Source organism: Psittacula echo (assembly GCF_963264785.1).
Source record: "Psittacula echo genome assembly, chromosome: 5".
NCBI classification, from domain to species: Eukaryota; Metazoa; Chordata; class Aves; order Psittaciformes; family Psittacidae; genus Psittacula; species Psittacula echo.
This window is the reverse complement of record NC_137739.1, coordinates 49,895,941-49,968,029: the sequence shown is the minus strand read 5'-3', so window position 1 is coordinate 49,968,029 and position 72,089 is coordinate 49,895,941. Positions and strand designations below refer to the sequence as shown.

Sequence of the window (72,089 nt, the reverse complement as noted above, 5' to 3'; positions counted from 1 at the left end):
CCCCGACATTTGTTGTGAGGCAGGTTCTATACAGAGCAAGGTTGTACAAGTTTGAAGGCACTTGAGTACAAGTTCTGTCAAGGTGGCTATGAGGCTGTGCCCTTGCTGGTTATTCTAAATTTGTTCCATACTGTCAAGCTCTTTTTCCTGGCATTACTCTAGCTAAAGTTCACCATGATGACACTGTGTAAGCACATTGCACCAGACAACTCCCACCCAGAGAGAAACAAAAAAAACCCCAAAACCAACATCCAAACCCACACAAGGTTTTAAAGTGTACAATTTGCTAATGCTATTCTGTCAGAAAAAGTATATGGACAAGATTTCTAAGGCAATGAGCTGGGGGTTTACGAAGACACACTTAGCAGCAGCGATAGAGATGTTTGTTCATTGTCTGATGTTCCCCATCTGAAGCGAGCCTAGTAATACTTTTGTACGTCATCTGTAACTCTGAAGAGAGAGACAGTCCCAAGGATAAAATCCCAGACTCGCTGGCAAAATTTCCATTGCACATTTTGCTGTTGGTAAATTCTATACAGTTGCACACAAGCTCCTACCATTACATGTAGGCCTCTCCACAGCAATTTTAACAATGCCTGGCAGTATGAAGATGATGAATGCCTCAGGGAAACAAATAAACAAAACAATACATGGAAAGTAATGCATTGCTAGAACAGAGGCCACCAGCCTGGAGACCACTTCATTATCCCAGTACAGTTCCCATTGTGCAAAAGGATTTTCAAGGAAAGCTCTGTGCAGCATATGCAAACTTCATCATTTTAGAAATGACACTTGTGTCTGAGTGCTTTGCACATGAAAGAAAGCATGAAACAAAGTCTCAGACATTTTGCTTACCTGGTACATTATGTTTAGTTTTGCTCTTTTTCCTGCTTTTTCTGTTGGGCAATCAGTTTCTTGGGAAGTTGGGTGGCTTTTTCAAGACACGATATCATGTGTTGCTATTTATAACCTCTCAGGGTTGTGAAAGCAGAGGATTTATCAGAAAACACAAGAGCTGATGTAAACTATTTGCAGATCATAGCATTTGGTAAAGGGACAGTGGAAATGCCTTCTTTCTGCCACAATGTTCAGATTTTCAGACCTTCAGAGGACACAGAGCATTGTGAAGGGAGACAGTAAGAGCGTGAAATGGAAAAAGCTATACATGCAATGCAGAGTATGAATCACATTATCTATTAAAAATCATGGCATCTATAAATAGATCAGATCTTGAAGCTGAGGTGAACAGCTACCAACAACTATCATATGGGCATGGATCAGATGTTAACAGCTAGAGAGAACTCAGATCTGTTTAGCTGTGGTTTGGCTGTTTGTCCTGCAGCAGGGAGAGGCAATGGGTGACCTCCTGAGGTCCTTTCCTGCCTTTATTTCTGTGATTCCAAAAGCTACATGTACAGTCCATGCTGAACTCAAAAAGCCATCAGGAGAAAGATAATGGCTGTGACAAGACCATTCATATGTCACACACTTGTTTTTGTTAGTGGAGCCACAGCAAAGCTAAAATAAAGTCAATGATGCAGAGCATTATTTGAAAGAAAATCTGTCTCAATTATTTCCTGTATTAGTGAATGATAATGGAATAAACATGGAAATGGATGCACTCACATAAAGCCGTGAAGATAGAAAGGTATGTCAGTGGAATACTGCCATTTTGTCAGTTTAGCTGCTTACTACACCAATATGAACATGAACTATAAAAGCAGCACTGCTAATCCTTCTCTGCTTGGGTTCTCGGGCTCTACAAAATAAGCTTGTCATGAGGCAGTTATTACCCATTACTGCTTAATTGTGGAAAACAGCAGTCGCATTGGACTAAAATGTGATAGAAGCAATGCCTACTGTAATGTCCACACAAGTAATGGTGTATGACATAACAAGCATTTCTTGTCATTTAGTAAACTTTATGAGTCAATAAACATGAAGATGACTGGTACCTAATGCTATGTTCCATAGCATACTGAAAGTGGACAACAGAGAACATATACCTGCAAAATAAGGTGTCTCATGATATAAGGCACACTTCTGATGCTGGAGAGGGCTTGACTTGACTAGTACCTGCATGGAAAATCCATTAAAGCTCCTGCATATAGGAATATTTCACTGATCTGAATGACACTCCAAAGCGAACTGCTTGAGCATTTTTTACCTTCTTGCATGATATTCTACTCAGAATGAAAGCAGATTAGTATAATTTCTTCTCTTAGGGCTAGATTTAAGCAGGGATTTAGGAGTGTATAGCTGCTAGATGGGTATTTCTTTCATTTGAATCTTAAGACTGAAAAGATTTGGACTTCTTATAATTTGTACTTGTTCAGGCTAAATTCCAAGTAGCGGTAAGAATGGACTTAAGGAAGAGGAGAAAGGGACTTGAAAGATGTTAAGGATGTCCACTTGTGAAGACTGTAGATATTTTGAACTTTATACTCTGCTTAAACATAGCTTTCCTTTGTCACCTTGACACGTAAGAGTTTCATTCTCCTTTCCTTAGAGTTTAAAGGAAAGGAAGTATTGGTGACTAAGGAGTGCGGAATAAGTGTATTTTCCAGAGAGCACGCCTAGGAAGGCATCTTCAAGAATGTCAGATTTCCAGAGGTTCTGTTGGGGAAAAAATAAGGAACTGAGAGAGCTGAGAGGCTGGGCTGTGTGAGAGATGGTAATGCAGATGCCACAGTGAAAGTGGACAGAAAAAAATTACTTATAGAGTAGTTTGGCTAGATAAGAATATGGACTATATTAGGGATAGAAGTTGACAGATGGCTGCTTGTGGTCCTAAATGATATTAGAGTTCTTCAGTGGGTGTGATGGATCTGTCTCTTCCCCTGCCTTTTCTAGCTCTGGAACTAATTTTACAGATTAAATAAAGTACTTTGTCAATTCGGTGTGTCTGGCACTGAATTTCTAAATCCATGCTTTCTATTTCAGTCAGGCATGTCTGGGTGAACAACCTCTATAACTAAAGGAAGTGACATGAATAATTCTTCCTTGAAATAAGGTCAACATTATCCTCATGTGACTTGAGCTGTGTGAAAGGAACAAAGACCTACATCAACCAGGTGCTATAAGCAACACTGGGTGCAGACATATTTTGTCCTATGTCACAGCTAATAATTAAAGAGTCATTATGAATATCTGTTTTCACAAGAACAACAATATTCCTCATAGAAATGTATTCCAGCATCAAATTCACCTTGGGGTGAATGATATTTTGTCATTACAAAGCAAGTTTTGTGTTATGCCCAAAGCTCTGCATTCAAAGTGCACATTTACTAAAAAAGTTGCTAGTATTCGTATTCTGCTTGGTCTTTGTCATCATAAAGCCTGAACTTTTTTTGTCACATTAAAATGAAGTTTATAGAATTTTTGTTTGCTTGTTTTCTGCTCCTTTATGCACTTCTGACTTCCCATTTCAGTAGATAACATAACTGATTTAAACTGCTATTGTCAGCTACCTTTACTATACATGCAATATTTTAAATGTAAAAAAATGGTAATAGTTGGTGCAGCCTGCTGCTGGTTTTGGATAGCAACAGAAAGGTTTATTTTGTTTTTTATATGCAATCTAAATCTACCTTAATTTAGTGTGAAAAGCTTATTTTGTCCTTACCACAAAAAAAAATTGGACAATTCTGTAGATGATATTTTTTCTACAGAATGATAGAATAGCACCAGTGACCATAAAATAGCAAAATGCAGTATGTCTTGCTAGTAGAAAATGACAATGTCTTTAGCAAAATGAACTAACTTAGATTTTTCTTTGACTGTTGAAAGTATCCTGCATTGAACAGTAGGTAATCTCTTTAGAAATGCTGAAGTTCCCAGTTCCACTGCAATATTATACTTCTGCTTATCCATCAATAGGGGATTCACATTCTGCAGCGTGTCTTATCTAAGCCTACTTAGAAAAAGGAATGGTAAGGCAGGTGTATTACATAGGAAGACCTACATTATTTTCTCCTCATTTGCCCTAACTGTAACTATTCTCAGCATAAATTAAACAGCATATGTAGGAAAGCTTGTCTTTCTTATATATACTGATTTTTCAGTTCTATGTATAATATTAAATCCATGTACAACTTTCACAGTTTAAAAAAAAACAACATAGGATTTTAAAAATAGCTTGTGAAAAGCTTATGATCTACTCTTGAATTATCATGAAAATTCTCTCTCCTGTTCAGTCATTTTTGTTTGGCAAGGATAAACTTTTTTATCAACTGATGTTTTGCTTCAACTCTTTCAAAACCTGCAGTTATTAATGGTATTCTTGACCCTAGCTGAGGGCTCACTGCAGGACTCCAGGTATGGGAGCAAAATCCCATCTCTCTTTACTGCCTAGTCCAGACGGATGTTGAGTTGATCTGGATCCCAGCCCTGGGACCTGCAGAGGCTGCCCTCAACTGCAGGGGCTATGGCAGAAGCAGGTGCATAAGGAGCACACTTTCCATTGTCCAAAATAATGTCACAAAAGAAAAATCACAAGTAACCTATGGGAATCACAAAGTCTGCCTGAATTTTCATATTACAGAACATTTAGGACATGCACCTTTGAAAGGCCTGTGAACAGATTGATGCTGGTTGTGAGCAGCAGCAGGAGGCAAGGTGCTGTGTGCACTGGAGCCCTGAGCTGCAGTTATCTCAAACCAGAGGATGTAGTCACTCCCTCCCTCCTCCTCTAAGGAGCTGGGGTAAAGCAAGAAGGCAAGATCTGCATTAACCACAGTGGCTTCCATATTTAAATGGCTTAGCTGACACTATTGATTTTTTTGTGCAGAGGAGACTATTGCCAGGTAGCAGCCAGGAAAAGGGAGGAGGACGCTATGGATAGGAATCTCTCTGGAATTCAGAGGACACAAAGCTATTTTTGAAAGTGCTACCGCCTTGCACCAATGTTCATTAGCATATGTAAAGGTTATGCGGAGCACATATAAGGAACTGCGAGACAGATCAAAACCAGTATTCTGTACTATGGGTTTAGTGAACCTTCTTGGATTGCCCAAGAGAAGACATCTAAAATATCAGCTGCTCAGGCCAGAGCATGGAGTAGTTGATGCTGCTGTATTATGTGAACCACTTCCTATAACTCCAGATTACCTGCACATCATCATATTTAACCATTCTGGTGAGTTTACCAATGTTACATAAAAGAAAGCAGATATAGAGGTATGGGTTTCTATCTTTTGCTGATTTTACAATATTTGTTGATAAACTGTTTTCATTGTTGTAATCTGGCACAGGCCACAGAAGACTCTATTTGAGTAATCTTTTGTCTTTATTATTAATTTAACTGTCTTTTGCCCTGGTTGCATAAATGCAGCTAAAAATAATTAATGTTCTATTTTCCTGTGATGGTCAGCTATTACCAGTGAGGAATGACTTTTTGGGGTTGTTTTGGTAAGTCTAGCAGTTTGCACAGCTCTGGTTTTACTTCACAGTCTTTCTAAGCATAGCTGTAGCCTTTAACAGCAGATTACAGCTCTTGTATTCTAAAGGCACAGAATTCTGGCCAAACTCATCAGTCACTTCAGTGATGTGGGAATATGACCAAAAGGCAATTTCTTATCCATTGAAAATAGGTCAGGAGATTTAAAAGGGTTAAACAAATGCAGAGAGCTATTAACATGGGTTAGAAAGTAAATTCTAGATATAACAATTTATAAAACTGAATTAAAGTGGGACATATTTTATGGAACTACAGTGATCTAGATCCTTCGCATCTTTTGATTTAAATAAGCCAGATTACGTAATCTGGCTCCTTTGAAGATGTGGGAATTAAATTTACAAATAATCTCTGTTTTTCTGAAGAATTCAGTGAATGTACTTTTTGTTAAAGTCAGTGATCCTTTTTAATGCTGCTCCTTCTTCTGGTGACACATAATGTTTTAGCGATTGGAGAATTAGAAATGAAAAACTAAGTTAACGCCTTTTCTTTACCCATGTTGCTGCTCTGCTAAACTAAGTGTTCTACCTCCAAGGGTCCAATGCAGGGCAGTCAAAAATGGAGCTTCCACACCCTGACTGTATTTAGACTGGTTTTCCAGAAAAGGATCTGAGTTTGATCTCTGAATTTAACCTCACATCTAAACAACACAGCATACTGAAGCCATTAGCTCTTCAGCGCTAAACTTAGCGATGGGGAATTCCCTAGATGATTTTTGCATTCCATGGCTACTACCACACAAGATTCATGGGGATGTGAGGAATATTCAAGATGCTTAACAAACATAGATATATATATATAAATTACATTATTCCCCACACTGCCTGGTGAACTAACATTCTTTTCTGACATCACTAACTAGGTTTTCAAAAATTCTGTGCTGTCACAGATGTTTCTGCAGAGGAAACCACACTGGCAAGCAAGGAGGAAACAGTAACAGCGCTTTTGTTCATTTTACAGAACAGAAGGCTTAACCCATTTAGTGTTAGAACAGGGTCTGATGTTTTACATTAAGTGTTTTCATCCATTTCAAGGTTTTAGTATTTTTCCCCTAGAAACTTTTGGCAGAGACTGGCTGGACATTTCACATAGGCTCCATTTCATTCTGTTCCTAGGGCCAAATGCCACCATATCAAAAGGTAGATCTTTGATTAGAGGAAGGACTCTAGATCACAGGTTCTTTGGAGTGATCTGGCTTCAGACTCTACTGATAAAACCCAGAGCAAAGTCTAGCTCCATAGACCAGAGGAAAAAACCATCTGCAATACAAGTAAAAAAGATTAATGCCGCATCATTGTCAGAAATACATGCAAGCAATGTTGGTGGTTACCACAATTTTGTTTCACCTTCACGACCCATTCAGTTTTTTCTGTTCTCAGAAAAACAGAACCACAGAATGGTTGAGATTGGAAGGGAGCTCTGGGGATCATCTGGTCCAAACCCCTGCTCAAGCAGGGCCACATAGAGCCGGTTGCCAAGGACCACCTCCAGACAGCTTTTAAATATCTCCAAGGAGGGAGACTCCACAACCTCCCTGAGCAACTCGTGCCAGTGCTTGGTCACCCTCACAGTAAAAAAGTGTTTCCTCATGTTCAGATGGACTCTGCTGTGTTTCAGTTTGTGCACATTGTTTCTGGGCATGTCACTGGGCACCACTGAAAAGAACCTGGCTCTGTTCATCTTCACACCCTCCCTTCAGGTATTTGTATATATACATAGGTGAGATCCCCCTGAGCCTTATTTCTTCAGGCTAAACAGCCCTAGCTCTCTCAGCCTTTCCTCACAGGACATGCTCCAGTCTATCATCTTTGTGGCCTTTTGTTGGACTGTCTGCAGTATGTCTGTGTCTCTTTTGCACTGAGGAGTCCAAAAATGGATGCATTACTGCAAGCATGGCCTCTCAATGCTGAGTAGAAGGGAAGGGCCACCTCCCATTGCCTTTCTCTTCAGTTTTCTTTCTTAAACTAGGACCAAGGAAATTGTACTTTCCAATATATTTACCTCCATTAGGTAAAAGATATGTATCTGACAGGGGTAGTAGAAACCATTGAACTTTCACAGTGGTGCTTTGTAATCTAATTCCTAGCTTGAGTCGAGAGAGAGGATACTTGAAAATTTCTAATGCTCATTTACGTAATTCAAATAGCGGAAAAATGGTTTCTGCATTTGTAAATTATTCCCTTTGCTGTGCCCCTTACTGCTAATCTGGAATTGAAGCTTTGGCTTCTAGCCACTGGATTGCTTTGTATGTTTGCATATCAAATTGAAGACTTTTCTTTCTGTAAAGTAATACAGTCTCCTCAAGCTCCCTGTAAAGCAGGTTTTCTGCCATTCATATAATTCTTTTTAGGAACTTTTCAATTTCTTTTTTACATTTTCTTTTGAAATATGGACATTGGGTAGTACTATTCCAGTCATGATCTGTTGTATGTGGTAGCATCAGATACACCTGTATTAGCACAAGCCACGTACTAATGCTTTTGTCTTTCCAGATTTACCCAGAATCTCGCTAAAAATGCAGCTGCTGAGGCACAAGGTCATTGATTTTGCTAACCCAAAAAAATGTTGTTGGTGGCTAACTCTGAGCCCCTTTGTCATGTCGCAGCTCTTCTCTCCACATGGATAGTGTGGAAGTGCATGGATAACCAATGTCCAATGTCCTCAATCTTGCTCACTGCAGCCATGCTTCTTTAGAAACATCAGCAGTGTGACCAGCCGTGCATCAGGGTGCTGTGAGCAGCTGGGGCTCCCTCCCCTTGAGCAGGAAAGCCAGGAACATCACACCCTCCCCAGCCAGGAACCAGGGCAGGCTGGTGAGCATTTGGAACAGGGACATGGCCAGGTTGAGATGTCAGCCTGCAGATGGGCGCCAGGATCAGGCCTAGTGAGAGGAACCAGGATCAGACAGCCCTGCGGTGGCCAGGCTTTGATGGGAGGCAAATGATAGAGGCTTGGCTCAAAACAGGCTTGAGCCTGCTATCTACACCCATGGGAAGCGGGGTTCAGCCCTTGTTGAGGTTCCCAGCAGCACTGCCTGGCAGCCTCTTCCCACAGCCACCAAAGGGATCCTGAACTGTGCAGCCAGACCTTCAGGAGCAAGGGTGCTCTTGGGGCCCTGGTGTTACATCAGCTCTTATCACATCAGTGGGAGCTGAGGTTCAAACACTGACTTTTGCTCTGTTTAATCTATTAACTTATTTGGCTGTCTCATTCTTGAGCCTATCATCACCTGCATGGATGAGGACTGAATAATTAAGCCTTTTCCCTCTGTTAGGTCAGAATACACCCTACTGCAATGGGAAGGAGGCTGGAAGAACCTATGCCTAAGGGTGGAGAGCAAGTGTGAGAGGAATTAAGCCTAACTGCTTGTGAGTGCTGTGTTTGCAAGACAGACATACAGTTTGGTGAATCTGGTTATACTGCCCAGCAATGAAACAAACCATCATGTCCTTGGAGCTGTGAATTTTCAGCAAGAAAACGTACAGGGAGACTATAGTCTCCATATACACTTATTCCAAGTTCCTAATTGTTTGTGGGTGCTATTTTTTGTTATCCTCACCCACCTGCCAGGCAGTTAACCAGGAGCTAATAACTCTCATGTAGAAGGTCACTGAGAATGCTTCAGTGCCATCAACCCTGGCTGGAAAAGAACATTAGGCAATCCAGGAAACATGGTTACTAAAAGCCTTTAGTAAAGACTTGTTCCTTCCCCAGTCACCTAGTTGATATTCGAGATACTAGATGTTCCTGCCTGTCTTGTATTTTCCAGGCTGATGAAATGCAATGCTCTCTTCCTGCTAGAAGAGGCAACAAGTAGCAGGTAATCACAGAGGGTGTGGAGTAGGTCTGTGGAAAGCCAACAGGCAAATGGAAGCATCTCATAAAATGACCCAAGCTCAACAAGAAAACTACACTAGACTGGGTGTCCTACTTGGGGTTTGGTACACAGGATTTGTGGAGTTCACATTTAGTATGGGGTGTACTGCTGTTTTGAGTGGGAATGGGAGATGTAGGACTAAGTAGGTGACTGATATAGTGATTGCAAGTCTGCTCCCTGGTGCTTATCTCTACTGTATCTATTGTTCATCTCCTTTCTATTGTTATGGTTATCACTTACAATAAAAGGACACTGATTTACAAAACACTTGAACTTTATTAACAAGGTATTGTTGTGGGATGATGAAGTCATTTGAGAGCTCCATAGGAGGAAGAGGCGACTTGATGGAGTGTGAAGCACATATTGGCAGGTGGCAATGGCTTGCATGCTTTCAGATCTCTAGCTCTAGGGTCATATTTCCTCTGTTTGCCACTGTATTCCCTACTACTGTTTCCAGTGTTGTTTCCAGTGTCTTATGTTTCATTGTCTGGATTGCATCTGGCTGCATGTCTTCTTAGCCCTTCCCAGAGGGAAGGCCATACTAGGTTGGAGCAGAAGTCCAGTTACTTACTGTTCTCCTTGTGGCAGCAGTAGATGCTTCAGGAAAGTCCATAATAATAAGACACTTCTGGAGGGATACTTTCCTAGATATACCATGCTAACTTGACACAGCCAAAACTGTAGGATTTCCTGCTTCTGTTGGTGTTTTGTTGGCCTTTGGACATAAGCTTACAAAATACATGCTCACCTCTTTCCCCTCCCTCCCCACTATGATTCAAACATTCACAAGACATTTTGCAGAGGTGTAGAATGATATTGCAGAAATTTGCTCCTTGAGGTCCTTATCCTTTTATTTCCCCACTTTAAAACAGATATTTAAACCTTAATTAGAGTCTTGAAGCAAAAGCTCCATTTAAGGCCTTGGGTGCTGAGTGTTTTTTCCCCTACTGTGCAAGATCAACATCTTGTAAAAGTTCTCCTGGGAACACTGAAGTAAAGGGAAGGGTGAGCAAAAGAAGCATTTAATGAAAGGTGTTAAACTATTCCAGACAGGATCCTTAAGGGAATATCTTTCAAGAGGAATCCCAAGGTGGTAGGAGACAAGCTGGGAAAATATGCAGCCAATATCTTTTACAGCCTTCTGAGAAGGGCTGGTGGAATAGTATGAGAAGCGTTTTCCTTTCTTGCGACATTCAGTTTCTTCTCGTGTGCTGTGCTGGCAAAGTGTTGAGCATCCTGTAAAGTACTGTCTTTAAGTATGTGAATGCTAACAGGTTTCTATGGCTATAAGCCACGGGACTGAGAGAGACTACCTCCAGTGAGTTTCTACAGGCCTCTGGCAAGCGACCTCTCTGGCTCCCTCCCTTCCTCTCCCTCTCCAGTGCTGGCTCATCACTGTGTTTGCACTGGGAGATGAGAGCAGACCCTCAGTGGTCATGACAAGCTCCTTAGAGCACAGTGTAGATGTTACCGCTGTGCCCCATCCCCTAAATAAATACCGCCCTTATACGTTCTTCTTCTGTCACAAGGCAAGATAGGTAAACATAACCTGAAATCTGCATGGCACAATCCACTACCCAGGTCCCTGTCTGAACAAAAAAGGTGAGTTCTCAATTATACTCAAACAACTTGTTGCTGAAACAGTAGCTTACTTATAAGATTATCTTTAAAATGTGAATTCATCTTTATTTCACTGAAAAGACATAGTTTTTAACAGAGACATAAGAAAATCATGAATATGAATCAATCCAATCAATGATCAATGTATTATAATCTGTTGAGTTTCTGGCCTCTAGAAAAGCAAAACTCTGTCAGAAAAAACATGCATGTTTTTTCTAAGACTTTACTGAGATCCCATGCAAGATTTCAATGGACTTTTCATCAGGCCATTCTTACATTTAAAAGGCAAAGTAGTTCCTGGGGTATAACGTGGCCTTAAGAATGGATTCCTGGGCCCCCTGGATAGATTGGTACCCGAAGCAAGCCTAAAAAAAATGTGTAATCAGCCTCTGAAATTACAGGCAATGTGGCACAGATCTCTTCAGGTGATTCTTCACCTCCAAGCCAGAAGGCATGATCACATCATAATTCCTAGTTAAGTGAGGGTGCGGTCACTTGCTAAAATCTTTGTTTCCAAAACATAAATAGGTTTTTTCTTCCTTAGGGAAGAGAGGAAAGGAACAATTTTAAGGCTGGAGATTTTTTCTTGTTCTGGTCATAACAACAGACCATTCAGATCACATCAGAACAGATAAGAGCCCAGATGAAGTTTCCATTCACCACCACACAATGGGGAGATAAGCTTAGTCATGAGTGTTCTCAGAGTGTTTTTCTTATCCATACACCCAGAAAAAATAGATATTTTTCTCTGAAAGTTGCTAAAGAATGAATCATGTAGCGGCTCACTTACCACAGTCATGAAGCCTTGAATATGTGTCTAGCTGCTCCAGTCTCTGGATATGGCAATTACCTGTATATGTTCAAATTATCTTAAATCAAGATAAGTCTTCACTGAAGATCTTAGCTGCTCCCTTCTGGTTTGGGCAACCCACATTCCCATAAGTGGTGTTGCTCTGTAACCTCCAGGTTTGACTTCCCTTGAGGTTGCTATTGAACCTCCATGGGATTTTTGGCAGTAAATAGCTACTTACCCTCTGACTTGTAAATCCCCAGAAAGGCAATGAAGGAATTGCAAAGTGAGAATGATCTATTTATTAAGTGATGACATTTTGAACTGAGTCTAATTACTGTAATTTCTGTGCAAGAAAGACAGCTCAAAAGGTCCTTATGGGAAAAAAAAGGGTGTCAAAAATGTCCCTCTTTAAAAGCAGATTATGGTCACTATGTCTAGGGGCTTTATTTGGACATACCAGATATGGTCGGCATCCTGACATGCTAACATTTCATGCTGAAACAGACAAAGAAATAATTTAACATCAGCCTCTATGGACAGACAGTGAAAACGATGAATTAAGGTGAATTAATCCATTGTGACAACGAGTTAGGATAACTGGAACCTTGCTTTGGCCGGAAGATGAGTTGTAGGAGCATTGGGTTTTCTAGCAAACAAATGTTTTGAATGTACATTAATTATTTTTATTCTTATTTTTTAAGAAAGACAGCATTTTAAATAAATGATGGCCTCCTTTGGTTATAATATTTTTCGCTCCTTATGCTTCTATAACTAATTAGGCAAGACAGTCATTCCACAAAGTCTTTCTCCATTAAGCACCCTTATCTATCAGTTAAGTCACCATGTTGTGCTTGCACAAAAACACATAGATTCCTTTTCAGTGCTACAGGAAATTGTAAATCACAATAAAAAAAAACAAAAATCAACACTTATGAGAAAAGATATCAACACTATCTTTTTGTCCACAACACTTAAAATCCCTTTAAGAATCTGCTTTTCCTACACACTACATGAAGTGTTTGATTTTCTTTTCTGCATTGCCTCTGAAAGGTTCCCTGGGGAGAGACACTACTGGCTAGTTGGAAACAGCAAAGCATGTTTGAAAAGGCAGGTTTTAATTAGAAGTGGTATTTTTTTATTGAGCTTCATGAGGTTTGTGAAAGGTGATGTCATTTGGTCAGCAAAGAGGGTGGGAGCCTAGTGTCAGAGCTGGCAAAGCTGTGTCCAGCCTATTCAAACACCAGCACAAGGAATTTAAGAGGAATAGTGTAGCATGTACCCAAGATGAGCTGGAAGCTGTGCAAGTATGTGTGATACGTACTGTGAATTCTGCTGTTAACTTTTAACTTATGATAATCGCTTAATAACATTGATTTTTGTTGCCACTATGTGGCTGGATAGCTTGCTATCAGCTCCTGATGCAGAAAAAAAACCTAAAAGAAGAAATAAATTGCTAATCAGAAAATCAAATGTATGAACAAGAGGTAGGCACTAACAAGATCCTCAGAAGTACATCAGTGTCAAGATCTTAATTAAACTATATTAAAAATAATAAAAAAAAATACAAAATTTTAAATTGAACAAAGTGTATGTCCTGCCATGAGAGTGCTTGGAACTGTGTACAGGAAAAACTGACTGCAGTTTTGTTTTGAGGCTGGCACTACAACTATTTATATGTGTAAATCATTAATTTTATAACTTGATATGAACACGTATTTTACATTTTATGGAGCCAAAATAATTCTTAGGCAGTACTTGCTCAGAGTAACATCCAGCAAACATCCTACAAAATAGATGAGTTTTATTAGAAGCACTAATTCAAGAGAGAAAAACAAGTCATTGATATAAGTTTTATTAGCAACCCATTCAGAAGAGAATTTAGGGAACAGCACTTTCATCGGTCTGCATTAGGAAGAAAAATTGCTTTAATTAGATACGGTAAATGATCAATTCTGCATGCTATGATTAGGAGGACAGCTCCAGTAATTATACATACAATAAGATGTCCAAGACCATGAACATCTGCTCCTAATCATTAAACCCAGAATATAGAAAAAGCTTACATTTGTATTCATTTCGTATCACAGAAACCCAGATCCAAACTATTTTATTGGGATCTTTATGCAAAAGTGTCAACTTTATTTTTAATAAAACAACTAAAAAAAAAAAAGAGGAAAGTATATTTTCATTAACACAACTGAAAAAAAATTTATGATATAGATAGGCATTTCATTAGGCAGAGGTACCACATTATTTATGGCCTGGCTACACACAACATGTATAACCAGTATTTGTTAGATTTTTTAGACAGAATAATTATATCGTTACAACTACTGGTGTGGATATAAATACAGCAATGTGAATGTGCCTTATATTCTATCGGATTTGTTCTCCTTCTGATGCAAAAGAAGTCTGTATATTAGTATGAAACACCTTTGTAGGTATACAAATGCACCAATAATTGTAGCATAGAAAAGAAATGACAGAAATACACTGCTTTAATTGTCTTAAGTGGTTGACAGGAAGACTTTTGGGCTTCTCAGTCAGGTAGTTTAAAGAATCTTGTTTTCTGTTTGTTTGTTTAACTTGGACATAACCATATTCCAAAGACAAGCAGAGGACCATAATTCTTGAGAGATAAGGCATGAGAGTTAAAATGTATACTCACTGAGCCCTTCAGAAATTTTTCAGTAGTAGGTAGGGACTTTCTAAATAAAAGGGCAAGAAGATGAAATAAGATGAGTGTTATCGCCACTCACCCATACTGAAGACCACGTTTTTGTAGCAATTTCGATCAGAAAGATGTAAGAAGAACCAGAATTCTGATTTTCTTCACTTACAAGGTCTTTTGCTGTTCTGTGTTTCAGCAACACACACACACACAAAACCAAACAGAAACCAAACAGAAATCAAAACCACAACACCCTCCCCTCTGAAAAAAAAAGCAACAACTCAACAACAACCCAGACAATTCTACTGTCTCACTTTCATGTCCCAGCATTTCAGAAGGACAGTAACTTCTCAAAGCCAACTGTATTTTTCATTGCCAGCTAGAGATTTCCCTGAAATGAAGTTTGCCCGTACTGCTGTACTGACAATTGCAAGCAGAGGCTTTAATTATGAAATCCAGACAATAAACTACTACTCATTCATTGACTAATAGGACTGGAAACATGGAAAGTCTGATCCCTAAAACTGTCCATCCCCAAAGATCCTACTTTTTTTTTTTTTTTTGGGGGGGGGGGGGGGAAGAGGATTTTTGTTTACATCGTATACTTATCATATGCTTATTTCTTGTTTTCCTTGGAAACCGTGAACAAACCGGAAATCTGAAAACTCGGCAACTGCAAACCAGAAGGAAAAACATGTCAAACAACTTTATTTCTGGCCTTCTTCTTCTTCACCAATATTGATGTTAAATGAACAGTTAATGTCTTTGAGAAAGAAAAGACATACGAAAGATTTTGAAGCCTGGTCCTGTATAATGTTGAGAACTTTGATTTCTTGTCTGTCAAAATCTATATTTCTGAATTCACTCTGAGTTGAAATCCCTGGCAAGCTAAATCAGCTGTCGCTCCGGTCTTCTGATCGGTGGACTACTGCTTACCTGGACAGATTCTCTATTTTATTACAATGCACCATTTGGGGCAGATTTATTTCTCTGTTGTCAGGGTTTACTGTTTAATCCCAGAAACACTGAGATACATTTGGTAGCAAAAGATATAGTTTCTGGGAAGAATATCTATTTAAAAAAGAAATCAGTTTTAAGCTAATCATAATGTCACTTCTGATAATTTTCTATTTAATTTCAAATGTAAATACTTGCCCTAGAAGTAGCTCTTAATTTAGCATTCTAAATCAAAAAGGTAACACGAACCTCTCTAAAACATGGAAATATAAGCATGTCCTTAGACTCAGATTCTTAAAAAGATGCTAACAATTTAAAAATCACTGAATCTATTACAAAAATACTACGCTAGCAAAGTTCACTGCTTTCCCTTGTTTGCACTATTTACTTAACCACATTGAACTTCTCTGCTTACATAACGAAAGCCTCAATAGTTGTCTTTTTTTTCCTCATAGGCATACTTAGATCCAAGTTCTTGATAGTATGATAGTTGATAGCCATGAAATTAACTGCCAAATGCGATATTGTCAGACCGTGCATTAATTGCATTTACTATGCAACTCTGCTCCACTTGCATTCTGCTCACTTGCTAACCCCCTACAGGACAGTTTTGAACACCCCACGCTCTTCAAACAGCTGACAGCATGACACAAACATCCATTCCTCCAGAAGAGATGCAGGACAAGCCAGTAAAAGCTGCAAATTTAAGGCTCAGCATATCTCGGGGACTACTGTAACAAGACAGGGGTACTTAATCCCATCAGGAAGCTGGAAATCTTGCTTCCCAGAGGGCCATTTTTACACCTAGAAAGCTTTAGAAAAGTTGTGGCTGATGCTAGCTAAGTTCCCCTAGCACTAACAACATTTATAGAGTTGTTTTTTCTCAAGACTAGGATTTGGAAGATACTGGCTCACCAGTCAATGCATGTTCACAGTCTACTATAAACGAGGCAATCTTCAGTAGATGGCAAGCTGAATCAAAGCCTACCCTGAAGTTTTATCACACGTTAAGTAACTCTGAACCCCGATACAGGCCAGATGACTGTGGCAGTGGAGGAAAGACATTGGTGAGGGCTCAGCTACCAAATTGTTTACCCCTGCCCAAAGGGGTCAGTCCTGACAGTTCCCATCCTTCCAGCAGATCTCAGCGGACCTGACCCAAGACATTCAACTCCCCAACCTAGCAAACAGTGACTTTATTGTTTTTCTCGGGGTTGCTTTTCTGCCACCTTAGCAGATGGGATCGGCCGTGGAGGAGTCCAAAGTGTGCCAAAGCAAGTGCAAAGAGGGGTGTGGGGGAAAAGATGCTGAACAAGTTGCTAGATCAGCTCAAGCTGTGACATGTACCTTTGCTCTCACACCTGCTTTCAGTATGACATAATATTAAGGGTGCTGACAAAGGAGCTCTGGCAAGTCTCACTGTTGTAGTCAGAGGAGACACCACACCAAAACATGGCTGCTCTGCCATGAGTTGCTACCTGCACAGACGACAGAGAAACAGCACACGTGCTGATGCCCCTGCTGCTTCTGTGTAAAGCTAAACCCCCAGTGAAGGTGGGTTTAAGGCTCTGCGCTTTGCATTTTTGAAGTGGCTGAGGCAAACCCATATATTCCCTTCTGTCAGCCCTGCAGAAGAGGGGATGAACCCTGCCGCAGAGGAGTGGGAAGGGCAGGTGTGTTAGTGATCTCTCAGGCAGTCATGGCAAGGTGTTCTAGCGCTGGCATGTCACCCCCGTACAAATGCTGCCTGCCCCTCTGTGAGAGGGGTTGTATAACCGTACCCACATCATGAGAAAACTTCCTTCTGAAGGCAGGGCTTCAATTATTGTCTTACCAGATTGTGAGAAGTCAGCTCTACAAATCACATTGTGAGGTGTTAAAAATACTATTTCTCAGTTTCTCACTGATATAAAGAATAATCTTCTCCTCTTCCCTTTCTCTCATTAGGTCCTTTGCAATTCAGGTCTTGGCATAGAAGGGGTCTGGCTTTCTGAACGGAAGAATCCGAAAAGAAGACTCACAATGTCTAGAACTCTCTGCCCTAAAAAGTGTGGAGCAGTTCATCTGTAAACACCACTGTCAAAAAGAAAGTAAAAAAAAGCTTTAGTGTGTAAGGTATGCAGGCTTTACTGACACCAATTACCCTCATCCTCTAAACCAAACCTCCTTAAAATCATTCTGCCAGCAGAATGTCCTGGTTTAGTCTACTGAGCTCTATCAGTATGTACCATGGAGGCAGGTGTAAGCGGCAGATATGCAGGACTCAGAAGTTTTGGAGATGAGATTCTAGAGTAGAAAATGAGAAAATATAGAATTAATTTTAGAATGGAAAATAGAAGTTTTTACAGTATAAGGATAAATAGAACTTTACATGGTAGAGGGATAGCTCATATATAATTGAATGATGTAGGATTTTTAATTAAAATGTGGTGACGCCTTTCATGCCTGTGATACACAGCATTATAAACAAACTTTGTGGTGTCCAAAGGTGTTGGTGACATTGTGAATTGCCTTATTTCACACCTTCACGTCTCTATTTATGACCTGTGCAATACTCATATTGTATGTGCTACATGATAGCTTTGTTTGGGGAGCTATTGAGTGGTTGGCTGAGCACGAGAAGTGCTCAGGAAGGTTCAATATCTGGTCCTGCTTTATTTCTTCTGTTCCTCTGGGTGGTCCTTGTGCAAGATAGTATACACTAAGGATTACTTTGCCTCTTCATTGGCAAGTTCATGACTTAGCTTGGGAGTTACTAATTGCAGCCCAGCATCTCTCCACTCAGCTTTGGTACCCCTAAGGGGATTGTGAGAGCTCTTGCAGAGTGCTTGTGGGCTAGGCAGGAATTTGCCCTTCTTGGTGATGATGGTGTGTGATAGAGATAGCGATTGCTTAGGTTAGAAACTCTTTTCCCATGCTTACAGGTTGCACCCAGCAGTATTTCCTATATCAGTTATCCTGAATGAGTTTGTAACCTAAGCAGTCAGAGTCTCTATTATGCACCTTTCTCAACATCATGCTTCCCGCAAAAGTCAGGGGAGAGCAAACAGCTGAAGTAAAATAGCACCACTAAATACGAATAGACAAAATCGCTGTTCTTGGGGCTTGTTTCTCCTGGTGTTTTGTCTTCACATGGCAACATAATGCATTTGACAGCTACTGCAAATGCTAGGTGTGAAAAACGTTGATGTGCTTCAAGGAAACAAGCACAATGTCCATCAGAAAACGTGTGTTGCTGAGTAGCAGAAGCCCTCCTGAGGAAGACAACTTATCGATGCTTGTGGAAAAAAATCATTCACAACTCTGTGAACATTATGCTGCAAGTGGGGCTGTGGACTCGACTTCCTAAGGCACAACTCTAACTCTCTAAGGTGGCTTTTCCTGATGCAAAAAGACTATCAGAAGGAGAAAAAGAGAGCTGCAATGACCAGCTTCAGCTACAGTCAGAAGATAGCCCTCTCAGTTCTTGACTTGCCAAAGTGGCAGCATTACATTTGATAAAAAGCCTCGATGTTCAGAGTCTACCAATACTTGACTCTGGCACAGGGCCGTGTGCACACATGTACATGTAAACAAGAAAGGGTGAAAAAACACAAGAAAATCAAAGGATTTTAGGGCTTTTACATGACAAAAATGTGTGAACGGTAGAACAATGCAGCCATAATGTTTCCTAATGTATCTAAATTTCGTAACATGGACATTTTGCAGCTGAACTAATCTTGCATCTCTTGCTGATTAATTCAGCTGCTCTTAGCTTATCATGCCTGACTGATTCTTCAGATAAGCCTTAAGGGATTAATAAGATTCAGAATTGTATCTTATTAATTATAACCACACTTTAATGTGAAGTGTGTATCTAAATCGAATAAAGTCCTTTGACAACCTGTATCTCACCGCATATGAATTTATCTGATCGCTTGGCTCTCGACAGAGTTCTCAGGGCGTAATTTTGGAGGACCCCACCTGTGCTTGGTGTTGTGTGCTGGGGGGGGGGAAACGCTGCAGAGCCTGAGCAGAACAGACGTGGGGTACGTGACCCGCTCCTGTGTGTGTCCGGGTTCGCAGTTCGCAGCTCAAGGAGCATCAGCAACACGGGCTGCGTGCAATCCCGGCGGGATTCGTGGCTGGACGGGGAGAACACTCAGCGTGGATTCTGGACGGGGTGAAGTGTGCTGGGTTCCAGCTGAGACGCCTGTAACTTCCGCGCCGTGACCGGCCACTGTGTCGGGACGGGCGCTCCCCCCCGCCTGCCACACGGCTCCTCCGGGCACGTCCCCCCATGGACAGGCGTGCCCTGTCCCGCTGGGTTTCCAGCCCCGGTCGCCCGCGGACACCGTCTCTCCGTAAGGTGGCTTTGCTGTGGTTTTGGCCTCTGTGGAGATTTGGTTGGTTGGTTTGTCTGTTTGCTTAGCAAATCCCGGGCGTGTCGGGTGCTGTGAGCGGAGCTGGGCAGTTCTGTAACTTTTCGTGAAGCATTGTGAGCCGAGTGCTCGCCGTTCAGTTCGGGGCGGACTGAACAGCGGCAGCGGGATCGTATTCTGTGGTCGGCCGGTGCAGGGACGGTGTTACCGAAAGCCGGTAACGCCGGGCAAAGACGCGTTTTCGCCTGGAAGTGCGGAATGAAGTTTGTCACGGCACGAAGTCGCCGACAGCCCGGGAGGTGCCAGCAATGGGGGAAATAACTCAGGGAACCGTGACTTTATTACACACACGTTTCACAGAACAGCGCACTGCTGGCCCAGGAAACCTGTACCTGCCGCCTAACGAAATGCTCCCGCCAGGTGCTCAAACCGCCACTGCGGAGCGAGAGGCAGCGGGAAAGCTCCGGGGCGCCCCGGTAGACCCAGCCTGACCCGGCCCGGGACCCTGAGGCGGGTGCAGACACCCCCGCGGGCTACTGGGCCGACATGCGAAGGGACAATTCCCCAATGGCGCTGGCCACGCCCACACCCGGGGAGGCGGGGCTCGAGGACCCGCAAGCCACGCCCCCCGCGCACGTGTGTAAAGCTTGTTCCCCCCCCCGATAGCTACGCCCCCCGAAGCAGCCGATTGGCTGTCCGGGCCCGCCGTGGGCGGGAAGTGGGCGGGGCGTGCCGCGCGGCGCGGTGCCGCTCCGTGCCGTGCGGGTGGGCTCCACCCACGTGCGGCGGCGCGAGCACACATCCCGCACGTACCCGGCGTATTAATCAGCGCGGGGCCATCTGCCGACCCGGCTGCACTGAGGGCGGGGGTCGTCGGCTCCGCTTCCCGCACGCTGTTCTGGCTCCAGCTGCACCGCCGGGACGAGCGCAGCTCAGCCCGCCGCGGTGGAGAAACTTTTCTCTCGCCTTACTTCGCCTGGCCCCGCACCGCGGCGGAGCTCCCATCTGGCTCGGGCTGGAGTCCGCGGCGGTCCGGAGGGCATCGCCTCGCTACGCGGGCGCCGACAGGGCAGCGGCGCGCCCGTCCGTCTCCGCCGCGCCATGCCGTTGGGGCACATTATGAGGCTCGACCTGGAGAGAATCGCCCTGGAGTACGTCGTGCCCTGCTTGCACGACATCGGCTTCTGCTATCTGGACAACTTCCTGGGGGAGGTGGTGGGGGACTGTGTGCTGGAGCGGGTGAAGCGGATGCATCGCGACGGGGAGCTCGCTGACGGGCAGCTGGCTGGCCCCAGCCGCGGCGTGGCCAAGCGGCACCTCCGCGGCGACCAGATCAAGTGGATCGGCGGCACGGAGGAGGGTTGCGAGGCCATCAACTTCCTTCTCACTCTGATAGACCGGCTGGTGATGTACTGCGGGAGCCGGCTTGGCAAGTACTACGTTAAGGAGCGATCCAAGGTAAGGGGCCGTGGGGAGCCCGCCCGCAGGCATCGGCTCCCGGCCGGGTCGACCCGCCTCGCAGCTGCCGGTGGGACCTGAACAGAAGGTTTCCACGGGCGCCCGCCAGTGTGGTGTCCTGGCTGTCCGCGGGTGTCGGCTCAGGCAGCCCGGCTGGGCTGTTGCCGCAGCCGCGCTCCGGATGGCAGCGGCGCTGGCGCTGACCAGCGCGGGACGCCCGCAGCCGCTCGCCAGCCGTTGCCGATGCGTCCGGGTGCGGAGGTCCAGCCGGGACTGTCCGCGCCGCTCCGGTGCAGCTCGCTGCCCTGCCAGTGCTTGGGTCTGCGCCGGGCTGTTTCGCTGACGGACCCCGGCCGGGCCCTTGCCTGTGACACCGGAGTCGGTTCGCACCGTCCCGGTGGCTGCAGGCTGAACCCAATTTCCCGGCGATGGGGCCGGAGCCCTGCTGCACCCCTCGCTGTCTGCCACTCTCCCCAGCTGCGGAGAGAGGGGACCGGCAACGCGGAGAGTACCCCGCTAACTAGGTCTAGCATTGATAATGCCTTTACGCTGGAGCATTGTTTCAGGTGGAGGGAAAAGCAGCCGAAGCACCTGCCTGCTCCCTGAGCGGGTACATGCCTCGGATCTCATTATTTGGGTGTTGTGCCCATGAGATATCCAAAGCAGTTTCGATGGTCCAACTCATGCTAGCGTCTTACAGTTCAAGAGGTTATCGTTGCTACCTTGGGTATGTGGTACAAAACAGGGGATGCTCAGTCTGAGCAGAGCAAACTTTTTCTTTTTCCCCTCCTCAGAAATTGAGAGGACACTTGTGTTATGGGTTTCCTTCCAGTGAAGTTTATTTGTATTTATGTTGTCTTCAGTTTGGGATAACTTGGCTTTTCTGTGATTCTATGAAAACAAACAAGGAAAGAATCATAGAATGATTTGGGTTGAAAGTGATCTTGAATATCATCTAGTTCCAACTCCTGCCATGGGCAGGGCTACCTTCCACTAGACCAGGTTGCTCGAAGCCCCATCCAGCTTTTCCTTGAACGCTTCCAGGGGTGGGTCATCCACAGCTTTTCTGGACAACCTGTTCCAGTGCCTCACCACCCTCACGGTAAAGAACTTCTCCCTAATGTCTAATATAACTCTACCCTCTTTCAGCTTGAAGCCATTACCTCTTGTCCTGTCACTACTTGCCCTTGTGAAAAGCCCCTCTCCAGGTTTCTTGTAGGCCCCCTGTAGGTACTGAAAGGCTGCTCTAAAGTCTCCCTGGAGTCTTCTCTTCTCCAGGCTGAACAAGCCCAGCTCTGTCAGCGTGTGTCCATGGGAGAGGTGCTCCAGCCCTCTGGTCATCTTTGGGGCTCTCCTCTGGCCTCCAACAGCTCCACAGCCACCTTATGTTGGGGGACCCAGAGCTGAACAGCAGGACTCCAGGTGGGGTCTCACAAGAGGGGAGAAGACTCTCCCTTGACCTTTGACCTTGAAAGGTCAAACTTCTTTGGATGCAGCCCAGGGTACTGTTGACTTTCTGGACGTTGCTGGGTCATGCTGAGCTTCTCATCAACCAACACCCCCAACTGTTTCTCCTCAGGACTCCTCTCAGTTCTGCTGAGGCAGAAGTGTACTGGCTTGTAACTAAGTTTGCTTCATTGTCCCAAATGCTGAAAATGTCCGTTTTAATTTGTTTCTGACTTGAACTCTAGAACTTATTGTACATTTTCAAAACACCTGTTTCTTTTAGTGATATGCCAGAAAGAGAAATGATGAAACTTTTTAAAATACAGAAGTGAAAAGTCATCATTTCTTTTGGTCCTCATTTGCACTGAACAGGGGGATGTGTGAGTGCTACTGAGATTCTTTTTTTATTTTCTTTACAGGAAACAAAGAAAACAATATGGTGATACTTACCAGTGCTTGGGAACACCTTAAAGCCTGTGTGCGTGCCCTTGCACACTTGCACACGGTGGTGGGAATAATAAAAGGTTGAAACATTGATCCTGTGCTTAGCTCCACTGAACTACTGATCATCAGTTCAGTTAAAGCTTGGGTAGATTTGGTTTAAAATGTGAGTAGAGTGGATTTCATTTATTCCTGGTGCGAGCCTGGTGTTATGATGTATAAATAACCATTCTGCCCTGGCATGCCTTTAAGGTCATCCTAGTTCTTTTTCTCTGGGTGACTTTTATTTGTCTGATTACTGCTGGAAGTGCATTGCTGCATTACATTGCTGATTACATGGGTGTGGGGGAAACAGGGGCTTACATTAAAGTTGGACTGGAATGAAAGGAGGTTGTCCAGTATTTTCACAGGGTATTTGGGTTGTAGAGATGATTTTAAACCTGAGTTGCAGTGTTCTTGCAGTCATTTTTGTTCAAATAGCAGTAACAGACAGGACAGAGTGTGTTATAAATAGCTACTTTCTATAAAGAGAGACTTTTGGCCCTTGTGCTTTAGCGTGAAAGATGTCTTCTATTCCAGTGTATGGAAGTGCTACACAGCAGTCCAGTTTTGAAAGGGACTCAGTATAATTTGTAAAACTATGAGGAGGAATTTCTATCGGAAATTAATAGTAACCAATCCCCTTATTAAAATAATAAGTACCATGGATATGTGTGGCCCTGGAATAGCAGCTGCCATCTGTAACTGAGATGTGGGACGCCTTCAGCCAGAAGATTATTCCTGTGACTAACCAACTGACTACTAAAGTGCATGCAGATTCCCACGTCACCTACAGACATTTCCCTTCTACCTTTCAGTCTGCCCATTCTGCTTGTCTTCTGGTTTTGTGAAGGCGTACACAAAAATCCTACATTCAGTGTATTTTTATCTACTAGCTTATACACATAAATGGATGCCCACAGAACTTCCACAGCTTAACATTTGGAAGGTTGTGGGGTGTTTCTGAGCAACTGGACCAGAACTTCTTAGCTGGACAAGTGCTATTATAACTTACTGTTTTGAGATACAGGTATTAGATGGAGCTAAGAGTCCAGAGCAATTAAACTAAAATTTAAGCGTTTGGCTACATTTTAACTCCTCTTGTCTTGAAAATGAATCTATGTAATATCAGCCTCATTATTTAGAGGTTTATGCTTTTAAACCAATAGTATGACTTTAGTCTTCAGCCTAAGTGCTATAAGAGGGGGGAGAAGTATGCTTAGTAAATGAACTTCCATCAGCTTACTATCTGCTTAGTGTGAAGTGCTTTATATTGTTTTTGTAGCTACACAAACATAGTAAGACAAGAAGGACTTTTGTCCAATAAAGGAAACTTTCCTTGTAGCTACACGAGAGAAATGAGTCGGTTAGGATTTTGCTGTTCCCAAATGAATTTCAACAGCACTACAAGAAAGTTAAGATTGCATCAAAGAGAATGGACAGAAGTAAAACTTTACAAGGGTACTGTAGGCTCTTTAAGAGCTGCTGGTTGACATTTGAGGGCTGATAATTAAATGTAACCTTTCATCTTTGCAGACCAGTGATCCAAATCTGTCTTTGGAGTAAGTCGTATTTTAAAATATTAGCTGACATGGTTAAATGATCAAAATAACCAGACAACATTCTTCTAAAGGACTATTTTGTTGACAGACTCAATGTACTGCTTATTGGCTTTCGCATTCTCCTCAGCTAGAGTTTCTCTTTTATAGTAAAATAATGCAGTGATTCCCGTTTTCTAGTAGGTAAATGGTTAAGGATATCACTGACTTGGGCTCAGCCTTTTCTTCAGAGTGAGAAGATTCACGTGACAGAGGTTGCTCTAGTTTTGAGGACCTGTCTCCATTCTGCTAGAGCTTTGATGCTTGGTAGAGCTTTGGAGCTGGTGGGTGGTTGGGACCTGGAAGCAAAGCTGCAGCCTGGTCTGTGAGGCCAGTCACCTGGAGCACCCTTGTGTTAGGTGATGCTCTGGAAACTGCAGGGGAAAGGGTGATGTGCTGTGCTGCAGCTTCTTGCTCCTCAGGTGCCAGTGCCCATTTTTGGGGTTAATTGGCATGTGTAGGGGTTTGAGGTGGTAGCCTGTAGAAAAATCCCTGCATTATAAAAATACAATTAAAAGCAATGACATAAAAAAAATTAGTAAAATATTCCGGAAGAAGCCATCTGAGAAATGTCTCCTTTGAGACCATAGTTTTTTTCCTTTTTTTTTTTTTTTTTTTTTTTTTCTTCTAGAAACCGCATCAGCTGGTTGGTGTGTGGAAATGTTTGTGGCAGGATGGATGGGTAGCTCATTGCTGCTGAGAGGCTGTGGCTATTCCCCCTTTCACACTCTGCCTCTGTGGGAGAAGGGCAGCTCTCCCCATGGTCAGGCAGTGTCCCAGAGTGATGCTGTCAGCACCTGCTTTCCTGGCCACCTGGGCTGAGTTGGTGCTTGATGTGCTGCCAGCAGGCTGCGTTGGTCCTCATGGGCAAGGGGTGGAAGGTACTTTGAACTGGCGTGGCTGCACCTTGCGTGGACTCTGCACCCTGGTCCTGATGGCAGCGTTTCCCACTGTGAGTCACCGGTACCCTCTCGGGTGCCATTGTGGGTTGAAATCTATGTCAGGGCTGTCTTTGGGAACCTTGAGCTTGTCTTGTCACTTGCTTGATGCTAGTGAGTCTTGCTGGTTAGAAAATAAGGCAGAAAATCATAATCCTGAGAGCTGACCTGTACTGAAGGAAGCCCGTGACTGATGATTTTATCTCAGAACCCAACTGCTTGCATTCAGTGCAAGTATATGGGCCTGAAGAGAAAAAAACCCAGCATGTTTTCAATGTGAGATTAGTTGATTTAGTTCCTGTGGGATGTGGACCTTATTAAGAACTTGCTTCAGAGTCTCTGCTTGGGCCTTTCACTTTTGTATGGGATGTTTTCTGCATCCTCCACTTGTAGCTATGACACCTTCCTGCTCACCCTGGTAGCCTCTCTCTGACTGCCACAGGAGAAGCAGGTCTTTTGTGGTGGTACTTCATGGCCAGTGAGTGCTGAAAACCAGAGCCTTGGGTAGAGTTTTCTGGTAGGGTCCTTCTACCTACCACACGCGATGGGGTATTCTTAGGTAGTTTGTGAAGCGTGTTCCGTTAAGCAGGTTGTTACCAAGATTTCTGTTCCTGAGGGCTGAAGAAATGCATGATATGTCATGGGCTTGAATTGAGTGGTTTTTCCAAGTTCCTCGTTAACTGGAGTAATGAGGTGAGATATTTTTGCATGTATGTATGAAGAAAGAAAAGTTCTGTTCTATAGCATTCAAATTGTACCCTTTGCAACTAAAATGGAGTGAAATGCTGAATTTTCTTATTTGAAGTACAGATGTAAGGAGCAGGAAAACAAAACTGGCGATAGAGCTGAAGAGCAGTACTGCCTATAGAAATGTACTGGTTTATTATGCGTTACAAAGTATTTTTGATACTTGTGTAAGCAGCATGCCTTGCAATTAGTTTACAATGGGAGGTCTGATGAATACCATTATCCAGAAGAAATATGCATAATTTCTCTTTCTTCTAATCAAATGCACATGTTCTGGCATAAAGGGTAAGTTCAAATCTGTTTTTCTGGCTGGCTGCCGGCAGAGTCCAGAGCCACTGGAACTGTAAATACAACAGACAAGTCATTTTATGATATCAGACTGAGGAATTCAGCATTGGCATAGATCCTAGAGTGGTTGCTTTGGCTCATTGTCAAAGCTGATGTTTATATCTGTGTTTGTCAAGCAAGATTAGTTAGCCTGGTTAATTATACACAGGAATGCATAATTTTTACTTGACAATCGGAATGTTAGATGACTATAAACCTGGGCATATTAGCTCTTCATTTTTTTCCTCATCAAATTATTCTCAATGACTTTTTGAAACTTTCAGAAGATACTTCTCTGAAAGTGGCACCCAGAGAATCTTTCCGATTGGTTCTTCACTCAGCAGGGACAGGGTATTGGAGAAATGGGTCAATATTTTACAGACAGCCATGCATATACCTGTTACTGGGTTCAGAATCATGGGTAGCCTCTATGGAATGGTGTCTGAGCTCAGAGTTGGGTGCTGAAGTTACAATCAACTTGAGTTTGGTACCTGCTATGTATGATTACTCTTAAGTACCTGATTGAAGTGCACCGTGGCAGGCAGGGGAAAAAAGTGCTGACTTCAGTGTGTGTGCACCAGAGCCAGTGGCAGCAGACATCTGCTGTTGGACCTCCTTTCCCTTTCTTGTGGAGAAGTCTGTAACCACTCAGCTACTTTCCTTGCACTGCATTAAGAGCCTGTCCGTGTGCTTTACAGATGTAGTAGTCACAGAGAAAGGCAGAAGGTGGCTAATCCTGCAAGAGAAACAAAATAAGTTTGGGCTCTCAGGTGTCATTAATAGCAGAGTGGTCTGTTTATCCTGAGTTTGTCCGTCTGTTTGTGGCATCAGGGCAGGTTACCTGACTTTCCTTATATATTGTGTGTAATTTTTGCAGTCAAGTAGTGCTTAATGAGTCTTAGGAGTTAGACAATGATGGAAAAGCAGTGAAATTTGTCTATTCTGGTAGTGTGTTTTCCTCCGTACCTTCTTATCCATTGTTGTGACTGTTCTTTCTCAACACCACTACCTCGTCGGCTCTTAAAGCCAGAGACTTGCAGTGGTAGCCCTATTATTGTGTCTGCCAATATGCCCTAAGTAAATATGTGCCTCTCACTTTGTCTTTGTATGAGGGCTCATTGCTTATTAAATGTCAGTGTAAACCTTCCACAGCCGTGTGGGGAGGGCCATGGTAATACGGGTGGCATAGTGCCTCTGGGTACGGGAAGTGTTTGTCCTTTGGCCTGGCAGGGGTGTGCACAGCATTGCAAGGCGCAGTATCCTTGGGAGAACCACCAGGGAAAAGGCAAGATTCAGAGGTCAGTGCCCTCATGCTGAGCTTGCATTTTGGAAGGGAGGGGAGCTGGTCCTGGCTGTTAATAATTGTATGCAGCCTTTTCCCAAGGTAATTATTGATGAATAATTCAGTTCATTACAGCTCACTGCTAACAACAGTATATGTTTAAATGGAGGAGGATTTGTGCTCATAGCACTGATGCAGGGCAGCCTGTACACAGTAAAAGTGAACTTGTTTCTTTGCATTAAGGATTCCAGCTGCCTGTGTTAATACCAGCGTCTTTATTTGATTTCACGGTAAACTCTTCTTTCTTTGAGTGAGTTCCAAACTTACCTGGATGGTGTCTCTGTGTAATACAGCCTTACCTTGCATGTTGCTTCCTGAGCAATTTCCTTGATTTAATGTGTGGAAGTGTCTCCCCCTTTTTCTTCTGTGCTAGACAGGTTTTTCTTTTTTATCTATTTATTTATTTTATTTTTCCTGGGGTGGTGGGGATGTTCAAGCATGTCTGTATTCCTTCAGCAATTCCATTCCATATGTGGAAGGGTTGGGATAGAGGGAGAAGATTAAAACCATGATTAAAACAAGTGACCCCAAAATGAATGCATTTTTAATCAGATGAAATCTTGATGCTTGCTGGACAGACTTGCCACACTTGGGAGAGATCAATACTTTTATCAAATGTGTCAAGATGATGCTTACAAAGTCAAAGTACTTTTTTTTTTTTTTTTTTTTATTCACTTTTTAAGAAGTTTTTTCCGGTTTCTGTTTCAATTGGATTGCCTTTTCCCATTGTGTAATAGGTCAGGGGCAAGTGGTCCTTTGGTACCGGCAGGCCACACAGTGCTCATCCATCTTGTGAGGCCTGGCTTGTGAGAATGAGAAGGTCAGGAAGGGAAGCCTGTGAGTAAGTGATGCTGGTTTTAGATTTATGGAGATGGAGGATGTGTGCATACCAGCTCGAGGGAATTTAAGCCCTCTTTGGATTTATCATTACTGTAATCCTTCTGTCACAAAGCTGAAGACTGAAACAACATTGTTAGAAAGCTGCCAGCAGCACAAGACTCTCTAAGCTTCTGTGGAAAGGTTTTATTGGATTAGAAGAGGAGCTCTGAGGTAGAGGTGTTTTGGGAACTGCTTCTGGTACCTGTGCCTAGGGCAGCTTATGATCTTTGTGGTGGGCTCTGGGGTGAATAACATGCTTTGGCACAGAATGTGGCGAAGGGAGAGAGAGGGAGGGATTGACAAAAGAGTTTGAGTGATACATAACATTACATAACAATTTATTTTAGACATTTGATTGCTTTGAAAAGAGATGACAGGGAATTGGTCAGATAAGCAAGGAGGTCTCTCTAGCTGTTTGGGTAGTGAAGTGGAGGAAGGAAATGGATGAAGGAGGCTCATGCCGAGTAGACTGTCTATCTCCTACTGTTTAAACTATTCACAGGCATGTCATCCCATCAGCACACCACTCCTGACCATTCCTGTGAGTGATTTGGAGAGAGCTGTAAGCCCTATTTCCCTTCCATCACTCACTCTCACTTATGCATCTACTATCTCTCAGTGACAGAAAGGAGCTTTTCCCTACAGTCATTTTTCTCATGTCATTGTGGTTTGATAAGATTAGTAGACAAAGAAACTTAGTACCACCATAAAAAGCACTCAGTAGAAAGCAGCTGATTAAACAGGCTACTTGTTGCTCAAATAAAATAAGGCAAGAGATTTTGCTGGCCATAATAGTTCCATGGAGGCTTACTACACTACCATACCAAAAGCCACCCTGTTTAAAATGAATAGTATAAATTGCAGGAGTACAGCATAACACATTATCTGCACTGAAAATGTTAGGGTAGCCATAGCTTTTGCCAAACATGAAGGCATTCCACCCTACTTTGAAGCAAAAAGATAACCATTTTGAGTCTCCCGTATATCTAGTTCATATGAATTCTTTGGTCACAATAGACTCTTTCCTGTACTTTCTTTTTGGACCTGAAAATCCAGACAAGAAATATGTTTGCATTTTTCTTGTCTGCAAGTCATAATAATAATTAATCATTGCTTATGTCTTCTTGCACTGTAATTTTTTTATACAGATCGATAAGGCAAATGTTTTTAAAGTATTGGCCCCAGTTCAGCAATTCACGTAATTAGTTTTTTCTAAAGGCTCTTTTTAATCAGTGGGCCTGAAGCACATCCTTTGGTGCTTGGCTTAGGCTGTGCTAGAATGTTGAGAAAACTTGAGGAAATGTTGTAGTGATTTCTTGTGCTGTGCCCAGTCTTTGTCTGCATTTTGTCTGAGATGTGAAATACAGGCCATCTTTTACATGATGTCTTGTGAAGGCGCAAGGAGCCTTATATGATGGAAGTTACAGATAGCAGGTATGATTTTTATCTGTTGACTGTCTTGTGGCAAACCTGCTTCATACCATTAACAGTAGTAGTTATTGCAGTAATGCATACAGGGAGATAGGTGCTAGTCAGTGCAGGCTGGGGAACACCATCTTTAGTGGTAAAAGTCTAGGATGCAAGGCACTGTTTGCTGGACAGCAGGCTTCAAGGTGGTGGATGCCGGCATGGAGCTTCCTGACTGCTCTGAGGCTCCAGGGAGTGCTGAAAGGCTCCTACAGCCCCTCGCTCGCTGGACTATGTGAGTAGCACAAGAAGAAGGAAGGGAAAAAAACAGGCAGAACAAAACGAATTTGGGAGAGGAGATGGGGGCGGGGAGGGAGGAGGTGGGGCAGAAGTATCAATCCTCAACTTGCCTGTTCCTAGATTGTTAACAGTCTTAGGGTGTTGTGCTTCCTGATAAAGACTACGTGTGCATGGCACCTTCCCCTTCCGATTCCCTGTAGGGAATCTGGTAGCAGTGGTTTGAGAAGCGCAAAAAGGAGAAGCTTTACTGTAAATGCTGTAACATGTCCTGCTGTGAAGATATATAAATCATGGCACTTGACTAGATGTGCACAAAGAGAACAGCGTCCCCAGGGTGCATCGATAACTCTTTACACTGTTCACCAATGTTTCTGTTAAATTGTCTTCTCTCTTCCATTGTCTGTGGAGTATGTGTATGGTGTCTCTGAAGCAGGCCAACAGGAAGGGTCACTGCCTGGTTAACTGTTTTACAGACTTCCTCTTCACAGAGGAGCAATGAGAGGATTTGCAAATGCCGGTCCTCATTGCCAAATTCACTGTAATTCAGCATTAGATGGTGGTCAAAGAATGCAGTGTCAAAGTTATGCATTTTACCATTCTATTTCTCAGTACATAACCTGATGCCTCACTGGTGACCTGAAGGCTCAGTGCCAGTGTGACACTCACTGTGATAATTTCTTGGCAAGTATAAAAATGTAGTTGACTTGTTTGCTCTTTGTTTCTTTACGCTTATCTAAGATGTCTGCAACTGAAATAAATACATTTTTTTTTTTCTTTTAGTTTACTTTGTCTTTTGCTGGCACATGGTAGAAGGCCTGTTTCCATCTGCAGAAGCTACTGCTACTAATTATGAGCTGTATTAGTACAGCGTCTTGGTTGCAGTTGGAAAAGGCACCAGTTGTGCCAATGATGACCATAGTTAAGGGTATAGATAGTACATACTTCACCCCCACTCCTAAATATGCATATACACACCTATAGCTCTGATCTGCCACTACGTAGCTGTCCTGCCTCCCCCTCTGTGTTTCCCACTGCAGAGAAGCACTTGCACCCCACACCTCTAGCAAAGCCAGCTGCAGGCCCTCACCAGGTTGCTTCTTGCCACCACTATTTCTGCAGCCAGTCGTGCCTGTGGAGCGACCATCTCTCATCTCCATCCCAAGAAACAGAAGAGACAGGGATGAAGGTTGCTTGCTTTGGCTGCCCAACCAGCTGGCATCCTGGGAGAGCAGCTCCCATCCAACCTCCAGCTTGGCTCACCCCCAGCTGCCCCTGCAGTGGCTCTGAGTACATGCTGCTCTCATCACACTGCCTGCCAGAGAGGAAGGGTTTAGGAGAGGAAAAGGAAAAAAGAGGGAACAGAGCCAGAAAGACCACTCCAGGCTTTCTGCATCCTCAGGAAACATCCTGAACCCGTACCAGAGAGAACACTTCCCTGTTCAACGGTCGCTGTGCTGCTTCCTGCAGAAACTACCTTGAATGCCCAAGAACATTGTTATTTTAAGACCCAGTCCTGAAGTGTGTCTTGAGAAACCTCCCGTGGGACGTTTCTTCAGTGAGTTGCAGTGGGGAGCGCCTGGGTGAGGTTCCAGAGGGGACTGCGATGGAGCTGAGCAGCTGGCAGGAATGGGCTGGAGGGCAGCTGGGCAGGGAACCCTTGAGGCGTGGCTGTGTCCCATGGCTGTGCAGGGCCACTGCCTCGGCCAGCGGGTCGAAGCCTGTGGCAGTAGCCACAGCACAGCCAGCCTGGAGGGTTGGCCTCTTCTGTCAGGTGGTGGCAGCATAAATCCATGGGAGAGGCTTGACCAGTGGAAAAGTGGGAATTCAGCAGCCCATGTTCAGATCTGGAGTCTGATGTTGCCTGCAGCTGAGTTTGGGACCGGGCTTCTTTGTCTATGAGTTGAGAGCTTTTGTGAATAGCTTTAAGATGTGCAAATGTAAGGCTGGAACTCAGTTTGTTGTGTGCATGCATGTCTGTGTTTATGCATGCTTTCTTTGCTCAGAGTTGCCTAGTTTCTGTCTACAGGCATCTAACTGAGGCAAGTACCAACTGTGTAGATGGTGTGGAGGGAGCCGTTACAACCGTTGGGATTTTTTTTTTTTCTCGCTAACCAACCTTAAAACAGGTGTATAGTTATTACATTATATTATATTATTACAAAATTGCCTTAAATCTGGAAAGCTTATTTCCCTTCTGCGTGGAAAGGTGCTGTCACTGTATACACATTCACTCCTTTTAATTGCACACACACTAGAGAGATTGTGCTGTTGAGATGTACAGTGTAGTCAGAGCAGTACAACTTTACCTGCAGGCAAAGCCTTAGAGGTAGAGACTACACGTTTTGTTCAAGCATAGCGGGAATTATCTGATGGTAATCTAATATATCTAATATAGATTGTGGACAAAATTCATTAAAATAGATAATGTAAATATTCATTTACACAAAATCTTGTGCAGGAAGAAATGTGCTCATGCAGGCAAGGTCCTCTGACAAGGTGGTGGGGAGGCAAAAATGGGTTGGGGGATATGAGACAGCTTCCTCCCAAAGTTAACATGGGAGATAACTGGTCTCATCAATTAGCCTTAATTTGGTGCAACTGCTGTGATAACAAACACTTGAGAACCATTCATCTCTCTCTGTTTATGTAATGCAGTAATGTCTTAGCAGCCTCAGAAGCCCAGACAGCTCTGAGTTTTGGGAGGACCCTTGAGGCATAATTGGGGTACCCGCCAAGTGTGACGGTGTTAGTCTGAACCTTGTCGTGCTCTGGCAGTGGGGAGAGACTTACACTGAGCCAAAGGGAACAAAGGAAAACACCTCCCTGGGGTGGTGTTGCCTCCACTGCGGCAGGGGCATGTGAGGCCACGAGAGGTATCCTGGGAAGTGGCCCGAAGGAGAGGCTGTGCTGTGCAGCTGGGGTCTCCCTGTCCCCATGCACATCTGCTTTGAGGTGGTGGCTCGTCACCTCCTCTGCCTGCACCTTGGGTTGCCCCAGTAAGCCTCCAAAGCGCAACGTTCAGAGGAAGGATTAGGGGTGCTGTGTACGGTGTGTGAGCTGGTATGTCTCATGGGTAGCATTGTTCACTTGCCCTGGGCCCACAGGCTAAGAATAAATGAATAATAGCTAAGAAGGGATGTTGTCCAGCGTGGGCAACTCTGACACCAACAAAACAGTTTGCCTGTGTTGTGGCCATCTTTCCTGACCTTTATTAACTCACAAGAGCACCAAAATATGTGCAGTTCTTTAAATGCTGCAGGGGGAAGAAAGAAAGAAATGCGGTGTAATCCTATGGGTGATTAGTAACAGAACTGAAAAGGATTTAAGGGCTGACAAAGAATGAAAGGCTGGAATATTTAAGGAACTATGAAATTATCTTTCTACCACACAGATGAGGGTATTCCGCGGAGGATGCCTGTGCTGGTTATCATGCTTTTATTCCCCACTGAGAACCTGAATGTACAACGATGGTCCTTACAGATTTCCTTAATAAGCCTGCACTTACTTACAGATTTGCTTTTCTGCTGGGGTGGTGCTTGTCACCTGTCCCCTGGGACTCATTACAGGGGATGCTGTCTCTGCATTGATTGCTTGAGATGCGTTTTCCTTAGTGCAGCTCATCCAGGTTTGGCTCCTGGGGGAGAGGAGGGGACTGGAGGAGTTTCCTGGGTGATGAAAGAGGGCTTCAAGAACAGGCAAAAATAATCTTAAAATTTGATTAAACAGTATTATTTTTTTCTTTTCCCAAGTGTGGGGAAATTAGCGTGTGTGCAGCAGGAGGGGGAGGGAGACCAGTAAGAACCAGAACAGAGAAGTCTGTGCACTGCAAGCGTGGGTTTCCCCTCTTCTCTCCGCAGCGTGTCTGTGAAGTGTACTCTGGAGTAAAGTTTGCGTTTGATCGCGGATGGCCTCACGCTCTGCACGTAGCACTGTCGTTAAGCCATCATCCCCCTGGCCTCGAGCCAGAGCTCAGCGGCACAGGGGCAGGCGCGCTTTCTGCACTGAAACAGCCTTTATTGATACATTGATGCACTGCGCATGTTTACAGCTGCTAATTGGAGACTTAATCTGAATATCCTTGACTGAACTAATTCACTGGCAATAGCCTTTTAAATTTCAGGTCCCGCGGTGATGGTATGCCTGCTCTTCACAGCACACTGATCTCTTCTGAAACCGTATTGTCTCTGTGTGCGTGCAAGGCACAACGACCACAACGAGCAGCGGTGCAGCCTGAAGTGTAGTTTTAGGTCAGAGGAGAATGTTAAGTAAAAATGTTACCTAGAATCTTAGGCTGATTTGGGTTGGAAAGGACCTTAATTCTAACTCCCCTGCTGTGGGCAGGGATGCCTCACACTAGACCATGTCACCCAAGGCTCTGTCCAGCCTGGTCTTGAACACTGCCAGGGATTTCGCCCTTGCAGAAGATGAGAGAAGAACTGGGGAACAGAAGAAAATTGTTAATTGCCATATCTGCAGAAATATATAGTTTAATTAAACAAGCAAGGAAGGAGGTTAATCCTTTTAATTATTACAGGAAACAAAGATGTTCCCTGCAAGGACAGTTTGGATCCTATGGTGATTTTAGATTTGTTACCTTAAGTTTCATTATTCTGTTTTCTCCTGGCCATGCCTGCGAATTCGGTGGTCTGCAAGCAAGATGTGTTCTTTTATTTTGCTTTTTTAAAGAGGGGGGAAAAAAAAAAAAAGGGGTAGGTACAGTGTAGACACTGTGCAGTGGAAGATGAATGCCTGGGACTCTTTTGCCCAGGAAACCACAAGTCTGATTTCTCTCCTTGGAAGCCTGGAGAACTTCTCCCTTGGCTGGGTCCTTTCATAGTTTCCTGAACTGCCCCTTCACTTTGGGATCCCAGATAATATCCAGCAATGGGGACAGCTCAACAAAACTTGCCACTGCCTCCAAAACTCAGTTTGCAGTTGCTACCTGTTCTCTTGACAGTCACAGTTGCTGCTGACACAAAGCATGGCTGTTCTGTGGCTTTCTACTTCACAGTAGCACTGCCCTGGCAGCCAGCTTGAACTTGAAGGGCATTCAGATTTATCTCTAAGTAGCTGTTCTGCTAAGAAAAGAAATAAAAAATAGTGACAAGCTGAAGCTGTCCTTCACATTAATGGGTCATGAAGAACTCAATTTTGTTGTCAATCAGAAGAAAAGCCTCCTAAGCACCATCACAGATTCATTTAACAGGGAGCTAATTTTTAAAGCAGCATCAATCTGTGATCTAGCTTCCTTAAAGACAGATTCCATAAGATTTGAGAGCTTAGTGGGTGCTCCTTAAGCTACCACTAAATAACATGCCCGTCATCAACAGCTGAGTGGCATGGAGATAATCCATGAACAGAGCTTTCATGGGTAGTTTTTTGTTTCTACCCTTAGTTCTAGAAGAAGATTAATAAGCAGAAGCAGTTTTCCATTTTATGGTAATTAGAATAATGTCAGATAATAATAGCAATCTGATTGGTAAGGAAAGATAAATCAGTATCTTTGCATGTCTTTCCTGCAGATGAGAGCAGTAGTCTTTCCGACAATTCCCGCTCTCAGGCTGTTCCTCAAAAAAATTCTCCAAAATGTGCTTCTGCACCTGGAAATAATGATCAACCTACAATGGCACATACAAAAAGACCAAATAGAATAAAAAGTAAGAGATGGGGTTTCCAGTGCTTGGAAGATCTAAAGTGAATGTATTTTCACTTGTGTGGCTGCGTGTCTGGCCATAGAAATGCCTTTTCATTCTCCCTAAAATTTTCAGGGTTGCTGATATAATACAAGATCAAGGAGCAAAAGTAACTGTGATCATATCAATCTCTCTAAGATATAATGCTCCAGAGATGAGTCACCTACTGGTACAAGGTCCTATCAGTCTTTTGTGTCTTGTTTGCCATGGCTTGTTTGGCCCTTCAGTAGATACTTGTCACTTGCATCCAAGGTACCTTCGTTGTGTAGGACTATGGCAAGCTAATGAAAGGAGGTGTATTCAGGAAACTGTGCTTATAGCTGAGTTTGTAGTTTGATCTGCTTTGCATTTCATGAAAGAAGGTAACTGCCCGGGGTTTTATTGTTGTTTGTGTTGGCTTTTTGTGCTATTTAGATGTTGTCCATATGGCTTTGGTTTAGGCCTCTGAAGCTGAAAGCTGAAGTGAAACGTTGCAGGTGTCTTGGCCTGCCAAATTCTAGCACTTTCCCCAGTGTTTCTCAATTTCTGAAAACAGGCTCCTTCCTCACACAGTTTTTTCCCTCTCTTGCCTCCACCTCTGAGCAAGAAGCTGGTCAAAGAGGAGGTTTAGCTCCATAACAGCTGTTTGACTGAAGACTGATACTCAAGATATGGGTGAGGAAATGAGGTACTGGTTTCTCATGTAATACTGCTAATGAAGCCCATTTCATGTTTTGACTGAAGCAAGCGGGGTTTCACACTCACACCCTGCTTGGAATTAGTGATTCCCCTTTCAATGAATCCTTTGAATTTGCCTTTTTTTTTTGTTTGTTTTTGTTTTTATTTTTAGGTGTTTTAATGTGGTTTTCTCTCTGTTCCCTCCCATCTCTACAAAGTCTTAAACTAGACCAATTTTGCTAGTTCATGTATAGCAGTTGAGTGTGTTAACTTCCACAAATTCAAACAAACTAATATTTAATAATTTTCACAAATAATTTTACACTGAACCATTATAAGCTACACAGTAGAAAACACTTGGATGTAATTGAGTGCAACAAGAAAGTACTCAAGAAATACCCCAGTGTGCCTGTGTGTCAGGCAAGCCTCAACTGAGAATCTCTTGCCTTTGATCATGAAATGTCAGACTACTCATGTTCTTTTAATGTAGAACATGCTGTGTGCCTTTCCTTTTCTGGCTGCACAGACCGTGCATCTACAGACTAAAATCAGGTTGAGTACAATATGCAGTCAGACCCAAGTCAATCAAGTGAATCCTGGTAGTCTTCATTTCCTAAAGTCTGATCAAGTAATTTTTGCTTGTGCTAAGGTTGGGACTGAAAACCACATATTGGACTGAAATTTGGGGAACTTGGAAGTGTGCAGCCAAAATAAAAATGTATCTGAAAGCTGCAGTGGCTATCGCATCATTAATTCTTATTAATACCTTGGTTTTCTAGATAACTATAACAGTAGGTCAGTATTGCTTTGTGTCTGTATAGTACCTTTCATCTAACAGACTTTACAAGTAATTTCTGAATTTAACTGTTTGACGTACAAGCTGTATGCAGAGATAATCTATACCAGGGATCAAAACTAGTAGCTGTTCAGCACTATACAGGACAAATCTAGTACAGAAAACGGCAAAACATTATGGAGTCTTTAGCTTAGTCTGCAAGGGTGGTTGGTGTTGGTAGGATAGTTACGTGGGTCAGAATTTTCTCTGCTGGTTGCAAAGGTCACACTAGTTCTGAGAAGAAAATACAGGCTCAGTATAGGGTTACAATACCACCTATACGGTCTGCGCTAGGAGTGCATGGGGGCCCTTGCTTAGCACTAGCAGGCGAAGGTAGCGTCTCCTTCTGGTCTGTCATCACTGCTTCCTATTAAGCAGTGTTCGTTTCTACTTATGAGCCTCTTCTAGCTGAGGTATTCTCTGTGGCATTTTGTTCCAAGTATCAGTCCGTTCTAGCTCTGCTTATTTTATGAAATGTAGCAGAATGGTGCCTCACAGCATGGTCCTGGCTATCAGCTAAGAGAACTTGTTTTTTTTCCCCTTTCTAGAAGCACTGGGAGGCAGGGGAAATCCTCTCTATGGAACTGGTTTTTTTCATCTGCCTCCAAACTTTGCTGGTGTCTTGCAGTTTGACTTGCAGATTTCTCTGGCTGACTTGAGTGTGATACTTAAACTGAATGATGAATAACTTACTTTTGCAAGCTTCTGTGCAATGTGGAATTTACTGATGATTCCTGGCTCCTTACTAAAGCTGGTAATTACTGCTTAACTGGTGGTTGATTTGCACCCTCTTGGGAAACCTACTATCTCTAAAAATGACAGTGCAGAAACTGCAGTCTTAATGATTTGCTTTTCGTTTTCCAAGTTTTGTAGGCTTTAATTTATGACTGTCAACTAGACCACCAGAGCACTGGACTTCAAGCTATGGCATGTGTGTGTGCCACAGCAAAGGCGTGCATCTGTATGTCAATTTTAAACAACAGTTGAACAGTTAAAGACAAACTCATGTATTTTAACTTTCAGCACTGGGGGGTGAGGAGGGGCAGTGTTGCTGAAACTTGCTTTGAGTTGTCACACAGGGAATTTAAGCCAACTACCAGCTGTTGTAATGGGTAATGGATTGTATTGGAAAAAAAAAAAGTAGGGTACATTCCTGGTTGTTACTGCTGGCTATTGTTTAGGTTTGGAGATGGTTAATCAAGGGAGATGCTTCCAAAGCCAGAGTGTGCTGTTCTGGACACAATAGCTGAAAGTATAGGAAATGATTTTTATGACACTCCACTTTCTCACGTGGTAAACGGTTTGTTTATTATGATCCAGCCTCTGGCTTTTGTAGCTGGCCCGTGCACTAAACTGGCAAATACCAGTGTTCACCAGTTAACTAAATTAAGTCTGGATCACGTATCTCATCTCCTGTTTCTTGTTTGCTTTGAATGAATCTGAAAGTAGTGCTAACAGCTGGAATCCCTGCTGAGGCCAGTTTGATCTGCTCTGGAGCTGCTCCAGCCAGTGCTCTGATAAAGCTTGATATCATTTCAACAGGCTCTAGGAGGACCAGAATGATTTCCCTTCATTGTTTAAGGTTTCATTCAAAGATTCGCCATGCCAGGAAAAAGGATATTTCACTTCTGCTGTTCTCCCTTAGCTGCTGCTACTAGAAAACTTTTTTTCCCCTCCTTGTTTTCTTAAAGTTAAGCTAGAGTGTGGCCAGTGCTTTTGAATTCTGTGGGAATTGTTCTACTACTTCATCCCCAGGGACTCTGTGCACTACAGATGCAAAAGGTGCACACCGTAAATAAATAAGTAAATAATGCATCAATGTCTCAGAGTCAAAGCACATATTCTGCTAAGAGAACATATTACATGGTGGAGGCCGGGGAAAACTCTGGCATTCTGCCCAGATTTTGATAGTAAGTAAAGCACCTAAATCCCTTTAAGGACCTGGCCTGCAGTCTGTTATTCTTCAGCAGCTTTTTGATTGTCACATTAAAAAATAGTAATATTGGGCTGATTTTTAGGCAGTTCAGTGGTCTTGGAATAATGTCTAACTTCAAAGAGAGACTTCTCTAAGGCGTCCATGATTTCAACTTAAAAGGAGGTATTGTCAGTCAACAAAGTTTTATTCCCACCATGCACCATCCCTCTGGTATGGTTAGCAGAGCCTTGCTGAGCCAGGCCCTGTGCTGGTGGTGTAGGTGTGCAGCATCCTGGCAGCAGCTGTGCTTGCTGCAGAGCAAAGTGCCCCTATTCCCTGTCCCCTGTGCTGCTGTGCGGGGGGATGTAGAGGAAATTGGGAGTAAAGTTTAGTCTGAAAAGAGGGGAGGGCTGAAGAAGGTGGTTTTAGGATTTGGTTTTATTTCTCGTTACCATACTCTAGTATTAATATTTTTCCCCAAGTTGAATCTGTTGTGCTATTCTGCATTGCAGGTGCAGTTTCCACCCAGCTTATGCCCCTAACAAACCTGTTTCAGCACTAGGCTGTAGGCTGGCCCTTACCACTGTTATCAGGCTGATAGTGAAATATAAGTAAAGCTGCGGAACAGTTTGTAACAGCAGAATGACAGCAGAGCAGACAGGTCTATGGCAAGGCATCTAGCCAACTGCCAGGCATGATGGAAGAGGGCTTATTACTTAGAATTAAAGGTACTTACTCTTGTTCAGCATAATCTCCTGCCTCTGCAGGCCACCAGCCCTCAAATAGCTGTGGCCTCAGGTGTTGAGTGAGGAGCAGGCTCTTGTGACTTACTGCTGCCTGCAGGTACTGTTCTGCTGGTGCTTGTGGGGAGGGCAGAAAGTCAATTCATACATGACTTGAAATGCAGAGCAGTATTTTTGCAGCGGTATAGATACACCTGTCCTAACTGGCCAACTCCTGTGAATAGATTTTGGTTTTGGTAATGGAGAGTCAAAGGGATGTACTGAGCTGGCTGGCAGTAACTTCTGTGCTGGTGTTTGTTGACACAGTAAAATTACCTCTGTGATTAAATCAGCATGTGCTATACTCTGGCTGATCCAGTGTCCTGTGAGAGCAGCATGGCTTTAGCATGTGCTTGAAAGCAGAAAACAAGACCTGGGGTCCCTAAATAAAAATTTCAGTTGCTCTTGCCTATACTGTAAGTCTTTGGTGTTATCAACTGTGCTTGGCAGGTTGTGTCGAGGGAGGGCAGGTCATGCAAGTGCTGCACAATTGCATCTTCATTCCTTGGGAAGGCACATACAATACTCTTGTATCCAAAGTTAGGATGTGATGGTCTGGATGGGTGACAAACTAGATGGGTAAAAAAAAAATGGTTGGATGGTTGGGCTTGGAGGGTGGTGGTTGATCAGTTGTGGTATACTCAGAGGCTAGTAACAAATGGGTGACAAAGGGATTTCTCATGAGATCACTATTATCTGTGGATGGCAGAGTGCTCTCTCATCAAGTGTGGAGATGACACCAAATAGGTGGGACCAGTTGATGCACTGAAGGGCAGGGCTGCTACCAAAAGGACCCAGGTGGGCTGGGGGGAACAGGGCAACAGGAACCTTAGGAAATTCAAGGACAAATGCAAAGTCCTGCTTCTGGGAAGGAATAGCCCCTTGCAACAGTACAGGCTGGGGGCTGCCAGGCTGGGGAGCAGCTCTGCTGCCCAGGAGAGCTGGTGGTCTTGGTGGGCAGTGAGCTGAACATGAGCCTGCAGTGTGTTCCTGCAGAATGGCTTCCAAGACAATAGGCACAGGAGCCAGAATGAGGGGAGTGATTATTACCCTGAGGAAACCACATCTGGATGCTGTGTCCAATTTTCCAACTGAACTTAGACAATATGTCATCATGGTTTCTGCTAATACTGGCAAGCAATCAAAGGAGATGTCAGAGGAGTGGGAACAAGATTTCTGTTATCACAGCTTTAGTAAACTCCATGACAGGTGACTGGTACCACTACTAAGTAGTTCCAGTAGTGAAGAAATGATTCTGAGACAAGGATCTGGATCTCTACCAGTTTCACCTGCTCTTGCATTGCATCCTGCTTAAGTTGCTAATGGTGTCAACTCAAGTTTAATATGTTTTTGCTGTAGAAACTCTCTTAAGACCTGTTGAATATCATGTGGTTTGAAGTAATTAATGTTAGGCTTATCTCATTATTCAAGGTGAAATTTAAACAACCCGTGAATTAAGCGATTGTATCAGCAAGTCTGGAGATGATCAAAGAGAGAAGTATGTGTCTGAAAGCTGTTTGGTTAGTTCTGTGGCTCAGTCCATGAAAGCAAACACGCACTGCCCTGTGCAAACACAGTTCAAAGGAGCTGCAGGTTTTTGCAGACTTTGCTCTATGGACTTTTACCCACACCTTCTGGGGACTCTCATTTTGTGTTGTACCATAGAGATGTATTAGATGGGGACTGAAAATACGTATAGAGAAGTATGGTGGTAGTAAGGCATGACATCCTGAGATTGCTTTCTATTTTCATTATGACTTGCAAATCAGCTTTGCAACGACTGCTCATCATTAGAAACCCAAGCAAACTTTAGCTGAGACTGCCTCAGAGTCACACAGGTTGTAGAGAATAAGCTTGTACCATACATACCAGTGTTTTAGTGCTTTTCTTTTTCTTTTCCTCCAACTTTAATGATATATATATATAGTGAAATATGAAGTGTATTTATTTCCGGTTTGGAGTTTCACACTGGCTTACTCATCCAGTGAAAGAAGCTTGTGCAAAGATACTTTGGTATATATTTAGGTTTTGGGTTCATTGGTTTCATTTGGATTCATTGTTGAAAAATACCAAACCAAATTGGTGGTGGAAGGATACTTGGCAAAGACAAACAGGAGGTGGGCATATTGCAGAACTTATTTTTTTTTTTACAATCTTCATCTTTCATTCAGGCTATGGTCGCTTGCTATCCTGGAAATGGAACTGGGTATGTTCGTCATGTGGACAATCCAAATGGCGATGGGCGCTGCATCACCTGTATTTATTACCTGAATAAGAACTGGGACTCCAAGGTGAGTAAGCCACAGGCAGAAGGAAAAACTACAGAGCTTTGGTGCTGTCAGTTGCTTCCGTGAACTCTGAACTTCTGAACAGGTGGTCCATTCTCCATCTCTACATTTATTTTCTTGGTGTTTATGGCAACCTTTGGAAGTAAGAATCTGAACTGTTGCCTTATCATTCTCCCATCTCACACACGGTGTTGTTGCAATAGAATAAAGATTCTAAGTATTGGGCTGCTGGCTGTTACGCTTTGTTTAGAGGACAAAGCAATGAAGCACTAGAAGGAAAAACATAATCCGCTAAAGAATAAGTGGATACTGGGATCAAAACAAAATTACAGCCCAAATTTGGGACTTTAGCATTTTTGGTACCATTCCTTCAGGCTAACCTGCAGAAGACCTTCAGGCAGTTGCCTTTGTGGTTTTCTTACTAGGAAGTGATGGAGCTTAGTAAAAGGAGCAAGCACATGGTTTGTCCTCTTCATCTTTGACTCCACCAATGGGTCTCCTGACAGGATGGTGCTCTTAGTTCTACCTTAATTACTATAGGCAGTAAAATCAGCCTTGAATTTACCGTACCTTTATGTTAGAAGCAAAATAAGGGATTGTAGAATAGCAGGATGTCTCTTTACACTTCTGTTGTCATAATGTGGCACAAACCATTCACATGGGTTATCGATTGAAATTTGCCAGATGTTTTTTCTCTCTAACCTGTCTTGGCCACTTTAGTCTCCACATTGAGGTTCTTTAAGCACACGTAAATACTGTGAAGCCCTGAAAGTGAGTTCAGATTCAGAGGCAACGCCACTAAAAAATACATTGTTTGAAAAACACATTCCTTTACTGAGAGGATGACAATGAAACATCTCAATATAATAAAATGAAAGAGGAGATGTAAATATCCAGTTTATTTTGTGCACTGCCCTTATTCTAATGTTGAAAAAGCACCCAAGTGGATACTAAGAAGTCTAAACTGAAATCCAGGATGGTGGTGAAGAGTATTTTATGGGTATGAGGGCAATTTTATGCAAATGTATGCTGGAGGAGATGCATACTGGCCTTTGAAAGTAACCATGTTGCCTTATATAGAGAAGGGCCACAAAGATGATTGGTGGGCTGAAGCAGCTCTCCTATGAAGATAGGCTGAGAGAGCTGGGCTTGGTCAGATCAGCCTGGAGAAGAGAAGGCTCTAGAACATCTTATAGCAGCCTTCCAGTAGCTAAAGGGGGCCTACAAGAAATCAGAAGAGAGACTTTCTACAGGGACATGTAGTGACAGGACAAGGAGTAATGGCTTTAAGCTGATAGAGGGTAGATTTAGATCAGACATTAGGAAAAATGTCTTCACTGTGAGCGGGGTGAGACATTTGAAAGATTGCCCAGAGGAGTTATGGATGCCTCATCCCTGTAAGTGTTCAAGGCCAGGTTGGATGGGGCTTTTGACAACCTGTTCTAGTGAAAGGTGTCCTTGCCCATGACAGGGGGTTGGAATGAGATGATTTTTAAAGTCCCTTGCAACCCAAACCATTCTATGATTCTATGAAACCTTATGTAATAGCCTCTTGCTGAGGTTTGCATGCCATATGGAGGTATGAAGTTAGGTTGGTACTGTGTGACAGCATCTTCGCTGCACTATGTGGTGCAGCATAGAAGCCTACAAAGAGCCCTCTCACAGCAGCAGGAAGGAGGCAGAGTTCATCTGCATCTTTTGAAGTTTCTTTAGTGTGTGCAAATCACCAGACTTCTCTGAAAACTCATGGCACATGGAAAGAGAAATTAGGTGGTAGAGAAACCAGGCTGTGTCACAAGTAGGGAAAACACTGTCTGGCAGATATAATACATTTATGAGAAATTTATTACAAATCCAACAATAGAACAGACTTCACTCTTCCCAGGGTGTTAAAGTTAACTCCTACATGATCAGATGCAGGCACTGAAATATCCTAAGCAGTATCTAGCAATAGGTGGGAGGAGAGTCTGATCTCAGTCTGGTCAGGTGGAGCAGCCTTACCTGCCTTGTGATATTCACTGGTTCTGGAGATGTGACTTGGAGCTCCAAGGTTTCTAAGTGTTTGTTACAGAGCCAGTGTTGTCTTTTATCTTGGTTCGTTTACTTTAGCCAGATGTTTATGCTGAAACATTACAAACTGTTTGGGAAAATCAAGGTGGCCGACAGATTCAGTGCATGGTTTTCCAGTGTTGTCATGTAGCTGTCTTGGTTATCATTAGATGTTTGTTCCCCATTTGTTGGGTGCTGAGGAAAAAGAAATAAGTCATTGTTCACATGAAAATGTGAGCGCTTGTATGTATAAAAAGCAACCTTTCCTTTTCTTTCAGCTTCATGGTGGAATTCTCCGGATATTCCCAGAAGGGAAGTCCTATGTAGCAGATGTTGAGCCGATTTTTGACCGATTACTTTTTTTTTGGTCAGATCGAAGGAACCCACATGAAGTTCAGCCTTCTTATGCAACCAGGTAAGTAGTATATTTAGTATCGACGTTTGGCCAGGGAAAAACAAAGCATCTGTTCTACCAATATCTGTATCTAAAATTATGGCCAGGGTTGTTGGTTTTTTGTTTTTGTTTTTTTTTTTTTCATACACGTGTGTAAGAAATAGTTGGCTAGATTTTGAGTGGATTTTCTGGTTTTGAGTCACTGGGAATTCTCTCCTCAAATGAGGAAGAACAAGCTTGAATGATAAGTTTCCTTGTGTGATGAGGAAAAAAAAACCTGTTTTACTGTTGACAGGAGAAATCTTCCAAACCAGGCGTAGCTATTTAGCTGGGAGATGCTGGGTTATACTTTTGCCCTTTTAACGCTATAGGGATTCTTAAGGCTACCATCTGTCAACAGGCTACGAAAAGCCAATGTGATGCAGGGCAGCCCCCAAGTTGCCTACAGGCATCCCAGAACAGAAAACCAGGCAAAGGTCTGTAAGCTACTTTTGTCCTCTGTTACCAGGAGTTGTGCAATATTTTGTGCCTCTAAGAAGAAATTCTCACCTATATTTTTATCTTTCTTGATGATAAAATCCACATTTAAAATGCTTTCTATATTTGTCTATAAAGATGCACCATTTGCATCCTATTTTTTATCTAATACAGGTTTGTTGTTTGCTTTCTCCATGAATATAAAGCTATTTTAATCGCAAAAGTTGAAACAAACACAAGATTTCTTTCTTTTATAGATATGCCATGACTGTGTGGTATTTTGATGCCGAAGAAAGAGCAGAAGCCAAAAAGAAGTTCAGGAGCTTAACTGGTATGGTTCTTTTATACGTGTTCACCAGAGAGAATTTAATTCATTTTGATATTTTCAAAGTTGGAGACAGACTGGGAATAACTCTGTAGCTAGGTGGGTTATGACATTCGTTTTTAGAAAGCTTTTTCATCTGTAACCACTAGTCAGTTATTTTATGCGAAGTGGAGAAGTTGTGACAGAAGAAGAGTCAGCCCTAACCTCAGTATTCCTGGTGAGTATGATGGGGGAGAAAACAGGAGAGGCAGTTTCCAATTTCTTTCCCAAATGGCTGCTGAGAGTTTGCCCCACCCTATGTGGCTGTTGCAGTCACTGAGAGAACCTAAGCGAATCTTGTTATTTGGGAAGTATATTTTGTCTCCTCCAAAATTAGTTTAGCACAAAGTCATGAGACTTAACACAAACAGTTTCAGCATCATGTTCTCTAAATATTCTGTCTGAGTAGGGCCTATCTGCGATATGCTTAATGAAGGGCATTTGGGGCCTGCAGTAACACAAAAGTGATTTGTCTTTAATTTAAAAGTAATTTTCTGAGTGGGGATATTCATAATGACCTGGGAATGTATAGATTATGAATTGTGAGGAAACTAAGTTTAGAAATAAGTGCATCTTTTGGCAGGCAATTGCTAGAGTAGCTGTGATTATGGTGCACTTCAGAAGCTACGTACATTCAACTGGGTCTCACAGGTAGCTGAAAGTCAGCCCAGGGACACTTCTGCAGAAGCCCTGGAAAGAGGTGACCCCAGCTTTCCTAATGGCAGCCATACTGCCTGCTGCTGTAGTAATGGCATATGAGTAATGGACTAAGTTGTCCATATGTGTTTCAACACCCTAGTTGGGGTCGTGCTCAAAGGTTTGATGTTTGAAGCAGACCAAGATGAGGGACTGCTTCAGGCAGTTCCAGAAATACAGTGTGGAGAGCACTGGTCTTTTTTAAGGTACGTGCTATGCAGCTGGGGACCAGCAAAGTTGCGATTAGTCAAATGCTTTTCCGAGTTGGCTGTTGTCATCTCTGTGGCTGCTATGCAAAGCAAATACTGGCTTCACCCTTTTAAAGGGGATCATGAGCAAGGGGCCTTGAGTGTGTGCGTGTGTGTAAATATAACAGATCTGGAATCTGAACGTTCCTTAGTCTACTTAAATGCTGCATGAATTGTCTTCAGTTTCAATAGGGCAAATATACAAAACTTTGGTATGACTGTCTCCTTAACATGCTGTGGATTCATACAGTGTTGCACTCCATGTAATGAATTTATATCATGAGTGTGAGATGGAGAGTGCTGTCCGCTGAAAACAAACTAACTTTATTCTGTTTCTGAGTTTTCAGATGAATGCTGTCAGAACCCTTGGCTTAACAGCCTCTCCTTTTTTGTCTTTTCAATGCAGATGCAAGGAAGAGAGAAGCACCTCTTAATGAAGACTAATAACTGTTCCTGAACTCTTTGTGAGGAAATAAGATCCCAAAGATGACTTCCATTTCCAGCGAACAAGGGCAAATTCTTGTTATGCACGAGAACACACTGGTTGTGTCTAGCATGTGCATCTGACACTGATGGTACTTACGGCAGCCTTCTGTCATGCGTGCATCTGGTAGAAGGAACGCTTGTTTTCTATTTGCCTTTTGCTGGAAAAAGTAACCAGGGTTAAAGAAAAAGGAAAAAGAGTATCAATAAGTCTTATTTGCACTTTATGTTGGGGGGGGTGAATCTAGCTCAATGGGAAGGAGCTTTACAAGTTTAAAATCTGTGGCAGACTGCTAATGGGCAAGGAGAGATACTGGAAATCTGAAATTAAATTGGATTTTTGTAGAGTGTCATCTTATGGTCTGTCCCCCATGGGCCTGTTGATGTACTGTTCATCACTTTGCTGTGCAGAGCATTGGCTCAGCTTTTTGATAGCATGATTTTCAAAACGAATTTTTGTCTACACAGTCATTGCATTTCCTGGAATTTGTTTGCTTTTCAAGAGTCAAGTTCTAGCTGTGCAGTTGCACTGCCCTTTCTGTCCCAGGATGGAGGGGGACTTAGTTATGCATCTGTCCACAACTTTGTAAAACCATTTCCTTCCTGTTCTGAGTGGGATGGGTTGTATTTTCATGGTTTGGTAAAGGAGCTGTTTTCTCCCTAAAGTTTGGTGAACTTGGAAGGCTGAGGGCACATGATACGTTAGCACTAAAGGCCAATGATACATAGAGTTATTATATTATATTATAGTGTTATTTTCATGACTTCTCCATCTACTATGTTTTGTATGACACAGACATGAATCTGAAAGGAAAAGAACGTCTGGCAGTCTGACAAGTGTATGATAAATAATGGGTAACTTAGACTTTATTTCTGTGCTGCTTATCCTTAGTTAACAGACTTGTTTAACTTCGCATGTGTATGTAATTTAAATGAAACAGCAATTCTGTTTCAACAGACCTGTTACACCAGATAACTATTTCTGCTGTGCGCAAGCTGTGAGATTGGTTATTCAAATGGCAAAGCACAGGTTTCTGGGTTTTTTTGTCTCCATTATTTTTTTTTAACTTATTAGGCTCATAGAGTAACTGGGGAGCTATCTCCAGTCTGCCTAAGCTTCTATGACCAGCGCTTACTATGCAGTTCAGAATAGCTCTTAATGAAGCTGGGAGCTGGCAGTGGATGTGTTTATGACTCACATAATTGTTCTCAACTTAATGCACAAGACGAAAATGAATGCGAGTGTGTGTCAGATCCTACTAAATGTTCCAGACAGACGCCCTCTTCAGTGCCCTGTGTTGCCGTGCCACCAGCCTGCAGTGGGAAAAGTGGTCTGTCTGAACCACCAGCCCCTGCACCACTTCACCACACAATGGCAGGCTGTTGTGGTAGTGATGGGTCTGCAGGCTAGCTCTGTTGCACTTGAGCTGGGGAATGAAAAGGTAGTGTGCAATGGCAACTATTGAACATCAGTAACAGAAGGGTAATGGCTGCTTAGGACAGAAAAAAGACCCCAAAGCTTTCATGACATAACAATGTTAATAGAAGTGGAGTTTTTTAGCAGTTCTCTCTCTTAAAAAAAAAAAAAAAAAAAAAGAAGAGCTCGGCATCCTTCAGCCTGTCCTTGAATTTTGAATGTAAGTACAGTAGTGCTAAGAAACCCCTCATTCTCTCTGGCTTCTCCCAGAGATCCAGCTATACTCTTACGGGCTGGACTTACTTCCACCTGACCATTATGCACCTTAAGAGAGCAATATGAGGGAACATGTGACATATATTCTTACAATTCAAGACTAGAAAAAGGCAAATAATCTGATAAATGTCCTTTAATGTTAGGAAAAACATTATTGTACAGCAGTTGCTTCTAAGTAACACAACATAGACTTGAACGAAACTTGACAATAACTTGAAATTCTCATTCTGCAATGTTCATGTGGGAGGAGAAGGAGTTAAGGCTCTTCCCTGAGAGTGAGGTAACCCTCTGAAAGATGGGAGGTGTTGAAATGAGGGGCTCACAGGATTATTATTTAAAAAATGGGGTGGGTGGGGAAAGCTGACCTGTTCTATTGCTATGCAAAGTTGAAAATGGCATGTAAATTTGACTCTTGTACGTGATTTTAAAAGGGGCAAAGACAGCTAAACCAGAGCAGAGCAAGGCTTGCTTTGCCATTAGAAACTAACCTTAAAAAAAAATGCACTAGAAAGAGGTGTTGGTACACATCTCCCTGGAGCCTAGAACAGCAGAAGAGGAATGAGGTGGGTTTGAAAGATTGAAAAAGAAAGGTACTTCAGTTACCACTGGTGCTACCACTTGGCTTCAGCAGTGGTCAGCAACATGTGTGTGGTGGGTAGAGCATAGACCAGTATAGATTCATTTATTGTAAATAACGTACACATTTTCATTTTTAGCCAATATATGTCTGATCTAGGTAGAGGAGAAAGAAATTATTCTGTGTCAAAGAGCAGCCTTTCTTTATTAACACATATAATTAAGTACAAAAAAGTTGAGGGTGCAGGAGTTTGAAACCAGTTCCTCAGTTCTCTATTCTAGCCATTTACCCTGTTTCCAGATCAGTGGGATGATCTCCTTGAAGATGCTGTAGTTTAATGAGGGCGAAAGGGTGTTGGTCATATAGCAATCCACAAGCTTGATGTTTTCTATGCAGATTTCTCTTGTCTGTCTCTGGAATTGTTGCAAGCTGTTCTGCGGGAATGATTTTTTCTGAAGAACTCTGGGAGAAGCAGTTTGCTGCTGTAGGGAGGGCATTTCAAGGAGACTTTCCCTTCCTTGTGTTTTGTCTTTGTGGCAAACTGTTTGAAACATCTGTGGCTAAACAGCACTTGTCACCCAGTTGTGAAGAAGAGTGGTTTCTCTAAGGAATTTAATTTTTAGACCTCCAAAGGTTTTGCTGTTTGTTTTTTTTCCCCGCAACCTTTAGATAATGTGCCTTCATCATTCATATCTGTGAAGATGTTACTTGCCACATGTGTCTGTCATGTAAGATTTTCATGGCTCTATGAGAAATATGGTTGCCTTTCCAAGTGTAATTGCATTCGAAAAATATGCAGAGCCACCAGGCCACAATTTCTTACAGGTGGATTTTGTTGTGCAGGGAATAAAAGGCCAGGAGACAGTGCTGAAAATCAAGAGACTATTTTTATTCTTATAACCACTGGCCTTTTGAGCAAAGAAGCCTCTAATAAATCTTCTTTCTCTAGATTACTTCTGCTTCTATGAGGAATGGTCTCTGCAAAGTAGTATCTAAAATGATCTACTCTTTTTTTTCCTTCTCTTTTTAAAAGTTTTAATCCTTTCCTATTTTTTAAAATGTTGGAATGTATTATATGTATTTGTTGTTGTTGCAAAATAGCTGGCTCTAACACCACTTGCATATAGAAGAAAATGTATCTATTTGCAGGCAAATAACTAGTTTTACTTTGACTGTGATGTACTCCCAGCAGATATCTGAGAGTGAGTTATGACTAGATCTTCTCTTGTCAGGTTGTATGCTGGTCAACAATGCTGGCACTTTGCATCAGATCGATATAGAACCCCGTAGTAATATTTTACAATGCATCACATTTTGTGTTCCTGTTACTGTTAAAATCAAGCACAAAAACAAAACTGTGGCAGGAGTCAATAAACACTGGGTCATGTTAAATGTCCTGTGCACCTCTATTCAGTCTTTTGTCGTTCCATGGCTAGGGTTGTGGTGGGTGGGTGCAGGACCACACAGCTGGGTGAAGGGTGGTGACACTGAAATCTGCTGTTGGGGAGAGTTCTGTTTGTTGCCATCAGCTTGGCACATTTCTTTGGCCATTTCCTGCTATTTTGTAGTTAGTTACCTTGCTAGCAACCCTCCTCTTGAAATGCCTATTTGTTTTCACACTTCTGTTGAACCAGATAACATTCTCATGATTCATTTGTTGTCTGATAAGTTTTATTTATGACAACGTTCACATCCTCCCTCTGCTACTTTTCCATCCTGAATCCCACAGTTTTCTCCTGCAGCTGTGGGAGAGGCTTCTGCCCACTCCCGCTAACATTGCAGCTGAATAAAAGCCAGGACATTTTCACTCGTCTGTTAAAGTGCTGTGGACTTTCTTGATTCTTTTGCAATATTGTGGATAGTGGGAATTTCCACCCCCCCCACACTATGTAGAAGATGCTTTCTGTCATGGAGGGCTTGGGTTTGACTTTTTTGTTAAAGAGGGGAGAGAATTCTGGATCATTTGCCACTTCTTTAAGCATTTTTTTTTCCACTGAGGAGTGCTTAGAGCATGTGATGAAGACCTAAGTAAAGCAGAGGAATTTCTCTTCTAAGCAGGTTACTCCTTGAGTAAAGGTTTGCAGGGACAGCTCAAGAAGCAGTTGGCCATTGGCTATCCAGTTGCCAAGAGCTTGTCTTTTCTCTGAACTCTGACTAAACTTTCTCTAAGCAAATATGTTTGCAGTAATTGTTATCTTACAGCTATTTAGGGGTCTCTTTCCTCCCCCACCTACCCAAAGGGATATGGCTAAATATACTTGCCCTGACAATTCCCATGACTTTTGAGAATGCATCTGATATTAGAGGTTGCACTGAAAATTACAAAGCAGCATGACAGTGGAAGAGAGGTTAGTAAGAATTGATTCCCCTTTCCCACATAATTTTGTCTCTGTGGAGTACTTCTGACATTTGGTGAAACTCCCATCCTCTTTCACAAAGCATAGATAGAAATGTGTGTTTTTAAATGCCTTGTGGAAAGAGAGGATAATTTCATTTGCATGTGTGCTTACTTTAAATAATGCTTGACATGCTAAATAAACTACATTAGCCCAACAACAGTCAACAGCAGTTCTCATGTGGTGGCAAACCCACTCAGTGTTAGAGTGGAGGTCTGCTGCTTTGCTGGAGACCCACAGTGGTAAATTGTCCTGCTAGAGCTGAGAGAGGAGGCAGTTTGCAGTCCCTGATCTTAGCCAACACCTTGGAGACCGATTTAGCAGGAGTGGAGTCAGTGTGCCTGCCTAGTCCGAAGGTTCAGGAAGGTTGTTAATCTGGCTGGCTCTTAAAAGTGTTGTATTGGGTGGCTGGTGAGAAACAGGGAAAGAAGGACCTTGTGGTCTAAGCTGGTAAGAGCTCTGAAGATCACTTGTGATTACATACAACTGTTCTTGGTTCCTTTAATTTTGACACTTTCTCAGCTCATACCTGCTGCTGGGTGTCTTGTGCTTAAATGCCTCAGAGTAGCAAAATCAGAATGGGGTTTTAAGCTACAGCACTTAAGGGGGGAAAGAGATCTCCAAACAGTAGAGGCAGCACATTTAAATGTGTTTCTGTATTTGAATGTGTCCGTTTTTTCTCATCTGTGTCAGTCTGATTAATAAAAAATACTACCTCTCCTTACAAGCCTTGCCTCTCTCATACAGTTGTTATTATTTCAGTGACTTCCAGAACTGTGGACTTAAAGCATTTTCCTCCTCCCTGATGCCTCATGAGCTATGAAGCATTGTTGCTGCATGATCTTTCAGACACTATAATGCTGTGTGCAGTACAGAAGATTTCTCAACTGAGAAATCGTCCAGTTTAGCAAAGAAGCAATGGGAAGGGATGGCAGTACTCAGAAGAGATCTCCTTTGCCCTGTAGAGGTGGTTCTGTGGTAAGTGTCCTGTTAACAGGACACTTGACAGCAATAGCTGAGGGCTGACTGGGGCTAGCACAAGAGCTGGCCACATGGCAGTGGTATGGGCTCCAAAGTGTGATGGATGAGTTTGTCCTGCATCCTGGGAACAGCAGCTAAGTTGACCTCTGCCAGTGTATGCTGTGCCCAGGCATGTCATCCTGCAGATGGGGAAAAGCCCAGGAAATGGCTGGGGAGTCTGTTGCAGAAAGCTGAGAGTGGGAGCCCGGGCACTTATGCGTTTAGGGATTACAACATGAAGCCATGACCACTCTCCGCAGGCCTTGCCTTTACTCCTGGATTGAATTCACACCTCCTGTTGGAGCAGAGGCATCCTCCATCCAAGCTTCTCTTTCAGACCAGAACATTGCAGAGGGAGGTGTTGGGAGCTGTGTGAGGCAAGAGCCAGTAGCACAGCAGTAAAAACCCTGCCCTGGGAAGTAATAGTCTCAGTTTTTAAGCAGCACCTGTCCAAGAATTGTGTATTGAGCTGGAATTGTGTAAAAAGGGGACATTTCACCCAATATTCAGCATTAGTGGTGGTCCAGCTGAGGTGTTTGCATGCCTAGGCTGCTGGCCAATGTAGCAGTCAGAAGTGCCTGTATCTCATTTGTGGGTGTTACAGACAGAGCTTCTCTGGGAACTGGGCTTCCTTTCTGCAGAGACTGTCCCCTCAGCTCCACTGCCATGGAGGCTTTCATGCTACTTTTTTCAGCTACTTTTGAAGTCAAGCTCTAGTTATCCCTAAGGAATGTTCCGAGAGCCAAGTACGCATGGAAGCCCATGTAGAGGCTTGCTGCCCCTGCTCTTCAGGCCGGATTGTCCCTCCCCTGGCAGTGGACATCGAGCTATCACAGTTTATGAAAGATGACACATTACTGTCACCGTCCTCTCTCACTCCCTAAGATACCAGTCCAAGAAACCAGCTACACCTCTGCAGTGCCATGGCAGAGATTGGGCAGCGGCTGCCTGTAAGAAGATAAAAGCATCTGAGGCTCTGCTGGTCTTGGCAGGCATGTGTGTGTGCATGTGTGTGTGAGTGTGTGTCTGTTCCCCAGTGCAGCTAGAGGGAAGCCTGATTTCCAGGGGGAATTAATTTGAGAAAACTGGAAGTTGATCCTCTGCTACCACTGATGTTGGTAATATAAACCAGTGCTTTTTCCTAAAATGGCTGCAAAATGAAACCACGTACTGCAGAATAATTTAGACAGCAGTAATTTTACCATCAAGCCTTTGTAAAGGCTCAGCTAACCTCCAGGTTCTTTTGCTACTACTGTTACTGGAGAAAAGATACATTGCATTTTCCAGTGTACAGAAGGAACTTATTCCCTTTGCCAGGATTGACATAAGAAGGGATCTATGGTTAAAATATTTACTCTTCCTGAAAGGTGCATCTTTGAAGGTGTCTTTTTTTTAGTTTTGTGCTCCCAAGTAAACTGGAGGAGAGACAATTAGAAAAACATAGAAGTATAGCATCCACTCATGATATAACTAAAACCTGCTAGCACTGGTCTCATGAGGGAGCAGGCTTAGGCTGGTCTGCAGCACTGTAGTAAATAAACTACAAACCACAGCAGTCACTAGCTCTCTTGCCCAATACCCTGCCAGCTGTTTTGCAACATGGCATTGCTGCATGTCAGTCAGCAGAACGCAAAGTGGGAAATAAAACTGGTGCTATGGCGTTGTTGCTGTCTTTTGATTTGTTTAACTCAGCTGTATCTTGTCTCTCATCAAATGCCTCCATGGGGTAAAGCTCAGCCCCTGTCTGGGGCACCAGGAGAAGCACAGATCCAATGCCTGAAGTAAGTACATAGAAAATAAGGTTTCTCACAGTGTTACGTTAGGGGGCAATTGGACCGGGTATCCCCTATAGCACCCAGAGGTCGTCTGTGTCAGGGATGCAGTGCTGATACAGGCAGGCTAGGCAAGGTGGCTGTGCCTGATAAGGGCCTGGTCAGAACATAACTTGAAGTGGCATGCAGCAACACTGGGTTGCTTTTATTTACTAAACACTGTACTTCATGACATCTCTGACACCTGTCCACCTTTATAGTGGTACAGTGGATGCCCTGTGCTGATCACTGTGATGCATGGTAGCACACCACCCCATGCTCCAAGCAAGGGAGGAAATGCCTGTTGTTAAGAGGTACCTGGGGCTTCTTTCACAACAACAAAAAAAGAAAGGAAGAAAAAAAATAAAAAAATGCCTGAACAGACATTTAATAGTTGAAGGAAGAGGCTTAACAGACTTAAGCTCGGCTGTCTTCAGAGAGTTTTCAGAAGCTCACTGCAAACACTTCTGTCTCGAAGCTTATGCTCCTTTATCTGAGAAGCTAAACACTGACTAATTCTTTAATTAGTTCCCAACAAGATGCTTTTCTCTGTATTCAAGGCTTGCAACAGGGTAATTATGTCTTTAGTTTAAAAACAAGTGTCAATAGAGAAAGTTGTTTTCATTTCTCTTTTCTCAAATGTTTTATTTCCCGTTCTACTTAACTCCCGCTCTGTTGGTCCTCACCTGCAATATCTTTCCTCAGTTTGGGAAAGACTGATTATTTTCAGCTCCCTGTGCTGCAATCCCAATGCATGGACATGGCAGAACTAGAGCCAAGCTGGTGCTGTTATCTGATGTGCAATTGTACTAACACAGTGCATGGGGTGTGAATCCCTCCTAGGGCCAGGGATCTGGAGGACTCTCAGCCACCATCAGTTGAGCAGCTCAGCTTATTAAACTGTAATAACTACTTGGTGTACACATGGCCGTGGGTGCTGAAGTGCTACACTGCATGCCAGAGATTTGGAACTTCCCAACCTCCTGCCTGCCACCACAGTCATCTACATTTATTTTAGCAAGGTTCTCAGAGCACCAGCAGATCTCCTTCTAGTTGGTCTAGAGTTGCCTCAGTCTTGACAGTGCCGAGTAGACATGAATCTTCTGGGCCTGGGTTCCATGTGGACCATAGCAGAAGGGAGAGGAGCTACCCCTTTGCCCCTGTCTCATACTCAGCTGACCAGAGTAGATGACATGTCTGGTGTCAGAGTAATGTAATTGTGATTTTGGAGCCTAAGTGGTTGAGGTACTCCATGGAAAGGAAGAGATTTAAGGGTGTCTTATTCCAGTGAATAGCTGTGGGGACCACTAACCGTTACTGATGCAGGACTAGCCCAGGGCTGCCCTTACCAAGGAGTGAAATTCAGCCCAACATTGCTGTGAACAATTGTTCTCCCTTGCCCTCTTCTCTCTGGCCTGATACACTTGTAGGTTCCCATGGTGCACGTACTGCACAGCAGGTCAGGCATGGCGAGCACTAACCTCAGGAGGACCCTGCAGCCCGGCACTGCTCTGTGCTGAGCATCATCTCTCATGTTTCTGCACAGCAAAGAGCTGAACCCGGGTTTTCCACAGCCATGAAGTGTTGGTAGCAACTTGTGTACTGTTACGTATCAGATAGTTCATGCTGGTTACACTTACCCTATCATTTAATGCTCAAACCTTTTGATCTAGTGCATAAGGCTGTGGATTCTCATCCTCTTTTTCCTGTCTCAAATTCAGGAATTTCATTTCTAAGCCTGATGCCCCTTTGGATCTAGCCTTAAGGTAGAGCAGGGAACTGATTGAGAGCAGGGAGCACATTCTGCTCTACCTCCTATTCAGAGCTGTGCAGCTGGTTGGGCTCTCTGTTTTCTAGGAAATGTTGAGTTATAGATCATCTTCAATCGTTCATTAAAAATGGAAATAGTTTAGAAGGTGAGCGAATGATGAATATACAGTGGGGTATCAGAAGTTAGCATTTGGGAGCATATAGGGTTTTGAATTCAGGAACCTCTGCACCCTCGCCAGTTCATGTCCTGATTAAAGAGAATGTGTGTGTGTCCATCCAAAAGTCAGCATTTGCTACCTCTGTTGAACATTTTCCCCCCTTTACAAAGCTGTGTTGATTTCCGAGTATATTGTAAGTAAATTCTCAGGTGAGTCATTAATTCTTTCAACACATCTGAAAGAACTTAAGTTAACTAACGTGATCATAAATTCAAACACTTGGAATATCAGTACTTGAGCCTAGATGAATTTAATATTAATATTAAATACCTTTGGTAATAGTTTTAAACTTTTCTTTCACTTTCAAAACTGGCATTCCATCAAAATTTTATATAAGGTTGGGACCTATAGTATTCTTGTTGCTATAAATATGTTAATATCAGAAGCCAAACATTTCCCCCTTATTGTTAGTGCATTTCCTTTGCTTAGTCTCTGTGAATGTGCCCAGGAGCATATGAAAATTGTTGTGAGTCTCAGCTTCCTTTCATTCCCCCTGTCAGCAAATCATGGTCAGATGTAGATGAGGCCATTTTGGAGGAGGTGGGGGTTTCCTCAGCCCCTGCAGATGGCATGTCCTCTCCAAGCTGGCTCAACACTTCGGAGGGGATAGACCCCACTGCCACCCCCTCTGGATAGAGCACCTTTGACAGCATCCTGGCCAGCATCACCCCATGCAGCAGGCATAAAGGGCATGGGAATATCTAGAAGACTTCTTCCTTGTGGCCTTAAGACTCAAACAATGTCTCCATGTGCTGTGTCAGCTGCTGCTCTTAAGGGCTTTGTGTTATTACATTTGTGCTCTGTCTCCTGAGAGATGAGGAATAGGTAAATGCAGGTGCCTTTTGCATTGTCCCTTTTGCATTGTTCTACCTAAGGCTACAGTGGTCAGGGCTGCATAGCACTCCTGAAGGCTACCGCAGCGCGCGAACCTCATCTGGTTGTCTGTGGGCTGCTTTGCTACCCAGAATTTGCCCATGCCAGTGAACAGAGACGCAGGAGTATCCCCATTCTCAGTACCACCCCTGGGCTGCTGTGAGACTTTGGGCTGTTTTTCCTAGAGATATCCCCTTGATAGCTTTGGAGTGACATGTGCCAGAGACAGGACATCACAAACTGCAGGTATGGGCCCAATGCCAGTGAGTTTCCGCATCCTGCAGTTCGGAAAATTGTTGACATTAATGACATTTTTCAGGTTTAGCAGAGGGCCCAGGTTGAGCAAGTCGGAACACTGAGTGGTCTTTGATTGAAGAATGAGTCTTGCAGACCAAACTCAACCTGCAAGAAAGAGCCATGGCATGGCTGTTTGGGCACCACGCAAGACTACAGCTTGAATGGCTTTCGAATGTGTACCTGCAGTCTTAAAACACTTGAAATGGAGAACCTTGCACAATCATAGCCACCTACACTGTCTTTCCAGAGCACCTGGTCAGTGCTTTCTTTTGTGTTTCTGGTTGCCCATTGGAAGAAATTGTTTTCTGACAGTATTTAAGATGAGATTGCTGTACAAGGCTGCTCAGTGATGTCTGTGGCATGTGAATTTCCTGTTAGAAGTGTCTCAGCACTTGAAGCAATGTGTTCTTGTAAGCTATTTAGTTGGCTTCTGGACAGAAAGCAGTAGTAAAGCCATTCAAAACTTTATTTTTTATTCTCTGCAGTAATTAATTGCACGTATCAGGGCCTACACTTGTCCTTTCAAGTATCAGAAGAAAGATTACAAGAAAGGTTCAATAAATCAAACATGGAAGTGTTGCCACCAAGTGGTACAAACTGTGTTAGGCAATGGCTCATAATTTATAGATCTCTTATGTACCTGAGACGCCCTGATGTATTTATAAGAGGATTCTTTTTTGGTTTGTTTACCTATCTTTTTATTTTTGTGATACATTTTACTTCCCATGGTGTTAAACGATCATACTAGCACCCATCTCCACACAGCCATGGCATGTATTCTGCACCCGTTTCAGGTTCTCATGGAGCTGCAGGCAGTGGAGAGGCAAATATGAAGAGTCTTTTAGGTGTATGGGATTATTCAGCCTGTCTTTGACTCAGTCTTCTGTCTTGTTGGGATGTGACGTATTCCTTCCTCTGTAACCTCACATGTGAATGAAGAGAGTGGCCCTCTAAGGGAACGTGCCCCCCAGGCCCTGACAACTGGCTGATGAATGTCCCAGCACACCTCTGTCATTTCCAGCACAACCCCTCCTGAGTGACTTTGAAATCATCTGCAAATTTATAAGTTCTTTGATGGCACTTATGTGTGTGCTAAGTAAGGTGCTCTGTTTTTCAGCCAAAATACTAAGTATGCTCCACTTCAGCCACATGTTTTTCTTTACTGTGAAGGAGCTGAATAATGCCCTTTGCTTCCCTGTTGTTTAGAAAGCCTAGGTTAAACAAAACAAAACAAAAGGAGAACTTTTGTGTAGAGAAGACTGAGGAGCTTCTTTATTTTTATATTGTGAGGCACACAATATTCTTTTTGAGAGGTGCCTTTCCCATGGGGACTGGGCCAGAGCAGCTTGGGGTATGAGGCAGCAGCAGGCAAAGTGAGGGATATACAGACTTGTGCACACAGGATTATAGAATCACAGAATACCAGGTTGGAAGGGACCTCAAGGATCATCTGCTCCAACCTTTCTTGGCAAAGCATGACCTGGACTAGGTGTCCCAGTGCCCTGGCCAGCAGAATCTTAGAAATGTCCAGCACTGGGGAGTCCCTCACTTCCCTGGGGAGACCATTCCGATGCACATGGGTGCACAAACACACACACACAGATGCTACCTCTGATCATGCGCATTTGAATCCCAGCCCATGCCGGACATGCGGACGGTCTGCATGTCTTGTATACCTCTGCCTCCCATGTTGTGTGGCCGTGGCACTGGGAAAACCACCAGCTGAAGGGTGCTGTTCCTGTGATGGGTGAGAAGGTGGGAGTGGTGTAGGGGCCGGGAGAACTGAAAGTTACTGTGGGCCCTCACATAGCAGTGACAATGCAGTGCTGCATTGGCCGCATGGGTGAGTTGAACACACGGAGTAAGAGCCCAACAGGAAAGATTTAGGTCAAAAAGATGCTTTTTCAAAGCTGAGATCTTGTCTCAGCAGACACCACTTCTTAGCAGTCTTTCAACAGTCTCTCCCTTTCTCTCTGTCTGTGGATAACTGCCTTTTGTTTCTTGGAGTGAAAGCCTGAAGTACTCATTTCTTTTATTTCCTTTTTTTTTTTTAACATTGTCAGCACTGCCACTGTTATCTTCAGATCAAGCAAATGATGGCAAAAGGCAGAAGTGGTCACCAAGGCTCCTTTTATCCCAGGTTAAGTCTCTGTTAAAGAAGTTAAATTAATACAGCTGATTTCCTGAAAGGAACCACTAGGAGGGAACTGGCAAATAAACGCGTTAGTGAAACCTGATGGGAGAAAAGGTCTCCAAAAGTCTTGCCATATAAGTTCCGAGGCTCTTACAAGTGTGAGCGTGAATACATTTCAATTTCGGGGGGCTTCTTGGTTGTGGCTTTGTTTTTTTGTTTGTGGATTTTTGGTTTTGGGTTTTGGTGGGTTTTTTTTTTTTTTTCACATTATAAAGAGAAAGAAAATAAATGTAAAGCGAGATGTTAGCCTGAGTAGCACTTAACATTGTTACCCAGAGGGAAAAGATTACGATTAAAATAGCAGATCTGTTTAAAATATGTCTTATCAGGAACAGGAGAACTTGCCTGAAATGGCTTGTTTTAGTCTATTATGCAGAGCGAGTTTAACTTGACCGTTTATGAACAGCCAGTTCTTTTCCAACATGATGACTGCTTTTTAGAAATAACGTTCTACTTCTTATTTTTACTACTACTCCTTTAAAAAATAATTAACACAGATAAATCAAGTAGATAATTTGATTTAATAAATTCACTAGCAGATGAAGTAATTATTTTGGAAATTATTATAGCAAAATTAGGCTTTCTTTATTTTCCGGTGAGGTTTTGCAGGTGGAAGAGGCCAAATTTTTTTATGACGCAGTTGTTTGTACATGGCTATATCTGGTGCATATCTGTATATCTGTCACACCTACATTTGCAAGCAGAATATATACCTTTTTCCTCTCTATTAAGTTCTTTCTCTTACTGAAGGGGTAGAAACATAAATAGAAAATGTCATACAAAGCCATATTAAAATGAAACACGAAGGAGTCACTGGACATCTTTCTATGACTTGAACTAAAACTCTGTCCATTGACAAAGAAAAGTTTTAAGAAAGGTATTTGGCAACTATGTAGAAACATATGTATTGAAACTTTACAAGGCCCAGGAAGCATTCAATCCATTGGGGATGATGTGGTGGATTTGCCACTGCTGACTTATGTGATAACTGAATTAGCTAAATAGTCTTCCAGTCTGGAGATCGACACCTCTAGAGCACAACCGATGTCTTGCCTGGCATGAATCACCTCTGGTGGTGCCAGCTAGGGAAGGTGCCCACCTAGAGTGCTAACACAGCCCCAAGCCCTATTCTATCACTGCCTGTGATTTGCTTGTCTTACAGAACTGCGAGTTAGGATTAAACCCTGGTAATGACTTCTGGGGAGCAAAGAGAAACAGTTTCTGGCCCTTTCATTTCACATTTGAAGGGAGGGGAAAAATTATCATGAGGCATTAAAGCTGAAATACCTAAATTCTCCTCTTTTTCTGTACGTTAGGAAGGTGTTAAACATTTAAATAATTGAGCTATATGGCTAATCTACTGCCAGACCTGAACTTTAAATTAGTTAAAAATATATAAAGGATTGTAAAATAATTGTCATATCAGCATTACATGGCATGAACATCAGCACAAAGAGAGCTTTTCATGTGCTACTCATGCATGCTCAGTGGACACATGTGCATCGGGGAACCCCCTTTCCACACACTCATTTTCACTGCTGTGGCACCTTCCCGTCTCATTCATGTCCCCAGGACAGCACATAGCAGGAAAGGATGCAGTCACACAGAGCAGCTGCTAGTTTTTGAAGCTGTAGCATACGCTTGTATCTGAAGGAGGAAATGGCCGACATTCATACATTCCTGAGCTTTTTGGTTTTTAGTTCTCCTGTATTAAATGCTTTAGGAAATGTCCTGGCTTGATGTCCTCTATCCAGAAATCTCTTTCTCTTACTTTCTCCACTGTCTCTCTGTGTTGTGATCTATGGAACACCTTCAGGGTGTTTCTCAAGCTGTGGCAGTGTCCTGGTTAATGGTGTCACAGGGCTGTTTCTCCAGCAACAGCTACTGACATGAACTGACCTTGTAATTTTCCAGATACATTTCCTTAGTTTGTGCAGAAAAAACCCCAGGAAAACAAAACAGCACCTGCAAAGAACAAATATGACTGCAGTGCACTGTAGCCTTTCCATACAGAGCTGCGAAACCCTTCCTAAACCATGTGTAACACTCCACTACAAACTGAGGCCTTTCTCTTGCCGTTTGTCACCGCTGCCATCACCATCTTTCGTCCTCCCTGTACACCTTGCCTGTGCCAACACAGCCTACAGCTGGCAGGCACCCAGAAAGGCCGGAGCTCTCATTTAAGCACATTTCAGCTGCTCATCTATCACAGGAAGAAGGGGGCTTGTAAGTGACTCCAGGTGTATCCACTGCAGCTGGGTCGGGCTTTGAAACACTTGTTCTGCAGTGCAGGGACTCGCTGGAGGATTGATTTCAGTGCGATTGCTTCTGGACATAACTGTTCTGCAAGGAATAGAGGCATTTTGTCTTCCTCCAGGACAGTACGGGTCTTTTTCTAAACAAAAAAGAAAGGCTGGGTGCAGACCCACTTGGTGCAGTTGGGGAGCAGGGAATGGAGGTGGCAGGGCATGACCAGGTGGTACTTTTACCTACTTGCCCCATCCCCAAGGAGCAACAAAATCTCACTGGCTTCAACCAGGCGCTGTGGCCAAGGAGGCAGGAGAAGGACAGTGGTTGTACAGTGAAGATGCTGCTTCCCTGCACTTTCTGCCCAGCCTCTGGGGCAGTGGGGCCTGGTGCCTTGCATGGTTCATGTATACAACCTTTCATTTTGTCTCTGGAACACAGCTCTAGGTTGTAATCAGGACACGTAGGTTGTAACCAGGATACGGCACTCACCTGTACACAGCGGTACAACATATGTGGCAGCCCAACAAGGAGTGCAGTGGGAGACCGGGTCTATGCAACATGTGCAGACAGACGAGCTACAGTATGGCGATAAATTAGATACAGACAAAATGATTGAATGTAGATTAAATGTAGACAAATCAGTATGTAAATAAATTAGAAGAAATGTTTCCTCTGTTTAAAGGACAAATGAGTTGCAAAGATGCTGGACTGGGCAATGGAACTGGACCATTTATGCTGCCTTATGTATATGAGTGAGTCTCTGGTTTTCCTCTGAGATAATTCTGGTATTGCAAAGACTATAAATAGAGCATCCAGATCAGAAAAGTACAGGAAGGAAGAGGAAACCTCTAAATTATATATCTTAAGAGGGAGGAAAGATGTAGCTCCAACAACAGGAAAGTTTAAAAGAAGTTTGTACTGCATATTATAAATTCGCAAGAGAAAAAAGGTTTTCACTTCTCTCAGTGTTGGAAGACACAAAGGTTTCAGTACTTTATGCTTAAGTGGATAAAAGGTTGAGACTACTTTTGCTGTATCATGATTAAAAAATCATGCTGTTAAAATTGTATTAAATGGGGCGCCTGCTTTCTTGCATCCAGGGATTACAGAGCAATTTTTTCTCATTCAGCTTGTCGAAACGTTTGTCTACCAAGAACCTGGCACTAAGCTAAACAAAAAATATTATTTAACTTGTAACAAAATACAGAAGTCTTGTCCCAAATGCCTACTGCTGTGAGTTGCAGACAAACCAGGGACAGCAGCTCCAATTTTGTATGTGGGAGGCTGGGGGATGTTTTTGCTATCAATCAGCATGATTTGGCTTGTGGTGAGTTGTTGTGGCAATTCAGATTACACATATGCGATGCTAGATATGACAAATGCACCCCAAGAGAGCCAAGTTTTTGGGCTGTCACTTGCTGGGGCCGGTGAGTGTCCTGCAGGGAGCTCCCACAGGGTCCTCCCCAGGCAGCCACTGTTGGAAAAGGGGCCTGTGACTACCCAATGGCTTTGCACATGGGCTGTGAGAGAAAGCTGCTTGCCCTGCAATTTTGCTGGTGGACTGTGGAGAAAGGGACCCAAATTTGAATGGAAGGTGCAGTAGCATGAAGATGAAATTGAGTTTTCCAGCCTGAATCTCAGTGCTTCAAAATTCTCCTGCTTTCCTTTTTAGTAAACACAAAGAAAAAAAGCATGGAATATAAATTCACATGCACACAGAGTGAAGGATCATGCAGTTTTCACAGTCAAATTTGAAGACGAATTAGTCTTTGAGATACCGTCTGTTTAAGGATTATGTTGTTAATAACCCAAATTTGACACACATTTTTCCCCTTTCAGTCACTACCTGCAAAGCCTCTCTGAAATTTATCTCTTACGAAGCTGTGTCATTAATGGCTTCCTGCGAGGTTTCTTTTGGAAGTGGCAGAAAGGTAAATAAAAATGAATTAATACAGCATTTTGGGTTTGTAGGCAAAATATGCAAATATCTTACTGACAAAGCCTTAGTAGCATTAAAGGCTTTCAGATCCTATCCTCAGAGGCTCTGCTTGTGGAATCAGAAGCCTTTAGGCAACCTGTAACTTACGTGTAATATATATGCACAGGTGCGTTTTCTCTCTCTCTCTCTCTCTCTTTCCCCCTAATGTCCTCTTGGACCAGTTCCCTATGGTGCAGTTTTCAGCTTCACAGTTCATGAATTTTATTTTCAATCAATAAATAAACGTATTATTAAGTTCTGTATTCCCATCATATATCGTCATTTCTTATAAACTATTTCACTATATGGGTCAGCTTCACTGAACACATGCTGCTCACATTTATGTCTCAGCAGAAGGCGGTCAGGTATACAGGTGAAATGTGTATGAAGACCTAATCAGATTTCAGTTCTAACTAATAATTGTGAAGAAGCCAGTGTAACTATTTATTATTATTATTATTATTACTATTATTATTATTCTTCAACATTTTGTCAGACTTCGAGCCCTTGTCTGTGACATCTTCTTATAGTATGGAGCAGAGGATTATCTTTCAATTCCCCAGCCCCCTTCCGTATTGCCAGAGAAAATGTTACTTCTAACATGCAACATCATATAGCATTTATCAGTCATTATAGATAACTAAAGAAAATCTTCTTGCATGCCCGTTACAAAGATGTCAAGTTCCTCTGTGGCAAATTGTAAAGGGAATAATTTTAAGAACTAGTGGCTCACCCTAATGAACCTCTCCTAGTTGTTCATGCAGATTGCTTTAGGCAGTGTTACTTTGGGCATGACACGGAAAGGCAGGCCACCTTCATGGTGATCAGATCCTTGGACAGTTACTGATTTCTGCCTTGAATTTTATTTGTCAGCCCACACAGAGTATTAAATGCTGGTGTTGTATGCATTTGTGAAATGATAGTATTACAAGGTCAGCTGACAAAAAATATTCCAAAATGAAGCCTCCAAATTGCCTACTTTGCTAACCCCTGACAGTGTATAAGCTTGTACACAAATGAAAAAATGAGTCTATCAGTGACCAGAAAGGGCAGAAGCAAGCACAGGGTCAAGGAAGCTGCAAGTAAACATTCCCAGTTAAGTACACTTCCATAAGCACAGGAAAATCCTGCAGTACTTTGAACTTATCCTGATAACACCTCAACTATTTGATCTTCACTACTATCATTGCTGTGGGATAGTAGATGTGATACTGGTACTACAATACAACACCATTACTGATGGTAATACGACTACTGCTGCTAATAGTAGCAGTATAATTGCAAAGTAGTACTACTTAGTAGTATCACCACACACTTCTTTTTAATTAGAAGTGATGGTTTTCTTTTAGATCCACCTACTTATCACTCTTTGCATTGTTTTTAATTCTTTTGGACCTGGCCAAAAGAGTAGGGGAGAAGGTATTTTGAACCTAAGCCAGAATCTCTCCCAGGAGGCATTTGGGATTTCCCACTTTTAAGGGGGACATGTGGACTACAGGGAGATACCTTTCCATCTGCAGCAGTGGCTTAGTTGTAGAGAATCCCTGAGAGGAAGAAAGGACCATTTGTGTTCATGGTCTAAGCAAGGGTCTGGAATATTAATTTATTTGGGGAAAAAACACTTGTGTGAATTGAAAGATGAATTTGAGTAACAGGAATAAATGCATAGCTAGGTGACAAAGCCCGTGTCTCATTGAAGCACCTCAAAGCCAACATGGAGCGTGTTTGGGATGATGTACACCTCAGCACCATGCCTTTAAAGCAATGGAAAGGTTTATGAGCTTTGTATTTCTTGAGCCTTATACTAAGCCACTGGTGAAGTTAGTGTCTGTGGTTTGGGAAAATTGCTGTCATGGTTGATTTCCAGTCACATGAATCCTAATTTTCTAAGCAACTTGATTTTAATTTAGACAGCTCCTAGTATCTACAAATTCTATGCTTTGCCCACACCCACCTGAGCCAGTACGTCCCTGAAACTGTCAACCAGGAATGATGAACACGAGGGACAGCGAGAAGAGCTGATGGCTGTCAGCAAGGCAGGCCTGCGGTGGAGTGCTGCACCCCAAGCTGCTCTACTGTTACTCTGCCACACAGTGCTTGAGCTGTCTGGCTGGTGTGAGTCCCTGCTTAGTCTGGAGAGACTGGTCACTTTTGGTGTGTGGAGATGTTGAGCATGAACCAAGGAAGCAGGGAAGGCAGATGCCCTGCACACACTTAATGCTGAAAGTAAAGGATATCGCCTATCATCTCAGATGTCAGTTCTCGTCCTCTCCTCCCATGGATGCTTTCTCTGAAATGTGGTGCTGAGTCCAGTAAGAACAACTCACATGCTGCAGGAGGACATGGAGCCAACATAATAATGAGAAGATACTTTTGATCCTTTGCAAAACTTCACTATTTGCTCACAAAAATAAGATGGAAACCAAAGATAGAAACTTATAGTCATGATAAATAATTTTGCTGCTAGTTTTGTTTCACATTTTGTGTTCACTTTGTATTCCTAATTTGTCTAATCCTTAACTCTACAAATTGCACACTTATAGAGTAGATTTCTTACTAGTATCAGCAAGGTCACTGTTTCAACAGGGTCTTATGGTGAGAAGGGATGTTTACCATCATGTGATCTGTCACCCATGATCAGATTTGTTCAGAAAACTACCTATACAGTTTCTGCTTGAAGGGTCCTGTATATATCTTGCTGTCTGATGGACCTTTCTAGAGTGGTGCCTATCCAATAGCTGATTCCTTAAAGATGTTTGGTAAGTTGGATTGTACGTCTAGCTTTATATCATGCACACGATATTAAGCCATGTTTATAGAATCGTTGAATAGTTAGGATTGGAAAGGACCTTAAGATCATCTAGTTCCAATGCGTCTGCTTCTTTGACTGTGGGATTCTGTACAGCTGTGGTGTATCTTTATGTCAATGAAAAGACTACATGTTTTAGCTACAGATACTACAGATGCGGTAACTGTAGCAACTTGTTTTGTTTTTTTGTTGTTTTTTTTTTTTTTTTCTTTCCCCCTACTTTTCTGCTTTTTATTTGCCTAAGAAATAAATGATGGTTTTACTTCCTTTTCAGAACTCTTTTATCATTAAGTATGTGAGTAATCTTTTAACCCAAACAGGGAAGACATGCTTCAGCTATTTTTTAATACCCTTATAACCCTTATCTTTAAGTTATGCTTCTCTGTATTGACCTACTGTTTTTGCAAGTTATTTTTCTGAGCATGTCTGTACTGGCTGTTACAGGGTCAAGGCCTTGAAAGCAAGCCAAACTGATTTGGGGGCCTATTTCCTTTGTTTCAGTGGATGTTTGCCAGAATATCAAGTCCTGCAGCAGCACTGACTGTGCTGAACTCTCACAGAACAACATCTCTCCCACCGTACGTGGACTACAGCATTTCTGATTTGAAGGCACAAGGGAACCGTATGTGTGTGTATATATATATAGGATAGAAGCAATAAGCAGGGTGTAGAAGGCTCCCCATGTGCACCTTAGTTGTCCTATGAGGCGGGAGGCCAAAGGTTAGTTTCCCAAGGGATGTCTCTGACCTCCGCTGGATTCTGGCATACTTGCTGTGTATGTTGTCAAACCAATTCAAGCCAGACTGTTGGGATCAATGTTTTTTGACCCCACCCAAACTAAAGAGACCTGAGTTATGCTTATGGCATTGAGCGAGTTATTTCCAGTCATGGAGCTAGAAAAGCTAGCAAAATATACTTAACTTATACCTAGACTGATGCCAGGATTCACTGCTTGAGAGACCCTTTCTTCACCTGACTTGTGAAGGCTGCCATCTTGATACGTGATTCACTCAGCTGTATCTTGCAGTCCCTGAGCCCACACCTCTCACTGTTGTTAATCTTCACGGAAAAAGTTGTTTTTCTGGCATCAGTCAGTAGGAACACACACTCAGAGGAGGTACCTGCTTCAGGGAAGCAAGATCCCAAATGTTTCAATGGGATACTGGAAAAATTGTTGCAGTTGACATAGCACCCATTCTCTCCAGCACCTTGGCCAAGGTGGGAGACTTTTTTGGTTATTCTTTGGCTGTGCTTGTATAAGAAGCAAATGCCCTTGCTGCCTTTTGACATGTGCCTTAGGCAATGCAGATACAGCTCTTCTCAGAAGCTGTGTGACAACGTTCTTTGAAAATTAGGTTTTTTGCAATGTCTTTGTGATTTTGACTTAAATGAATAAAAGCAGAACTTAGTTCTTATCCTCAGTGATCACATTCACTGCTGCAATAGAGACAAGCTAGGCAAATACAGATAAAAGCTTTTGTTTTCTCTGGGGGAGTTCTGGTTGCAATCCTGGGGAGGGATGTGGCTACTAAAAAGTTATTGGCAAACCATCAGAGCTGGTACTGTCAACTTCAGTGTATCAGCGATTCCCATCTCTCATCTCCATATGAAGCAACCTTAGGTTGCATTTATACAGCAGGCCCCTTTTGAGGCTGTGTCCTGATTTAATATCAATCTAATATAGATTGGTTAGAGATAGTCGGCATGGATTTACAAAACGGAGGTCATGCTTAACAATCTTGATTCATTTCTCTGAGGAAGTGACAATGAGAGTGGACAGGGGTGAAGAAGGAGACATAATTTACTTGGACTTGAAAAGGCTTTCAATGCAGTGCCACATAACATATTAATTTATAAGGTTAGCAAGTATGGGGCTGATGGTAAAATACTTGATTGGATATAAAATTGGTTGGGTAACAAGGGCCAGGGAGTGGCAGTAATGGTTATAGAACACTCTGGGGAAGTGCTATGCACCCATGGGTGTGTGTTTGAAGACATTGTGAAGCAGAAAAGGATGGGCAAACCCAAAACCAAAGGTGGTACAAAAAAGAGTAAAAATCATATCATACAAAAACCATGAAGGGTATGGCTTCATGGGGAGCAAATGATCCTGTCCACATGTAATTGGTAAGTTCAGGTAATGTTCAGTGAAGACAATTATCTAGGAACTGAAGGGGGCCAGGCCAGGCCCGGCCCATCAGCTGCAGGTCTTGCAGCAGAGGCGGAATTATACAGAGCAGCAATGACTTTTCCTTTTAAGTGGGAAAGAGAGCAAAATTCAGAGGTTGTTCAAAATGCCAATGAGCAATAAGTGGGAGGCATGTCCTCAGAAGCCTGAGAAGTCTAAGATCCGTGTGTCCTTGCTAGAGGGATGAATCACGGCATTTAGGGTGTGTTTTCAGCTCAGAGTAAATCTTCAGAGAATCTTGAGGGATTTCCATTTGCTATAACCTAAGGAGACTGTAATTTCTGAGCTGAAATCAGCTTTTGTCACTACCCTGCAAGACATTATCTTACATGCTGTAATAAGGCAGATAACTGGCTAGAAGAAAGAAAGGAATTTTTAAGTGAGATACAGGAGAGACTGCAGAGGATGCTAAGAGGCCTCAGAAATTCACAGTAAGGAAAAGAAACTGGAAACTGGTTTCAGTGAATACTCAACTCGTTACAATGTGCTGAACTTTCCCATCTCCTGGATTGAATTCGAAGAGAATCTGGGAAAGATGTACTGGTGATATTGATGCCGCCATGAGGCAGCACTGCTGGTAGTTCAAAAAAATACCAGCTTTGATGTCCACCAGAATTTCCACTTCAGAGTCCTTTGATTTCATATTAAATACCCAGGCAGCCAAGCCCACTCCCAGAGAGCATGCGTGTGAAGGCAGAGTCCTCCCAGTCTTATCTGCTCCTCTGCCTCACACCCCACCCATTTCAAAGGCAGGATTCTCTGGAAGGATGAGACCATGCAGTTCGGTAAGACTGGGAAAGACCTTTTTAATTAAACAAAAAAAGAGCTGCTCTCTTAGCGGGTGAGTGGTGTCGTACAGGATTAGAAAGGAAACTTGATACACTGTACCAATTAGCCTGGCACCATTTGTCTGCAGTTCGTGCTATAGGCTCTGTTTTGTTATTCACTTATAAGTATTGGCTCAAAACTTTGGTCCTATTCCTGAAGCTATTAAAGTCATTAGTCAAGCTCTCATTGATGTGAGCAGGACCAAGACTTGACCCTTTGTGGCTATTCAGAGGACACAGATAAACTTTTAAATCAATCAAGAGTGTAGACTCATTCTGCAGGGGTCATATGGTTAATACATCCTGTTCTTGTCATTTCCGCTATAAATCTGTGAATGCTTTTAAAGCAAGAGGAAAACCTGATTCCCTTCCTTTTGTAAGAAAATATTACATTCCCCTTTATTACAAACAAGACGGGATCCTTTTACTCGGGAAAACTTGTAATGGAAAAGGTAATCTCAATACTTTCCATGTCTCTAGAGCCAGTGAAAGGTAATTTGAGACAAAGTACTCAGTAATAAAGTGTCCTATCTGCAAACCAGTGTAAACCTTCTTCCACTGACTTTCCATAAGCCTTTATTGGATCCCCATGATTTTTTTTAGCTGGGCTTTAAGTCAGTACTCCTTGTACTGTTGGTGTCTGTTAAAAGATCCCTTATTTTCTGCACTGCATCTAGTCTACACAACTCCTACAAGATGGGAAAGATCTTTAACTTCCTACAAATATAATCAAACTCAGAATTATTTAGTTCATTTGCATGGCTTTGAACCTGAGTGGCTAAACTGTCTGGTTTTACTTCTAGAGTAGGATGCTTCTTGAAATATGGTTATTTATACAAAGTAATTCTGAAGTACTCTGGGCTTTTTTTTTCTCAAAGACCCACCTAATGATAATTATGGAAATAAAAGCTGTTCTCTCTCTTGCTGAATTTAGGATTCTGAACAAAACCCATCCTGATTTGGGTCAATTAAAATCAGAACTCTGCATCTTTGGCTTATCTTATCTTGAATCCTATTCCTTCAGAAAGATCCTGTTTGATTTGTTGAAAAGAAGTGTGGATGTGACAGGATATGTTTTATGAAAACAGTTTCCAGTACTCACTCTTTCTGCAGAAAAGATGAAGGAATAGGTGGAAGAGAGGAAGAAAGGACCTTTATTAGGCATATAGGTACTACCCTGCCCAGTCTCAAAGCCCAGCTGGCTTTCAGAGGTAGCAGACCTGTGTGTCTGTATGCATGCACGTGCATGTTTTATAAATGGTTTGATCTTACCTGAGCATCTGTGGCTCTGGGGAAATCCCATTTGTTCACATTTTTGTAGGCTCCTCAGTAAACTTGCTGGATAGGTGACAATTCATTAAATTAGTTGACAATGCACATCCAACATTTCTACCCTCCTCCCTAGCCCTAAAATGAAAATAAAGAAATTACAATGGCAAGAAGGAAAAATATTATGCAAATAGCTCTTAAAGCGTGGACATATTAAACCAATGCAGTTCCTAGAATCATAACAATAAATATTCAGTTAGAGGCATCGCAGTTACTCCCATGACATGACCACCTTGCAATATCACCAGTGCAAGCTGCCAGAGCTGGTTATCTAAGCAATCCCAAAACATTTTTTATCACTGTAACTTTTCTGAGTCACAAC

The 72,089-nt window shown here is 42.8% G+C and overlaps 1 protein-coding gene across 1 annotated transcript; it reads left to right on the top strand.

The window, feature by feature from the left end:
* Positions 1-20,835: 20,835 nt before the first annotated feature.
* EGLN3 (egl-9 family hypoxia inducible factor 3) lies at positions 20,836-47,498 on the top strand (the record flags this gene model as incomplete). Its single annotated transcript, XM_080618707.1, has 5 exons — positions 20,836-21,192; positions 42,710-42,829; positions 45,154-45,290; positions 46,004-46,077; positions 47,461-47,498. 5 exons carry the CDS (start codon positions 20,836-20,838, stop codon positions 47,496-47,498), a joined length of 726 nt encoding a protein of 241 aa, XP_080474833.1.
* Between the last annotated feature and the right edge of the window lie 24,591 nt (positions 47,499-72,089).